This window comes from Oncorhynchus mykiss, chromosome 12 (assembly GCF_057628025.1).
Source record: "Oncorhynchus mykiss isolate SJ-2025 chromosome 12, ASM5762802v1, whole genome shotgun sequence".
Taxonomy (NCBI): Eukaryota; Metazoa; Chordata; class Actinopteri; order Salmoniformes; family Salmonidae; genus Oncorhynchus; species Oncorhynchus mykiss.
The window spans coordinates 16,398,198-16,469,418 of NC_143033.1; the positions used below are offsets into that span (position 1 = coordinate 16,398,198).

A 71,221-nucleotide genomic window follows, 5' to 3' on the forward strand; every position below is an offset into this window, starting at 1 on the left:
CCCCTCCCCTCCTGTGGCTTGGCCCCTGCTCCCCCCCCCCCCCCCCCCCCCTCCCCCTCCTGTGGCTTTCTTTCAGTTCAGTGAGCTGATTGCTTTGATGTTTTCACTGCTGGCCCCAGCCCCGCCCTCTGGCTCACCATTTCCTCTACTTGGGACTCCAAGCCAAACTCTACATTCCACCCTCTGAATCTTTCATCTGCTGCCCTTGGATTCGTTTATCTGGTCCATGCTCATTCCTAACATCATTCCATTTCCTCATACATATTCTAAACCCATTTCAATGTCTGGTTCTTAAACTCATCAACATGTATTTGTCATTGTAGTGGGTACCGTAACATTACTATTCTAAAGAAATGCATGTTTTAGTTGTATGTTTAGCTCACATAATTTTAATTTAAAGTAGGCATTAAGGTGTACCAAAACATTTCTGAAGGTCCCCAAGAACCCAGTGCCCTCCATTCTTAAATTTGAAGTTTGGAACCACCAAGACACTTCCTAGAGCTCGCCGCTAGGGGCCCGACTAGGCATACCCCTTAGAGCAGACCAGGGTTTAAACACTATTTCAAATGGCTTGATTGAGCGTGCCTGGTGCAATAGAAGCAGTAGAAAAACTAACTGAAATCTATTTGTCACAATGCTTTGTAAACAGGTTTAGACTAACAGGGAAATGCTTCCTTACGGGCCCTTCCTAACAATGCAGAGGCCCAGTCGGTGTAATTCACAGATGGCTGGATGGGCCGGGTTAAAGATGTTAAATACATGGATCAGGATGCAACGATCTACATGAAGTTCAGGTACGGGCTGCCAGGGGATAATGACGAGAGCTATACATTTTGCTGAAGGGTGATGTATCTTTAGCAGGATTTTTCTCTTTCTGCCTCATCGCTCACGCTCTCTCGTTGAATCGCTCTTTATCTCAGAGCTGGCAGCCATCTTATTTGTCCTTGTTTTATATAAAACACAAAGATATTTCATGTTGAGGTGTTTTAATAAATGCTGTTCATACACAAAATTGTGTAGGTTGTCAAATACCAGTTATTTTTAACATTTAGGGGAAAAGTATATTCTGACTTTAACCATGGCCCCTGAAATACAGTATCATGCCAGTGAAACCAGTTTCAAAATATTATTCCTCTTTTGCAATAGTGGGAGTGTTTAAGTTCAATACTTTAAATCAGTTATGGTTTTGCCACTTGTCTTTGTATACTTCATTTGCTTTCATGGACTTTTGGAAATGTTTTTTTGTTCTTCAAATAACATTGACAACATTTTGTTGTGATACAAGCCATGTGTCACTATCATTGTTATTTAACTAGGTAAGTCAAGAAAACATTCTTATTTACAATGACAGCCTACCGGGGAACAGTGGGTGCCTTGTTCAGGGGTAGAACAAAAAAAAAAATATATTTTACCTTGTCTGCTCAGGGACTCGATCTAGTAACCTTTCGTTTACTGGCTCAACGCTCTAACCACTAGGCTACCTGCCAACCTGTATACAGTTGGCACCAAATGGAAGAATAGACAATCAGGGAGGAGCTACCTGGACTTATACAATAAGAAACGCTAAGGGCTGGATTCAATCTGTATCGTGGAAGATTTGTGTTAAAATGTAAAGGTAATTTTAGATTGAGCCGACATATTCAGCTTTTACTGTGAATGCAGTCTCCGCAAACGCAGGAACATTGCCTTTTAAATTTCAGTCAAAAATTTTCCCACAATACTTCTGCGATACACATTAAATCCAGCCCTTAATATCACCCTGGTGGTGTGATAGGAAGGTAAATGACCTTCAAGTATGGCTAATAAGGATGCAAATTCATCACTGGCCATTTAATTCACAAATTAATACAACTGACATTGGCATAGATGGCACGTGAGGAAAAACACAGAATTGCTCAGCGTAAAACAATTTATTGATTTCGTGTTCCATCATATTACACACACTGTTGAAGGCCATCATTCTGAGGAAACATGCATTGACACACACGCATACACCCACACGTGGGATGCGAAATTGTGCTTTACAGAGACCCATGCTGCTCTCTCTGTCCCACTCTGAGGTCATATCCTGTTTGGTGCAGCAAGAGCCCTAGACGGTGAATATGTAGAAAGTCTGACGGAAACACACAGACACAACACACACACACACGGCACACTCGACTTATAGGACAGGTATCTGAAAGGACATGCTCTCACAATTTACTGACAGCTTGTTTTCACACATTACCACATGGTTACACACAGAAATATATTTCTATGGTTACACACGGCATCCTCTGTATTTCAGATTAATTCAACGTGAAAACATCTAGAGATTTTAGTGGTAAAACACTTTCATCAAGATCCAGAGTAATAAGATCAACAACAAAAAAGATTGAGACGTGTAACTTGGTCATTTCCTAAGGGGACTAGGTTTTATCATGCCATCGATATGTCAGATTGATTTTGACATACCATCGTTGATGTGCTGTTGTCTCAAGGACATAATGACTTGTCTAAATCCCAGATGGACTAACATTAAAGGTAGACTCAGCGATGTGATTTAGATGCAGAAAGTCAACATCATAGTGGGTCAATTTCCGCAAGAACTAAGAGCAATGAAGCATGAAACTCAAACTTCCCCGCTGTTTTGGTCCTGTGGCTGTGGCTACCATGCTGTGGACACCGTGAAGCGTGCACCTGCACAGATACTGTGAAAGTCAAGTCTTGCATCTCGCTCCTTTCAATATCTGCAGTGCTGCTCGTGGCCACATCAGTCCACTGAGTCTACCTTTAAAGGATGAGACATTATTGCTTCACTGCTGCTCATGCATTATTACCAAAGTACAACATTAACTTTGATGCTAAGAATGGAAGTATGTACTGTACTGTGAGAGACCATTTGTTATTCTGTCCTTAACAAACTATCATGTATGTGGATTTACAGTGTCAAGCATCTTAGTACTGATCCTGGGCAACCCACTTGTGTGCAAATTCTGTTACAACCCAGCACACACACCTGATTATTCAACTAATCATCAAGACCTATGTGTGCTATCAGGTGTTAGTGCTGGGAAGAAACAAAACAGTGCACCCCTGTGGGTCCCAAAGACCAGGATTAAGAAACCCCTGGTGCTAATCTAAAGTCTGTCAATGGTGTTGTAGATTAATGTTATGGTGATGTTATAGGATACTGCGTCTGAGTGCTAACAGGGATTATGGACTGTTTTCATAGTCGTCTCCGTGTCTGACAAACACACAGGAATAGTACATCAGTCTTACTGTTTCTAGTGTACGAAACATTCAGGAGTTCTAAAACAATGTGAAATTCCATTTTGAAGCGAAGCCACAACCATCCATTTGCAGTGGTGTTGAACACCACTTTGTCTAGGAGCTGTTCGTGTTGGTTTTATCGGCTCTGCAGAGGAAGAGAAGCCAATGAAACAAGCAGTAATGTTAGAGGTAGCATCCCAAATAGCAAACTATTCCCTAATATAGTGCACTGCTTTTGACCAGGGCCCTAAAGGGAATAGGGTGCCATTTTGGGACGCAACCTTAGTGTTTATATGAAAGACAGACAAGCCAGACAAGGCCATCTCTCTTCAGACTGCACTTAAACAAGTAGCTTTAGTGGTCTTACTGACTCTGGTCTCCCAGACGTCGGCTCAGGTCCCTGGAGGAAGCTGCTCACACTACCGAAGAAAAAGGAAAACAAGTCAGAAGGGATTCTGGGGTGCAGTGGTAAATATATCAAGGGCTACATTCTGTGGACCATATTTAATCAATGATATTCCTTGTGGGGGAGGCTGAACCAAACATAGTCACACGAGTATGTTTCTCATTGGAATTCTACATCTCTTTCTCAGACTCATCTTATTCACCATCTGTGATATATCACCATAATTAATCATCAATAAGCCATAGATTATGGTAATACATGGAAGACAAATACCTTGCGGGATACAGTTATCACATTTCCATATTACAACAGTGTATGAAAGTAGTCAGAACAAACACACAAGTGAGAAGGCTGAACCAACCTAGAAGCCTTTCTGATCTTAAACAGGATCATGTGATAGATGGGAGTCTAGTTAAGAGAGAACAGACATGAGGGGGTACATAGTTTCTGTTTCTACAGCCGTAATAATAAGGGAAGGGAGTCAATGCTTACGTCGAGCTCAGCGCCGCTTCCTTCAGCTCCTCGTCAAGGCTAAGGGGTGAGAGTTGACAACGGAAGATAGTCAGTTACAGTGAAGAGGAGGAGAGGAGAAGAAGGGAGAGAGAGATGTGTAGACTGGGCTCACCTAATGATGCACTCTGGGATGTGGACATACTCCATGGGGATGAGTTCCTGCAGCTCAGCCAGACTGTTCACGTACTTTATCTTATTGCTGAACTTGGTGCTGTGACAAAACACACAAACACACTCCTGCTATCTTTATCTACCAGATTATTTAATTTGAAAAGAGAAATGTACACTGAGTGTACAAAACATTAGGAACACCTTACTAATATTGAGTTGCACCCCCTTTTGTCATCAAAACAGCCTCAATTTATCTGGTCATGGACTCTACAAGATGTCAAAAGTGTTCCACAGGGATGCTGGCCCATGTTGAACCCAATGCTTCCCACAGTTGTGTCAAGTTGGCTGGATGTCCTTTGGGTGGCGGACCATTGATACACACAGGAAACTGTTAAGGGTGAAAAACCCAGCAGCGTTGCAGTTCTTGACACAAGCCAGTGCACCTGGCACCTACGACCATACCCCATTCAAAGGCACTAACATATTTTGTCTTGCCCATTCACCCTCTGACTGGCACACATACACAATCCATGTCTCAATTGTCTCAAGGCATAAAAATCCTTCTTTAACCTGTCTACCGTCCCTTCATCTACACTGATTTAAAGTGACATCAACAAGGGATCATAGCATTCACCTGTTCAGGCTATGTCATGTAAGAGTAGGTGTTTTGTACATTTAGTGTATACCATGCTTTCATGAAGTATTCACACCCCTTGACATTCTCCACATTTTGTTGTGTTACAGCAAGAATTTTAAAATAGATTAAATTGAGATATTTTGTCACTGGCCTACACAAAATACCCCATAATGTCAAAGTGGAATTATGTTGTTTGAATTTTTTTTATTTTATTAATTAAATATGAAAAGCTGAAATGTCTTGAGTCAAGTATTCTACCCCTTTGTTATGGCAAGCCTAAATAAGTTCAGGAGTAAACATTTGCTTGACATGTCACATAATAGTTTGCATAGACTCACTTTGTGTACAATGTTAGTTTTTAACATGATTTTTGAATGACTTCCTCATCTCTGTAACCCACACATGCAATTAACTGTAAGGTCCCTTAGTTGAGCATTGAATTTCAAACACAGATTCAACCACAAAGGCCAGTTAGGTTTTCCAATGTCTCGCCGCAAAGAAGGCACCTATTGGTAGATGGGTAAAAAAAGCAGACATTGAATATCCCTTTGAGCATGGTGAAGTTATTAATTACAATTTGGTTGGTGTATCAATGCACCCAGTCAATACAAAGATACAGACATCCTTCCTAACTCAGTTGCTGGGGAGAAAGGAAACCACTAAAGTAATACTGCAAAACATTTGGCAAAGAAATTCACTTTTTGCCTTGAATACAAAGTGCCATGTTTGGAGCAAATCCAATACAACACATGACTGAGTACTACTCTCCATATTTTCAAGCACAGTGGTTGTTGCATCATGTTATGGGTATGCTTTTTAAAAGTATTTTCTTATTTCACCTTTATTTAACCAGTTAGGCCAGTTGAGAACAAGTTCTCATTTTCAACTGTGACCTGGCCAAAATAAAGCAAAGCATTGCGACACAAACACAGAGTTACACATGGGATTAACAAACGTACAGTCAATAACACAATAGAAAAGTCTATATACAGTGTGTGCAAATGTAGTAAGATTTGGGAGGTAAGGCAATAAATAGGCCATGGTGGCGAAATAATAACAATTTAGCAATTAAACACTGGAGTGATAGATGTGCAGAAGATGAATGTGCAAGTAGAGATACTGGGGTGCAAAAGAGCAAAAAATAAATAACAATGTAGGGATGAGGTAGCTGGGTGGGCTATTTACAGATGGGCTGTGTACAGGTGCAATGATCGGTTTGCTGCTCTGACAGCTGATGCTTAAAGCTAGTGAGGGAGATATAAGAATCCAGCTTCAGTGATATTTGCAATTCGTTCCAGTCATTGGCAGCAGAGAACTGGAAGGAAAGGCGGCCAAAGCAGGAGTTGGCTTTGGGGATGACCAGTGAAATATACCTGCTGGAGCGCGTGCTACGGGTGGGTGCTGCTATGGTGACCAGTGAGCTGAGATAAAGCAGGGCTAAACCTAGCAAAGGCTTATAAATGACCTGGAGCCAGTAGGTTTGGCAACGAATATGAAGCGAGGGCCAGCCAACAAGAGCATACAGGTCGTATATGGGGCTTTGGTAACAAAACAGATGGCACTGTGATAGACTGCATCCAATTAGCTGAGTAGAGTGTTGGAGGCTATTTTGTAAATGACATCACCAAAGTCAAGGATCGGTAGGATAGTCAGTTTCACGAGGGTATGTTTGGCAGCATGAGTGAAGGAAGCTTTGTTGCGAAATAGGAAGCTGATTCTAGATTTCATTTTGGATTGGAGATGCTTAATGTGAGTCTGGAAGGAGAGTTTACGGTCTAACCAGACACCTAGGTATTTGTAGATGTCCACATATTCTAAGTCAGAACCGTCCAGAGTAGTGATGCTAGACGGGCGGGAGGGTGAGGGCAGTGATCGGTTGAAGAGCATGCATTTAGTTTTACTTGCATTTAAGAGCAGTTGGAGGCCACGGAAGGAGTGTTGTATGGCATTGAAACTTGTCTGGAGGTTTGTTAACACAGTGTCCAAAGAAGGGCCAGAAGTATACAGAATGGTGTCGTCTGCGTAGAGGTGGATCAGAGAATCACCAGCAGCAAGAGAGACATCACTGATGTATACAGAGAAAAGAGTCGGCCCGGGAATTGAACCTTGTAGAGACTGCAAGAGGTCCGGACAACAGGCCCTCTGATTTGAGAAACCAAGGCTGTTGAGTCTGCCGATAAGAATGCGGTGATTGACAGAGTCGAAAGCCTTGGCCAGGTCGATGAAGACGGCTGCACAGTATTGTCTTTTATCAATGGCGGTTATGATATCGTTTAGGACCTTGAGCGTGGCTGAGGTGCACCCGTGACCATCTCGGAAACCAGATTCCATAGCGGAGAAGGTACGGTGGGATTCGAAATGGTCGGTAATCTGTTTGTTTACTTGGCTTTCGAAGAGAAAGGCAGGGTAGGATAGATCATCCCCACCGCGGCCGCTTTCCAATCTTCCAATCTTTAGGGATCTTAGACGATACTAAATAGAGGTTGAACAGGTTAGTAATAGGGGTTGCAACAATTGCGGTAGATAATTTAAGAAAGAGATGGTCCAGATTGACTAGCCCAGCTGATTTGTAGGGGTCCAGATTTTGCAGCTCTTTCAGAACATCAGCTATCTAGATTTATGTGAAGGAGAAATGGGGAGGCTTGTGCAAGTTTCTGTGGGGGGTGCAGAGCAATTGACCTGGGTAAGGGTAGCCAGATGGAAAGCACGGCTTATTGAAATTCTCGATTATCATAGATTTATCGGTGGTGACAGTGTTTCCTAGCATGAGTGCAGTGGTCAGATAGGAGGAGGTGCTCTTATTCTCCATGGACTTTACGGTGTCCAAAAACTTTTTGGAGTTTATGCTACAGGATGCAAATTTCTATTTGAAAAATCTAGCCCTTGCTTTCCTACCTGCCTGTGTATATTGGTTCCTAACTTCCCTGAAAAGTTGCATTTCGCGGGGGCTATTCAATGCTAATACAGTACGCCACAGGATGTTTTTGTGCTGGTCAAGGGCAGTCAAGTCTGGAGCGAACCAAGGGCTATATCTGTTCTTAGTTCTACATTTTTGAATGGGGCATGCTTATTTAAGATGGTGAGGAAAACACTTTTAAAGAATAACCAGGCATCCTCTACTGACGGAATGAGGTCAATTTTCTTCCAGGATCCCCAGGCCAGGTCGATTAGAAAGGCCTGCTCGCTGAATTGTTAAAGAGAGCGTTTGACAGTGATGAAGGGTGGTCTTTTGACTATGGAACCATTACGGATGCCGGCAATGAGGCAGTGGTCGCTGGGATCCTGGTTGAAGACAGCAGAGGTGTATTTAGAGGGCAGGTTGGTCAGGATGATATGTATGAGGGTGCCCGTGTTTACGGATTTGGGGTTGCACCTGGTAGGTTCCATGATAGTTTTTGTGAGATTGAGGGCATCTAGCTTAGATTGTAGGACGACCGGGGTGTTAAGCATATCCCAGTTTAGGTCACCTAATAGTACAAACTCTGAAGATAAATGGGGAGCAATTCATTCACATATAGTGTCCAGGGCACAGCTGGGGGCTGAGGGGGTCTATAACAAGCGCCAACAGTGGAGACTTATTTCTGGAAAGGTGGATTTTTAAAAGTAGAAGCTCGAATTGTTTGGGCATAGACCTGGATAGCATGCCAGAACTCTGCAGGATATCTCTGCAGTAGATTGCATCTCCACCCCATTTGCCGTTCTATCTTGGTGGAAAATGTTGTAGTTGGGGATGGAAATTTCAGAATTTTTGGTGGCCTTCCTAAGCCAGGATTCAGACACGGCTAGGACATCAGGGTTGGCTGAGTGTGCTAAAGCAGTGAATAAAACAAACTTAGGGAGAAGGCTTCTGATGTTGACATGCATGAAACCAAGGCTTTTACGTTTACAGAAGTCAACAAATGATAGCGCCTGGGGAATAGGAGTGGAACTGGGGGCTACAGGGCCTGGGTTAACCTCTACATCACCAGAGGAACAGAGGAGGAGTAGGATAAGGGTACGGCTAAAGGCTATAAGAACTGGTCGTCTAGTGCGTTGGGGACAGAGAACAAAAGCAGCAGATTTATAGGCGTGGAAGAATAGATTCAAGGCATAATGTACAGTATGTATGTTAGGATGTGAGTACAGTGGAGATAAACCTAGGCGTTGAGTGACAATGAGAGAGGTTTTGTCTCTGGAGGCACCAGTTAAGCCAGGTAAGGATTTTTTGTGTGTGTGGGACAAAATATATAAGGCATTTTGAGCCGAACTGAGGGCTCTACTGTGAAATAAAACAATAAGAAATAGCCAAGACAGCAGTAGACTAGACATATTGACATTAGAGAGCGGCATAAAGCAATCACAGGTGTTGATCAGGAGAGCTAAGACAACAACGAGTAAATGGTGATGAATGGGCAGAGCAGGTCAGTTAGGTACATACAGGACCTGAGTTCGAGGCTGGGGCTGACAGATAAACAAATGAGGTACCGTGTTATTGAAGCAGTCCAGGGGGCATCAGCTGTGTAGCCGAGTGATCATAGGGTCAAAAGAGCAGCAATAGGTGAATCAGGGTGAGGTTTGCTAGTCACTACTACGCTAGGCGAGCAGGGGACACAGCGTTCAGAAAAGCTAGTGGGCCGGGGCTAGTAGATGGTTCTTTGGCGACATCGTAACAGAATAGCCTGTTGAGACCACATCGGGCGATCACGTCGGCAGTCCATTCGTGATGGATTGGAGGGGCTCCTTGTCAAAAATAAAGGGACCAGGCCAATTGGCAAAGGAGGTATTGTAGCCCTAGAATTAGCTGGTCGAGCAGCCTAGCTCGAGGCTAGCTCAAGGCTAGCTGCTGCTGCTTCAGGACAGAGGCGTTAGCTAACAATAGCCAGTTGTTTGCAGCTAGCTAGCTGCGATGATCCGGTGTAATGATCCAGAGCGGCAGGAATCTGGTGATATGGTAGAGAGAAACCGTCTGATATGCTCTTTGTTGATATCGCGCTGTGCAGATTGGCTGGTGTTGTCCGAGCTAAAGCTGGCTGATGACCGGGAAAAAGGTGAAGACTGCTAGCCGTGGCTAACAAAGACTAGTAGCTAGTTAGCTGGCTAGCTCCCGATGGAAGTTCCAGTTATAAGAAATAAAAATAGCAGATCGGTACTACATTGGATGAGGTGGGTTGCAGGAAAATATATGTAGGTCGTAGATAGAAAGTGAGATTAAGATACATACGAAAAAGACTGGCTATTTAAACGGGATAAGACACGGGAACAAGACAAAGACATGGATGCTTGTGATTGTTCAGGATAAAAATAAACGTAATGGTGCGAATCCATGAGGAAAACCTTCCACCAGACACTGGGAGATAAATTCATCTTTCAGCAGGTCAATAACTAAAACACAAGGCCAAATCTACACGGGAGGTTTTTACCTAGAAGACAGTGAATGTTCTTGAGTGTCCTGGTTACAGTTTTGACTTAAAACTGTTTGAAAATCTATGGTAAGACCTGAAAATGGTTATCTAGCAATGATCAACAACCAATTTGACAGAGCTTGAAGAATTGTAAAAAAGAATAATGGGCAAATGTTGCACAATCTATGTGTGGAAAGCTCTTAGAGACATCCTGAAAGACTCACAACTATAATCACTGTCAAAAGTGATTTAATATATCAAGATATTCTAGTTTTCCTTTTCTTTTTTTCTTTTTTTCCCTCTTTTTTTTTTTTTTTTTACAAATGTTAGACTTTTCTTGTACTTTGACATTAGAGTATTTTGTGTAGCTTGTTGACCAAAAAAAGGACAAATCAGTTTTACTACCACTTTGTCACAACAAAACGTCATGGGGTGTGAATCATTTCTGAAGGCACTGTCTACATGTGTTTACCTTATGAAGGGCCTGGTGATGGCTAGGATGGTCCGTATAAACCAGGACGGGTGGACAATGATGAAGGATTTCAAATTCTTCCTGAGCCTGTAACCAAACATTCATAAAAATTATCATATTGAGTGTTTGTGTGTGGTGGCATGATACAATGTTATTACTGTTGAACACATGGGGTAATACAGTTGAAGTCTAAATTTACATACACCTTAGCCAAATACATTTAAACTCCGTCAGGAATTGTGAAAAATACAGTTTTTCACAATTCCTGACATTTAATCCTAGTAATAATTCCCTGTCTTAGGTCAGTTAGGTCACCACTTCATTTTAAGAATGTGAAATGTCAGAATAATAGTAGATATATTTATTTATTTCAGCTTTGATTTCTTTCATCACATTCCCAGTGGGTCAGAAGTTTACATACACTCAATTAGTATTTGATAGCATTGGCTTCAAATTGTTTAACTTGGGTCAAACGTTTCAGGTAGCCTTCCACAAACTTCCCAAACTTCCCAGTGTGTCACACCCACACTTTTTTCTTGTCTAGGGGTTTTATATGTTTATGGGGCTGTTTCCTTTCTAGGTATATTGTCTGTTTATGGTTGCCTGGATTGGTTCTCAATTAGAGGCAGCTGTCTATCTTTGTCTCTGATTGGGAACCATATTTAGGCAGCCATATTCTGTGGGTACTTTGTGGGTGATTGTTTCCGTGTCTGTTCACCACACAGTACTGTTTTGGTTTCTTCAGACGAAGAGGAGGAAATCAGCCGTTTCACAATTACCCACCAAAACAGGACCAAGCAGCGTGGTGACAGGCAGCGGCAGGAGGAGCAGCGCAATCAGGACTATTGGACTTGGGAGGAGATACTGGACGGAAAAGGACCCTGGGCACAGCCAGGGGAATATCGGCGCCCCAAAGCGGAGCTGGAGGCAGCGAAGGTGGAGAGGCGCTGGTATGAGGAGGCAGCACGGCGGCGTGGATGGAAGCCCAAGAGTCAGCCCCAAAAATGTCTTAGGGGGGCACACAGGGAGTATGGCGAAGCCAGGTAGGAGACCTGTGCCAACTTCCTGTGCTTACCGGAGAGCGAGAGGGACCGGGCAGACACCGTGTTATGCTGTGGAGCCGAAGAGGAGGAAATCAGCCGTGACACCCACAATATGTTGGGTGAATTTTGGCCCATTCCTCCTGAAAGAGCTGGTGTAACTGAGTTAGGTTTGTAGGCCACCTTGCTCACACACGCTTTTTCAGATCTGCCCACACATTTTCTATAGGATTGAGGTCAGGGATTTGTGATGGCCACTCCAATACCTTGACTTGTCCTTAAGCCATTTTGCCATAACTTTGGAAGTATGCTTGGGGTCATTGTCCATTTGGAAGACCCATTTGCGACCAAGCTTTAACTTCCTGACTGATGTCTTGAGATGTTGCTTCAATATGTCCACATAATTTTCCGCCCTCATGATGCCATCTATTTTGTGAAGTGCACCATCTATTTTGTGAAGTAGGGACTACTGCAGCAAAGCACTCCCACAACATGATGCTGCCACCCCCGTGCTTCACGGTTGGGATGGTGTTCTTCGGCTTGCAAGCCTCCCCCTTTTTCCTCCAAATATAACGATGGTCATTATGGCCAAACAGTTCTATTTTTGTTTCATCTGACCAGAAGACATTTCTCTAAAAAGTACAATCTTTGTCCCCATGTGCAGTTGCAAACAGTAGTCTGGCTTTTTTATGGTGGTTTTGGAGCAGTGGCTCTTCCTTGCTGAGCAGCGTTTCAGGTTATGTCGAAACAGGACACGTTTTACTGTGGATATATACTTTTGCCTGTTTCCTCCAGCATCTTCAGAAGGTCATTTGTTGTTGTTCTGGGGTTTGATTTGCACTTTTTGCACCAAAGTATGTTAATCTCTAGGAGATAGAACGTGTCTCCTTCCTGAGCGGTATGACAGCTGCGCGGTCCCATGGTGTTTATACTTGCGTACTATTGTTTGTACAGATGAACGTGTACCTTCAGGCATTTGGAAATTGCTCCCAAGGATCAAACAGACTTGTGGAGGTCTACAATGTTTTTTCTGAGGTCTTGGCTGATTTCTTTTGATTCACCCCTGATGTCAAGAAAAGAGGCACTGAGTTTGAAGGTAGACCTTGAAATACATCCACAGGTACACCTCCAATTGACTCAAATTATGTCAATTAGCCTATCAGAAGCTTCTAAAGCCATGAAATCACTTTCTGGAATTTTCCAAGCTGATTAAAGGCACAGTCAATTTAGTGTATGTAAACTTCTGACCCACTGGAATTGTCATACAGTGAATTATAAGTGAAATAATCTGTCTGAAACAATTGTTGGAAAAATGAATTGTGTCATGCACAAAGTAGATGTCGTAACCAACTTGCCAAAACTATAGTTTGTTAACAAGAAATTTTTGGAGTAGTTGAAAAACTAGTTTTAATGACTCCAACCTAAGTGTATGTAAACTTCCGACTTCAACTGTAAATACATGTTAATCCTATCACATTTTATCCCGTGGTCCTGACTCTATCCCCTTGCACTTTTTCATACTACAAATATAATTAATCCATCCATCTACTCATCCATGAATCAAACATTGTAAAAAGCAATCTACCTCCTGTCAATCATCTGGTAGCACTTCTTGAGCCAGCCCATTCCAGGCATCCTCCTGTGGGGCGTGGCTCCGTTCAAATAGACAATCATATAGTCCTCTGCCACCATCAGCTCCAACGTGCTGATCACATACCTGCCGGCAGGGCAAATAGCAGGGCAAGTACACATCAAACTACTATCACTGACTTCGCTGATAACTACTTTATTGAGGGAAAATGTACTTACTACCACTGTGATATGAGTTTGCCTCACCTAGCTATCTTAAAATGAATGCACTAATTGTAAGTCGCTGTGGATAAGAGCATCTGATAAATGACAAAATGTAAAATGTAAATCAATCTAATCACTAGATTCTAGTGTATGATTTAAAACATCTGAAATATCACTGAAATGAAGAACAAGAGAGGAGTATGACAGTGAACGATTGGAAGGTACATGCAGAATATTTACAACATTGCTCTTCAAGTTATTTTTCTTGGAAATAAAGACAGACAAGAACTTAACCATAAAACGCAATTAGTTATCAGTATATCCATCAAAACATCTACAAATAATGTGTGTATTGTTAGGTCACAGGTCTACGTTTCGAACCAGGGATAGGGGAGTAAGGTCGGGAAACATTCCGATCCACACAAGATCTGAGTAATAGCTTGCTTGACATTTAAAGGTAATTTCAGATTGAGCATAAATATTCAGCATTTATAGTGAATGTGATCTCCGCGTGCATCACCTTTAAAAGTTGCCTAAGTCAGTACTAATGAGAGTGAGGATAGGTGCAACTTACAGGAAGAGATTCTCCATGACTTCATGGTAGTCCTCACTGTCACTGTCTGGAAGGAAACACGCTGCAAACACTATTATGGCGTTCACTCCGTTTCCATAGTACCCTGATGAAGGAAAAACAACACTTCAAAATAAATATTAAAATATTGCCCACACTACAACAGTTTACAAGAGTACCCTGTCTCAGAGGCTAGATCGTGGGTTGGGTCTGGGTTGGGTGGGGTGGGGTAGGGTAGGGTGTTGTTGGGTGAGGTGTTTGGCTGTTTCGTTTCTCAGTTTGTTTGTATTTCTCTCTGTCATCTGCCATCGGTATGTCAGTGTTTGTCTGAATATTACATTTTGTTACCTGTAATTAAGTCCCATTACATTCCATGAAATTAAAATCTGTTTTGTATGGGAGACCCCATCAAGAGAAAGGAGGTCAAATTAGGTATATAAAAAAAGAAGGTAAAAAAACACCAAACAACAATCAGAACTTTCCTGTACCTCCATGTGATATAACTCTCTGGTAGGGCTCGATGATCTTCATGTTAATGCGGTGTTCCTGCTCTCCGATGACCACGGCCCTCCACAGCTTCGCATCCTGACGCTCCTCCGCTGCACTGCACGTAGGAATCGGCTCGCACGGCTCTTTTGATGTGTTGCGATTGGCTGTCGGGGGTTCTGGTTTGGGGAAAAAAACAGAAACACAGCTAGTAGAAAACACAGACATACTATAAATCCAACAACAAACATTTTATTACAGAGAAATTAGGTATACGGAATAACATTTAAATTTTCATTGATACAGCTTCCCAAGTGGTGAAATATCTTGTTTGGTATATTAGTCTGTCTGAAATGGACCTATACTGTAAAGTGTACTTAAGAGTGCCATTTGGGACGTACTCCTAGACTGACTCACCCTCCCAGTCCAGCTCATTGTCGGTGTAGTCCAGATAGTCTGTGTCGTCAGGCGTATCCAGGTCGTCCACGTTAATGTCCAGGTCATCGGGTGTCTCTAGGGCGTCGTCTTCACTCTGGTCCAGTGAAAGGCTGATACGCGGGGCGGAGAGCTTCTTCCTTTGGGAGGGGCCACCCGGCGTGCCCTGCAGGGGCAGCGAGTTGGGAGGGGCTACAGGGAGAGAGGGGGAAGAGTCACTGTACATGTTAGAATGATCCATCTGTCTCTCTTCATCACTCCTTATCTCTTGTGGAGTCGTGTGTTATGGCATTTTGTCTGGTTGTCTTCTGTGCTAAAGAACATTTGGACTTTTAAATGATATAGCAGTAAATGTGCATTAGGAATGAGTTAATGTGTCTGTATGAGTAACTAGCCTCATCATGCTGCTGTATGTAACTGTGAGAGTGTGCCTAATTAAGTCAACTGACAGCTCAGTCCTGCAGGTAGCCAAAGAGTAATGATGGAATAATAACCTATCACACACAGAGTTGCCAGTGTCTAACTGAGGCTCACCTGGTCTGCCCTCGGCCACCTCTGAGCTCATCTGACTGTGAGATGCCAGGTCCATGCCCTCATCACCCAGTGGGACCTGAAGAGGACACAGAGACCAATGACATACTGAATACAGACTCAATAAAGAGTGTGTGTGCGTGCGTGCACATGTGTGAGTTTGTCCATGTCAGAGAAGGCTGGTGGGAGGAGCTAACTCCTCTGGTTCAACTGTGTGTGTGTGTGTGTGTGTGTGTGTGTGTGTGTGTGTGTGTGTGTGTGTGTGTGTGTGTGTGTGTGTGTGTGTGTGTGTGTGTGTGTGTGTGTGTGTGTGTGTGTGTGTGTGTGTGTGTGTGTGTGTCGTTATCTAAACAACAGGGCTTTCATTTCTTGCACCACAAAGAGAGAATAGATTTTTCACCTCAACAGACTGGTTACAAGGTCCCAAACCCTCTACTGTGGTCCTTCAACCTCTACATTGCTGGGGAGAAGCATCATCCATCATCCAAAATAGTCCCTATACTACGAAATCATCCACAATAGTCCCTATACTAAGACATCAAACATATGCACAGACACAGACACATGCATACACAGACACACACAATAAAATATGCACTATACACACACGTACACATGGATTTTTATACTGTAGATATGTGGTAGTGGTGGAGTATGGGCCTGAGGGCACACAGTGTGTTGTAAAATCTGTGAATGTATGTGGGGACTGCCTTGGCAGCAGCTAATGTGGATCCATGATAAATACAAATACTAAGACGTCATCCACAATAGTCCCTATCCTAAGAAATCATCAACAATAGTCCCTATCCTAAGACATCATCCACAATAGTCCCTATCCTAAGACATCATCCACAATAGTGCCTATCCTAAGACATCATCCACAATAGTCCCTATCCTAAGACATCATCCACAATAGTCCATATCCTAACACATCATCCACAATAGTCCCTATACTTAGACATCATCCACAATAGTCCCTATCCTAAGACATCATCCACAATAGTCCCTATCCTAAGACATCATCCACAATAGTCCCTATCCTAAGACATCATCCACAATAGTCCATATCCTAAGACATCATCCACAATAGTCCCTATACTAAGACATCATCCACAATAGTCCCTATACTAAGACTATTGATACTGCGTACCAGTGAGAGCTTGACTGTGTTTTGTGTTTGCTCATACACACACAGTGAGTGAGCTCAGTTGGCAATACTGTAGTACACACAGTCACATAGTCACATCTCCTACAGGCACACTGTCTTAAAGGATTGTGTCTCTATCATTGCTGCTGGGATGATTTGAATTTACCCCACTAGAGGCGAGAGGAGGGAGAGGGGGAGAGGGAGAAAAGGGGGAGAGGGAGAAGAGGGAGGGTGGATGAGGGTCAGAAAGGGAAGGGGACTAGAGTGGAGGAAGAGGAGTGGGAGGGAGAGGGAGAGGGAGTAGAGGGGAAGAGGAAGAAGAGGGGGAGAGTGGAGGAAGAGGGGAGAGAGAGAAAATGGGGAGAGGGAGAAGAGGGAGGGTGGATGAGGGTCAGAAAAGGAAGGGGAGTAGAGTGGAGGAAGAGAAGTGGGAGGGAGATGGAGTAGAGGGGAATAGGAAGAAGAGGGGGAGAGTGGAGGAAGAGGGGAGAGGGAGATTAGGGAGGGGAGTGGAGGAAACGGGGGAGAGTGGGGTGGGAGGGGAGTAGAAAAGAGGAATGGGAGTGGAGGAAGAGGGGGAGAGGGAGATGAGGGGAGTGGGGGGGAAGACGGGGAGCGGGGGGAGGGAGAAGAGAGGGGAGTGGGAGGAAGAGGGGGATAGGGATAGGGAAAAGAGGGAGGGGAGAGGAGAAAGAGAGGGAGAAGAGGGAGGGGAGTAGCGAAAGAGAGGGAGAAGAGGAGAGAAAGAGAGGGAGAAGAGGAGAGGAGGAAGAGGGGAGAGGGAGAGGGTGAAGAGGGGGGAGTGGGAGGAGGGGAGGAGGGTTGGGGTAAAGGTCGTCAGATCTCTCCTTCTCTGTGAATCATCCATCCGTTTCTTGCAGGAGGCGGAGAGAGGGATGGGGAGGTAGGGTAAAGCTGTTACATCATCAGCAGCCCATTCTCCTCCCTCTCTCCTCCCGTTCTCTTCTCTTCTCTCTCTCCTCTTTTCAGTCTCTCTGCTGATTCAAATGTCCACACGCTCACTCGAGCACAGATTAGGCACAGATGCAAATGAACCAACCTTCACGTGCACTCACGCACATGAAAATACTGAACTGATCCTAGTTTCTCTTCCAGACGGGAGAAATAAAATCTGATTGCATTGGCAAATGCAACAAACAAAAAACATGCTGATTAGAATAGCTGAATTCCGAACAGAAAATATGAATTACATACTGCTGATTCACACACACACATACACACAGACAAACACACATATGGTCGGTATAGCAAGACCAGCATCAGCTGCTTTGCTCCATGGACGGCGATGAACCGCCTAATACACACACCGCAGCACAGCAACACAGTGCTGATGACAGCAGCCCCTCCCTCTCCTTCTCTTCCTGTCTCTAGAAAATAAATACATCTCTCTCTTCTCCCTTTTTCTTTATTCTGCATCACATTTAACCCATCCACTCACCACTACTGGGGCACAGGAATCTCTGTCCTTCTCTGTCTCAGAGCATGGATTTCAGCTGTATCTCCCTTTTTGTCTTTATTTTCCTCCCAGGCTCTTGGTAGAGATGCTCAGCTTACAAACTGCTCACAGCTTCCACCATTTTGTGGTCACATGACCCAGGCTGGCACCAAATAAAGGCAATCCCCTGCTTCACCAGTTGTGCGTGCGTGTGTGTGTTATTATTAGAGGCCAACTGAGAGGAGTTGTAAGCCCGACTGCGCAGCTAAAAGAGGTTTTTATTATCCCTCAGGGCTAAAAGAGAAACAATGAGTTGAAAGGAAACAGTATAATTAAAATGAATCCCTTGCTTTCACTATTTAAGACAATCGATGTATTTTAGAAGCCATTCCATGTTATTTGATTAATCTAAATAAATCGATCAGAAAATATTGTAAATACGTAGCAGTGCTTTATGATGAGCATTAAACTGTATAACTACCACCTTCACTAATGTTCTAATTTTACGACCATTTGCTAGTTCCACCCACTATAAATGTTCAGTTATAACTACATCATGTCTGGTCACCTTAAAATGCTTCAGTGTCTCCTAAATAAACACACCTACCTACAGTCTCATTCATCTCCCATACTTCTCCATGTACAGTATCTGCCTTATTGTCTTCATTATAATATATATATATATATATATATAATACACTATCTAAGGATAACAAGCACTTGATATTTCAATCAAACAATAGAAAATAAATACAGCATCTCCTCACCTAATGCAATCAAAAATTTAAAAATATAAAAAAACAGGAAGATCGAACAATAGCCAGTGTCTCCTACTACACAATAGAGATGTGGAACTTTAAAATATGAGCAGGGAATTCAAGTATACAGTAAATAGTTGCAAACACTGGTTGTTAAACGACAAAACTTAATTCTACATAGTTGGAAGACTTTTCCTCTGAAGAGATCCTCTTTGGACGGGCGCATGTTTGTTTGTTTAGTCACTCACCTCTGTTCTTGGTCTCGGTCTCACCAGTTAAACAGGAAGAGATAGGAGTCTGAAAGTACAGCACACATGACTGCTGCCTGTTTGGTACAAAGGTCGTTGCCACGATGTCCTGCCACCGTCATACCTGCGTGTGTGTGTGTGTGTGTGTGTGTGTGTGTGTGTGTGTGTGTGTGTGTGTGTGTGTGCGCGCGCGTGTGTGTGTGTGTGTGTTAACACCAGAGCTTGACTTGTGATGGAAGAAGTGCAGGAGCTGTCTTTTCCGAAGTCATCCATTAGACTATGTTCACTGAAATTCACAAATGACATTATGCTATAGATACCTCTGATTATTCACTGTTAACGGTTAATACATATTTTCCTTGACTTCTCCATGACTTTTAACTACATTTTCATTCATATTCATATTATATATAGCTTACATGAAAAAGTAAGCATTACTGACACTGGAAAACTGGTGTGTCCAATCCCATGTAGACCTACCACCTCCTGCCATTGTGCCCTTGATCAAGGCACTTAGCCCCCCACATAGAACTGCACTGTTAGTCACGTTGTCAACATGTGGTCAACCCTCCATCTGGAGAGCTCCTGGGTGTGCAGGCTTGGCTTTTTCAACATTACAACCAAATACATTTGTCTTTATAAAATTATTCATGTGTTGTGGAGATCTATGCACAGAAAGTTATTTGTCAATTAGGATATTCTTAGAATATTTGTAATGATGTTCGCAGTTATATTGCTTCTGTTTAATAGAGGGAAATCCCAGTTTTCTAACAGTGAAGATTTATTTAGGCTCTGCAGTGCTGGTGGAAAGACAACAATGAAATTAATGCTTAGTTAGCCAATTCAAAACATACCTATAGCTATCTAGTTAGTCTGTCATTATTTTATACCTGCTGCTAAAATGTGGTTTTCTCTCTCTCCTCGGGCAACCGCCCACTCGCACTGGGACACAAGCAGCACCACAGATATGCACTGAAGGGTCATTCAGATAATGGCTGATGTGTAGTTTTTTTTATTGATTGATCATATTTACAAGTGTGCTTTCATGAATTACATGAACAATTAGGAAACTAATTTCCATGACTTTCCGACCTTACAAAACCTGATTTGACCATTTGGAACAGCGCATCATGCCATTCAGGTTGGCACATTTTCAATCTGCGCAATCTCGAACAGTGTACTGTCATTCACTGATTCACAGACTAGCGGCAAATACATTTGAACAGAGGAATCAGAAAATGAATGCCCACTCTCCATTGTTATCAAATGAAGATTCCGCCTTCATTCTGCTTTGATTATTTGTTTTGCCTTGGTGTGTGAATCTGGGCCAGCGATAGGCTACTTGCTTTGGTATGCAATTTCCCAAAATGTAAAGTGCTGGTACGGTGTTCTGGACATCTCCAGCCCAAGTCAAGCACTGAAATACACAATCTGGCTGTTCAAAAAGCCAATAATGAGGTGACGTACTATTCCTTATTATAACCCTTCTATTATATATTAAAGCAATAAGGCACACTAAGGGCTGTTCTTATGCATGATGAAATGCAGAGCGCCTGGATACAGCCCTTAGCTGTGGTATATTGGCAATACCCAAAGTTCCTTATTGCTATTATAAACTGGTTAAACATAATGAGAAGAGTAAAAAATAAATGTTTTGTCATACCTGCTTTCCGCCAATCAATCCACCCAGTTTATAATAAATTATATAGACTATCACGAACTATTACAATATTAAACCACAGGTTAGTTCCCTACTCTACATGTCCTGTGAGAAATGAGACAGAACTCTCCATAGGGTCGATTTTAATGATTTATTGCTAAGATACCTGCACAAACATTAACAAACCAGTGACCATTCCAGAATCCTGTGAATGTGTTGATAATTTATTTGAGGTTTTATAGATACAAAAAAGGAGGAAAGTGTCAATTATAAAACATACACAATGTGAAACGCACCTATTACAACACAAATGTAAACTAAGGAACTTTGACTCTGTAGGCATATTTTCCCTTTACTTCCTCTTAACCTGCAGGAACTGTGCAGGAAGGATCGGCAACATTCTTCCCAGGGTATTTTTCTCATCAACCATGTCATACAGATGGGATAGCCTACTGATACCCCATCTCATAATATGGTAGATGTTCAGGAGTCTGTCTGTTATTTCTTACAATTCATACTTTTCACAATCAAATTCAATCAAATGTATTTTATTAAGCCCTTTTACGTCAGCAGTTGTCATGAAGTGCTTTACAGATACCCAGCCTAAAACCATAAAGAGCAAGCAATGCAGAAGCACAGTGGCCAGGAAAAACTCCATGGTTGTTCTTTGGGGTTTTAGGCTGGGTATCTGTATAGCACTGCGACAACTGCTGATATATAAAAATATATAAAAATATGTATATATATATATATATATATACACACAACCGTTCAAAAGTTTGGGGTCACATAGAAATGTCCTTGTTTTTGAAAGAAAAGCAAATTTTTTGTCCATTAAAATAACATCAAATGTAGCAGAAATACAGTGTAGACTTTGTTAATGTTGTAAACGGCAGATTTTTTTAATGGAATATCTACATAGGCGTACAGAGGTCCATTATCAGCAACCATCACTCCTGTGTTCCAATGGCACGTTGTGTTAGCTAATCCAAGTTTATAATTTTTAAAAGCTAATTGATCATTAGAAAACCCTTTTGCAATTATGTTAGCACAGCTGAAAACTGTTGTTCTGATTAAAGAAGCAATATAACGGGCCTTATTTAGACTAGTTGAGTATCTGGAGCATCAGCATTTGTGGGTTCGATTACAGGCTCAAAATGGCCAGAAACAAAGAACTTTCTTCTGAAACTCGTCAGTCTATTCTTGTTCTGAGAAATTAAGGCTATTCCATGCGAGAAATTGCCAAGAAACTGAAGATCTTGTGCAACTCAGTGTACCACTCCCTTCACAGAAGAGCGCAAACTGGCTCTAACCAGAATAGAAAGAGGAGTGGGAGGCCCCGGTGCACAACTGAGCAAGAGGACAAGTACATTACAGTGTCTAGTTTGAGAAACAGACGCCTCACAAGTCCTCAACTGGCAGCTTCATTAGATAGTAACCGCAAAACACCAGTCTCAACATCAACAGTGACTCCGGGATGCTGGTCTTCTAGGCAGTTCTAGGAGTTCCTCTGTCCAATGTCTGTGTTCTTTTGCCCATCTTAATTTTGTATTTTTATTGGCCAGTCTGAGATATGGCTTTTTCTTTTCATCTCTGCCTAGAAGGCCAGCATCCCAGAGTCGCCGCTTCACTGTTGACCCGCAAAACACCAGTCTCTATGGAGAGTTCTCAATGTCAACTCTGATCAAGAGGACAAGTACATTAGATTCACAATAATTGTATGTTATTTTAATGGACAAAAAAATGTGCTTTTCTTTAAAAAACAAGGACATTTCTAAGTGACCCCAAACTTTTGAACAGCAGTGTAAATCAAAATGTTTCTGAAGTCCTGCTATAGTAAGAAAGTGTATTATTCACGACCACAGTTATTCTGTAGCAAAACTGTAACCCCAAACTAAAATAACATGTTTGTAGCATATAACCGTGACCACACTAGTCCTAAACCCCTAACCCGAACCGATCCAGGTTTTCTTGGAAGACTGTGTCCCTGACAGCTTTGGAGACAACTCTGATGTTCTCTGTATCGGTAGCACAGGTGAAGTGGTTGTACAGAGATTTGTGACGCCCTATGTGCTGCTCTTTGTACATGTTCAGGATGAACATCTTAGCAGACTCTGCATCTCTCTGTGGACCTTTAAAAGAATACATTTATGAAAAAGAATGTTTGTAAAATACACTGGGAATCGCTTCATGCATAATACGGTCAGAGTTGGGGTCCCTTCCAGTTCCCGTCACTTGAATTGGATATGGACTCTTTTATATATAGGAATGAACTCTAATTCACTGGAATTTAGGTGGAATTGACCCCAACAATGGATATGTAAAAGATATTGACACACACCTATCAAGGCATAACTATCCAGTGTACTTAGGAAAGTACTCAGCAAGGTTGGAGTATAGCCTGAATATACAACTAAATGTATGACTACCAGTGTACTAGTCTAGTGTACTAACCAGTGAACGTTGGGAAGTAGTCTGCTAAGTTGGAGTGTAAGATCTTGTCTGCTAGGAGGTCTGTTTTGTTGAGGAAGAGGATGATGGAGGACTCCTGGAACCAGGGATAGGTGACGATGGTTGTAAACAAGGCTTTGCTCTCCTCTAATCGATTCTGCAAGGAACATAAACACATATGAAGATTCAGATCATGTTCAAATGTGTTATTGGTAGAATAATATATGTCTAAAAACACTTAGGCTTGGAATTAAATTGAACCCGCCACATTGAACCCTCCACATTGAACCCTCCATAATCTTTGATTATACACTACTGCGCACGTACACAATGAAGGGAGTCTACCTGGCTGGTAGTGGTAGTACATTTTACAGTACCCCAAATCATTTATTTGACTTTATGTGACCATGGGAGAAACAACTCACCACATTGGCGCTCTCATAGAGAACCTGGTCGTACTCGCTGAGAGCCACCAGGAAGATGATGGAGGTGACCCTCTCAAAACAGTGGATCCACTTCCTCCTCTCTGACCTTTGACCTCCAACATCCACCATCCTGGTAAAAACAACACGGAACACATCTCAAATCACACTCTATTCCAGCTATAGGGAACCACCTTCAGGGTGTCATTTAAAATGCTGACATGGGGAATAATTCCTTCCCTCATTCCCTGCACTCTTCCTTGAAGTAATCACTGGTCTAACATTACTAAATAAGTGGAGGTAAGAGCTCAACTACAGTACATAGCTTTCAAAGATCCAAACAAGTTAGATCAGAGATTACTGGAAGGAAGGAAGGAAGGAAGGAAGGAAGGAAGGAAGGAAGGAAGGAAGGAAGGAAGGAAGGAAGGAAGGAAGGAAGGAAGGAAGGAAGGAAGGAAGGGTCGAAAAAAGTATAGTAGAAGTATATAAACAGAACCATAGCCTCAGTGGACAACAAGGCTCTGACACCATTACTCCAATAGAGAGATTACTGACCTGAAGATGACAGTCTTGAGGTCAAAGGGGTACTCTATGATGCCAGTGGTTGGGACCCTGACCCTGAGGATATCCTGCAGAGTGGGGAGGTATGAGGGTGCAGCGATTCTGTCCAGGTCACTCAGGTAACTATCATGAAAATAACATTGGAAAATGCATTGGCAGTGGCACATACTTTGCTAAATACCCTAACACTAGATACCTGACTTATTATGGAGTGCATAGTCATATCTATCTATCTATGGATACAGATCACACATTTGGCAGATTCAAGGAGCTGTGACTTGTTGAGTGTACATGCATGTATACCTGAGCTTGGACTGAGTGAGTGGGTAAAAGACAAATCTCACTATTTGGTAGAGTCAGAGAGCTGGTACTCCCTCCTGCGCTCGTAGCACTTCTGCATGCCCTGGTCACTCCACAGTCTTCTGATGCCATCCACCTGCCATGGTTCCAGGTTGGTCAATATGTCTGCCTCCACCCTGCTCAGCTTGTCTGCATGGCTCTGGAACACACAGAGATGTCGTTTTAGACATGACAATAAAAACCTATTCATAGAGTAGATGTTCCTAGAGATTGATACTTAAACTTATGAACCAGCAAGCCCCTTTAGAAAAACACAATCATATGATACTGAATCTTCTGACAAGCTGCTTGCAATGTTCTGGTGATCTTTGAAATCAATCCGTAGGGTCTTCATGGCTTGGATCATTTTCTGAACAGCAATGACGATGTTCCCGTACACCAGCTTGGTGAAGCCTCGTTTGTCCTCCTCGGAGTAGCCCGTCCCATGGATGATTCTCATCTGCTTGATGAAGGTGCTCTTCCCACTCTCACCAGTCCCTGGGAAAGGAGAGACATGAGTCTGTGAATGTCGGTGTGTGTCAGGATTGGGCTCAATTTAGAATGGAATTGAGAGTGCCTCACAAATCCCAATTAAATTATTGAATTTATGTAGTAAACAGAATAAAGAATTTCAATTCAAATTTGAATTAAAGAATTTCACATAATTCAATTATATTTCCTATGAAATTCAAAATGCCTCTTCTAAATTAGGTGTAGTCTATACAAATAAACATATTGTACATAAAACATCAAACATGTTGTTATACACATGCATATCAAATATTGATGAAACAATTGATTTTCATGTCAATCTTAGAAGGAATGACCAACGAAAACAAACATTTATGCAAATATTCTACTAATTTCCTGTTTTTGGGACTACAAGCTGTCGAGGTCTATTGGAGTCAATTCCATAATTGTGAATTGAGCACAACCCTCAGTGTGTGTGTTTCTTTTTACTATCCTTGTGGGGACCAGAAGTCCTCACAAGTATAGTAAAACAAGGAAAATATTTTGCCGGTCTCCACAAGGAAAAAGGGTATTTATGCTTATTTTTGAATGGGAATCAATTGTTTGGTCCAGACAAGGATAGTAAAACAAATGTGTGTGTGTGTGTGAGTTTATGTACGCATGTGTGTACGAGAACGTGTGTGTTACATGTGGGTGTGTGTTACATAAAGGTACCACTTCATCCACATGTATTGCATACTTTGGCTTATTGGCCAATAATATGACCTATAGAGCAGGAATACATTGAGAAGTTTGTTAATTGAAGCTGAAGGATAAGATTGGTTTGACCTTTCTTCAATGTCCTGTAATACTTAACGCATTCCTAAAATAACCTAAGAACAATCCATGTTTTGATAGTAAGTAGTAAAATGCACCGTGTGAAAATTTTGCAATAGTGCAGTAGGCCTTCATGTAGCTATTACAATAGTGCAGTAGGCCTTCATGTAGCTATTACAATAGTGCAGTAGGCCTTCATGTAGCTATTACAATAGTGCAGTAGGCCTTCATGTAGCTATTACAATAGTGCAGTAGGCCTTCATGTAGCTACTACAATAGTACGGTGTGGCTAGTAATCATTTCACTATGAGAAATTCTGACATTAAATTGCATTGAAGTTGGCCTCACATGAGTGTTGCATTAAAATGCAAGCCAGGATCAACTACTGCCACTTGTCCACATACCACGCATAGCCATAACTGCTGATCAGAGAGTTAAAATGTGCTAGATGACAGTTTGGATAGAAGAGAGATGCAGGTGAGATAAGTGTGACGTAGGATAGAGGCTTTCAGAAAGTGCTTCTTGGTCCCTCTCCAAGTAGTTTTGAAGGACTGTTCTATGAATGATAATGCCCACTCGCCATCAGTCGCCCCTAGATTACACATTCAGTCACACTTTGTACAGCACATTTAAACTATGTCATGAAGACGTACAGACAGTCATTTAAAAAATGTAGCCTACTGTTATTCGTCCTGACTGTAATTACTCTGCCAGTAATACTCACCTTTTTCAGGGCTGAAAATCTCCAAGACAAAAAGTGTAGCCTTGTTCTGAGTGTCTGCTCAATTATCTACTGGTTTAACAGGTTTCTATGTGGAGAATGGGGTTTGGAGTGACTCATACCTATTCAACCACCCAGGGCTTCTCTGGAGAACAACTATGATAAGAAAACTTGTCCTGCCAGGGAAGATGCAGCCTACTATTCCATAGAGGTGATATATAGACTAGATGTTCATCTCATGGTGCAGGAGGGGATGGCTGCTGTTTTACGGGTCCTAACCAATTGTGCTATTATAATATTTTTTTGCATGGTTTGTAACAAATTTTGTACATAATGCTTCTTCTAATTTCTCTTATGACCGAAAATAGCTTCTGGATATCAGACCCCCTGTATATAGCCCAGTGGCTGCTGATGGGAGAATGACTCATAATAAAGGCTTGAAAGGAGCAAATGGAATAGTATCAAACCATGTGTTTGATGTATTTGATACCGTTCCACAGATTCCGCTCCAGCCATTACCACGTGCCCGTCCTCCCCAATTAAGGTGTCACCAACCTCCTGTGATATAGCCTTGTTATTGTGTTACTTTTATTATAATATTTTCTTGCTAGCCATGATTGGCTGAGATAATGAGTGCCGAAAGATGAATTTGGATTGGTCTGCCATATAGCATGCTTCTGTCTATTTGAGCTGGTCAGTAGGTAATCCTGTCAAAAGCAGCTTTTTTTTAAAGAATTGCGTATTAAAACTTAACAAAAGAGTCGACTATGCAAGTATCCATTTTATTAGAACTTCACTGCAACTACTGTTCAGATTACTCTCGTCTGAGTGTGCCAGAGTGCAGAATAACTGATGAATTTACTAACGCTCAACACTGGTTGAATATGGCCGGTGTCAGTAAATCGGCAAAAAAGCGTAGTTAAATTGTTGCCAGGAGCACAGTTACAGTTACCAACACTCTGGTTAACATGAAAACAGCCTAAAAAGCTCTGCTAGGGTGAGTGAAATGGTCAGATTTTGGGTGGGGGCTAAAGTTTAAGATGATTTTTATGGCATTGTACATGGTCAGTGTGAACCAGAGTGATTTGACACAACGGGCCAAGCAATGGAAACGAAACAGGACGTCTTATACATTCATCCATGTATACGGGTAAGAGTCTAGCTACAGTTTCAGATATTATACGTTTCTAATTGTGTCAGAAGGTTGCTAAAGGATACTGTTAGGCTAGGCTTGCTTGCTAACATTGGCTTGCTTGCTAACATTACGTTTATTATCTGTATGTAGTAATGTTATCACAAAATGCCATTTCGCATTGCTAGTTATAGCCTAACTAGCTAACATTGAACCTATTTGGTTAACTTTAGCTAGTTATGACAATCGGTTTGTATTGCTAGTACTCTATGGATTAGGATTATGGTTCAATGTTTAGCTAGCATGTCTAAACAAAAGACTCCACTTTGCCAGATGATTACATGACCCATCAAGTTAGCCAGGTATGTCTGGCGGTGATTACAGCCAACTATTCTATTATAATGCCAAAATATTTGTATCTGGAATTTGTCTTTCAGCATCAGTAGAACACGCCTGACTCTCCTCCACCAGTCATACAAGGAGAATGGTCTAATGCCTCCCATCAAAATAAGAGCTGGCCCAAGCAAGCACAGGTTACACCTGAAGAATGAGGACGAGTGGTGAACTTCATCAACAACTACACAGAGGATAATGCAATAGTATTACCAGGAGGCCACCCAGGACACAAACACTTTGGTGGAAAGCTGCTGCCATCCCATGTGACAAAAGCAGCAGTGTGGCGTCTCTATAAGTAATTGATGGCAACACTTGGTATGTGAAGCATATGCAAAACGTTTTGACTATTTAATTGACCTCAAACACGATTGGCACTACTTTTATTGATCTAACATTATTTCTGTATTTTCTAGAGGTGTGTGTAGTCGGGCTGTGTGTTATCATTTTAATGTCCAGTTTCCAAGATGATGATTCTGTATACAGTGCTGTTGCTCTTTACATTTGTAGTCAAGTGAAACTTACCTGATAATGATGCATTAAAACATTATCTTACGTTTTACGTTACATTTTCTTTTCATTAACTTAATATCATTCTGGACCCTACGCAGCCAGGTCCCATCTACTTTTTAACTCCTCGCAAGTGTGGCTTGTTTGGTGTCTGCTGTGAAGAAATACCACAACGAGTCAACTACTTGATTGATGAAGGCATGGCATCCAGCAACGGCATCAGCGCAGTCAACTACAAGCCTTATTTCTTCACCAACTACGGAGTTGGGGAAAAACACACGTGCCTAATCTGTGATAACTGCAGTGGCCAAAACAAGAACAAGTTTGTGCTCTGGTATTGTGTCTGGCGGACCGTGCACAAGCTCCACCACAGTCTGGACCTTCACTTCCTGATCACAGGCCACACCAAGTTTGCCCTCGACTGGTGTTTCGGCCTTACCAAAGCAGCGCTTCAGAAAGACCAGAGTGAATACTTTGTCTGAGATTGCTGGTGTTGTGAAGGACAGCACTGTGACAGGGGTCAACGTCCCACAGCTGGTTGGACTGGAGGATGGTACGGTGCTGGTGGAAAAATACTGTATGGCTGGCAACAACACGTGACTCTGTACTCCGCTGCCACAGTTCAAGCGGTACCAGGACTTCAGGTGAATATTATTTTCATTGCATTGTATGAGGTTATTCTTCTTATCTAAACTTGGAAGGTGAATAATTCAATTATTGATGTTGTGCAAGGTTGTAATTTCTTAACTTTTTTTGTTATTTCCTGTTTTAGAGTTTTGATGCTCTGGAGCCTGGTGTTGTTGTCGCCAAGGAGTGTTCGGACTCAGTCAGGAACCAGGTTTCAGCTGCCGCGGTACCGGGGCTCCAAGTCTAGGTCCAAGAGGCTTCTAAACAACTTCTACCCCCAAGCAGTAAGACTCCTGAACATCTAATCAAATGGTAACCAGACTATTTGCATTGTTTCCCCATCCCCTCATTTACACCGCTGCTACTCTCTTATCTATACATAGTCACTTTAATAACTCTACTTACGTGTACATATCACCTCAATTACCTCGACTAACCGGTGCCCCCGCACATTGACTCTGTACCAGTAACCCCTGTATATAGTCTCGCTCTTGTTATTTTACTGCTCTAATTACTTGTTCCTTTTATTTCTTATTCATATTTTTTTTTTTATGCATTGTTGGTTAGGGGCTTGTAAGCATTTCACTGTAAGGTCTTCGGCGCAAGTGACTAATTTACTAAGTTGATTTGTTTTGATTTGATTTATAGCACAAACTTGCAGTACCGAAGAGCCCTTACTGCTGCTCGATCATCCTATTTTTCTAACTTAATTGAGGAAAATAAGAACAATCAGAAATTCCTTTTTGATACTGTCGCAAAGCTAACTAAAAAGCAGCATTCCCCAAGAGAGGATGACTTTCACTTTAGCAGTGATAAATTCATGAACTTCTTTGAGGAAAAGATTATGATTATTAGAAAGCAAATTACGGACTCCTCTTTAAATCTGCGTATTCCTTCAAAGCTCAGTTGTCCTGAGTCTGCACAACTCTGCCAGGACCTAGGATCAAGAGAGACGCTCAAGTGTTTTAGTACTATATCTCTTGACACAATGATGAAAATAATCATGGCCTCTAAACCTTCAAGCTGCATACTGGACCCTATTCCAACTAAACTACTGAAAGAGCTGCTTCCTGTGCTTGGCCCTCCTATGTTGAACATAACAAACGGCTCTCTATCAAACTCACTAAAAGTGGCAGTAATAAAACCTCTCTTGAAAAAGCCAAACCTTGACCCAGAAAATATAAAAAACTATCGGCCTATATCGAATCTTCCATTCCTCTGAAATATTTTAGAAAAGGCTGTTACGCAGCAACTCACTGCCTTCCTGAAGACAAACAATGTATACGAAATGCTTCAGTCTGGTTTTAGACCCCATCATCATAGCACTGAGACGGCACTTGTGAAGGTGGTAAATGACATTTTAATGGCATCGGACCGAGGCTCTGCATCTGTCCTCGTGCTCCTAGACCTTAGTGCTGCTTTTGATACCATCGATCACCACATTCTTTTGGAGAGATTGGAAACCCAAATTGGTCTACACAGACAAGTTCTGGCCTGGTTTAGATCTTATCTGTCGGAAAGATATCAGTTTGTCTCTGTGAATGGTTTGTCCTCTGACAAATCAACTGTAAATTTTGGGTGTTCCTCAAGGTTCCGTTTTAGGACCACTATTGTTTTCACTATATATTTTACCTCTTGGGGATGTTATTCGAAAACATAATGTTAACTTTCACTGCTATGCGGATGACACACAGCTGTACATTTCAATGAAACATGGTGAAGCCCCAAAATTGCCCTTGCTAGAAGCATGTGTTTCGGACATAAGGAAGTGGATGGCTGCAAACTTACTACTTTTAAACTCGGACAAAACAGAGATGTTTGTTCTAGGTCCCAAGAAACAAAGAGATCTTCTGTTGAATCTGACAATTCATCTTAATGGTTGTACAGTCGTCTCAAATAAAACTGTGAAGGACCTCGGCATTACTCTGGACCCTGATCTCTCTTTTGAAGAACATATCAAGACCATTTCAAGGACAGCTTTTTTCCATCTACGTAACATTGCAAAAATCAGAAACTTTCTGTCCAAAAATGATGCAGAAAAATGAATCCATGCTTTTGTCACTTCTAGGTTAGACTACTGCAATGCTCTACTTTCCGTCTACCCGGATAAAGCACTAAATAAACTTCAGTTAGTGCTAAATACGGCTGCTAGAATCCTGACTAGAACCAAAAAATTTGATCATATTACTCCAGTGCTAGCCTCTCTACACTGGCTTCCTGTCAAAGCAAGGGCTGATTTCAACGTTTTACTGCTAACCTACAAAGCATTACATGGGCTTGCTCCTACCTATCTCTCTGATTTGGTCCTGCCGTATATACCTACATGTACGCTACGGTCACAAGACACAGGCCTCCTAATTGTCCCTAGAATTTCTAAGCAAACAGCTGGAGGCAGGGCTTTCTCCTATAGAGCTCCATTTTTATGGAACGGTCTGCCTACCCATGTCAGAGACGCAAACTCGGTCTCAACCTTTAAGTCTTTACTGAAGACTCATCTCTTCAGTGGGTCATATAATTGAGTGTAGTCTGGCCCAGGAGTGGGAAGGTGAACGGAAAGGCTCTGGAGCAACGAACCGCCCTTGCTGTCTCTGCCTGGCCGGTTCCCCTCTTTCCACCGGGATTCTCTGCCTCTAACCCTATTACATGGGCTGAGTCACTGGCTTACTGGGGCTCTCTCATGCCGTCCCTGGAGGGGGTGCGTCACCTGAGTGGGTTGATTCACTGATGTGGTCATCCTGTCTGGGTTGTGCCGTGGCGGAGGTCTTTGTGGGCTATACTCAGCCTTGTCTCAGGATGGTAAGTTGGTGGTTGAAGATATCCCTCTAGTGGTGTGGGGGCTGTGCTTTGGCAAAGTGGGTAGGGTTATATCCTTCCTGTTTGGCCCTGTCCGGGGGTGTCCTCGGATGGGGCCACAGTGTCTCCTGACCCCTCCTGTCTCAGCCTCCAGTATTTATGCTGCAGTAATTTATGTGTCGGGGGGGCTAGGGTCAGTTTGTTATATCTGGAGTACTTCTCCTGTCCTATTCGGTGTCCTGTGCGAATCTAAGTGTGCGTTCTCTAATTCTCTCCTTCTCTCTTTCTTTCTCTCTCTCGGAGGACCTGAGCCCTAGGACCATGCCCCAGGACTACCTGACATGATGACTCCTTGCTGTCTCCAGTCCACCTGGCCGTGCTGCTGCTCCAGTTTCAACTGACCTGAGCCCTAGGACCATGCCCCAGGACTACCTGACATGATGACTCCTTGCTGTCCCCAGGCCACCTGACCGTGCTACTGCTCCAGTTTCAACTGTTCTGCCTTATTATTATTTCGACCATGCTGATCATTTATGAACATTTGAACATCTTGGCCATGTTCTGTTATAATCTCTACCCGGCACAGCCAGAAGAGGACTGGCCACCCCACATAGCCTGGTTCCTCTCTAGGTTTCTTCCTAGGTTTTGGCCTTTCTAGGGAGTTTTTCCTAGCCACCGTGCTTCTACACCTGCATTGCTTGCTGTTTGGGGTTTTATGCTGGGTTTCTGTACAGCACTTTGAGATATCAGCTGATGTACGAAGGGCTATATAAATAAATTTGATTTGATTTCTTTCACATGACCCAGCAATTTAGTGTGTCTGGGTAAGCATTATCTAATATTTATAAAATATTTTTATCTGGACACTTTCTGTTTGCCTGGAATTTTTCCTTATTGTAGGTGACTACTTTTGCCACTGTTAGTCTTAATCTTTACTACACTACTCACTGTTTTGCACATGACCTCCCATGTGAATCCTTAAAGAGATGGGTGGAGCTGGCTTAAGAAGGTGTGAACAATGCTGAATGGGTGTAGACAAAGGAGAGCTCTCCAGAAAGTACCAAAACATTCAGTACCAAAGCTATTTTCTCAAAAGTGAGTTTACAAGTTTGTCAACTTTCAAAGCAGAATTACTTTCCAATTGGTCCTCAAATGCAGTGTATGATATACAATTTTGTAGCTCTGAGTCTCTACTTGTACCCAATGCAAAAAACACAATTTCAAATGTTGCTACCTAATACCGATTTGAGCCAGTCGGTCACCTATTTCTTATTGATCTATTAACTAATTTACCGCCAAAACTCCATACCACCAAAACAGGCTGACATATCAGGCAGTCTTTTTAACAGCTCTTACACTAAAAAGGGATTAGCATTGTTTTCACCATTCCACAGTATTATTCCAACCTCATTCCACAGTATTATTCCAACCTCATTCCACAGTATTATTCCAACCTCATTCCACAGTATTATTCCAACCTCATTCCACAGTATTATTCCAACCTCATATCACAGTATTATTCCAACCTCATTCCACAGTATTATTCCAACCTCATTCCACAGTATTATTCCAACCTCATAGTGTGGAAATATATTTAAAACCCAGAAAATCTAGTTTTTGACTGCACTGGGTCTTTAAATGGCACTGATCTATAGCAGATTAAAGACAAGTCGAGTTTAAACTAAACCACAGATGATGGGAACCATTTGAGGAAAGTCAAATGTTCATTTGCAAGATTAAAATAATTGTCAAAACGCTATCTAGACTAGGCCTATTCCTCTAACAATTTTTTTACGATATAAAATCAACTTGGAGTAGCGTAGTTAACTATACCTCGCGCATAAAGTTGCCGAATAACCAATTATACATAGCATACGCCATGACTCACCTAAAAGCAACAACTTTATCTCGCGGTGAGATTCTCTCTTGTCCCGGCGAAGCTGTCTCTCAATCTCCTGATGTATCTTATTTCTCTCCAATTCTTCAGCCGACATACAGCATTCACCCATATTGGTGCCGTGTTGTAGCCGTCCGTAGGTAAGGTGAGGTAGATGGATAATGATTTTTATTCCAACCAGGGGGATGCGGGTCAAGATAACGTCCTCCCTCCCTGTCAAAATGCAGAAGTCATGCTTACGTGTAGGAACCGGGTCGCATTCCTAACATGCATTTAAACCAGAAGCAGGTGATATAAGCCATGGTTTCCCAAACTCAGTCCTGTGTTGTTTTTTTGCCCTAGTTGATCAAGCTTCGATTATTTGAATTGTTTTAAATTATGAATCAAATGGCTACCTGGACTATTTACATTGCTGCTACTCACTGTTTATTATCCATGCGTAGTCACTTTACCCCTACCTACATGTACAAATTACCTTGACTAACCTGTACACCACAGATTGACTCGGTACCCCCTGTATATAGCCTCTTTATTGTTATTTTGTGTGGCTTTTTATTCATTTTTTGTAATTACTTTTGTTTATTTAGTCAATATTATCTTAAACTACAGTGTTGGTTAAGGGATTGTAAGTAAGAATTTAATGGTAAGGTCTGATTTTGATTTGAATCGGCCATGCATTTTTAGGGCAAAAAACAAAATCTCTACCCAGGGAGGGGGGCAGGACCGAGTTTGGGGGAAACCCTGATGTAAACTACTGTAGTTCTCTTCTCCATTATATAGTTTGGGTTTGGAAACAACTGAAACCTGGGGTATTGTGTAAACAAACCCCTCCCACACACACAAGTTGGGTTGTAATTATTTTCCATTTTACAGGTAAGGTAACTGTCACCAAGTAGGGGAGGCTTTTCCCCATAGAAACTGGGCTGTTCTGTTGATATTGTAAACCCACTGGGTTTATAGGAGTGTGCCTGCCAGTTGAACAATGCAACAATGACCTCATTACATTTTACAGTGCCTTGCGAAAGTATTCGGCCCCCTTGAACTTTGCGACCTTTTGCCACATTTCAGGCTTCAAACATAAAGATATAAAACTGTATTTTTTTGTGAAGAATCAACAACAAGTGGGACACAATCATGAAGTGGAACGACATTTATTGGATATTTCAAACTTTTTTAACAAATCAAAAACTGAACAATTGGGCGTGCAAAATGATTCAGCCCCTTTACTTTCAGTGCAGCAAACTCTCTCCAGAAGTTCAGTGAGGATCTCTGAATGATCCAATGTTGACCTAAATGACTAATGATGATAAATACAATCCACCTGTGTGTAATCAAGTCTCCGTATAAATGCACCTGCACTGTGATAGTCTCAGAGGTCCGTCAAAAGCGCAGAGAGCATCATGAAGAACAAGGAACACACCAGGCAGGTCCGAGATACTGTTGTGAAGAAGTTTAAAGCCGGATTTGGATACAAAAAGATTTCCCAAGCTTTAAACATCCCAAGGAGCACTGTGCAAGCGATAATATTGAAATGGAAGGAGTATCAGACCACTGCAAATCTACCAAGACCTGGCCGTCCCTCTAAACTTTCAGCTCATACAAGGAGAAGACTGATCAGAGATGCAGCCAAGAGGCCCATGATCACTCTGGATGAACTGCAGAGATCTACAGCTGAGGTGGGAGACTATGTCCATAGGACAACAATCAGTCGTATATTGCACAAATCTGGCCTTTATGGAAGAGTGGCAAGAAGAAAGCCATTTCTTAAAGATATCCATAAAAAGTGTTGTTTAAAGTTTGCCACAAGCCACCTGGGAGACACACCAAACATGTGGAAGAAGGTGCTCTGGTCAGATGAAACCAAAATGTAACTTTTTGGAAACAATGCAAAACGTTATGTTTGGCGTAAAAGCAACACAGCTGAACACACCATCCCCACTGTCAAACATGGTGGTGGCAGCATCATGGTTTGGGCCTGCTTTTCTTCAGCAGGGACAGGGAAGATGGTTCAAATTGATGGGAAGATGGATGGAGCCAAATACAGGACCATTCTGGAAGAAAACCTGATGGAGTCTGCAAAAGACCTGAGACTGGGACGGAGATTTGTCTTCCAACAAGACAATGATACAAAACATAAAGCAAAATCTACAATGGAATGGTTCAAAAATAAACATATCCAGGTGTTAGAATGGCCAAGTCAAAGTCCAGACCTGAATCCAATCGAGAATCTGTGGAAAGAACTGAAAACTGCTGTTCACAAATGCTCTTTATCCAACCTCACTGAGCTCGAGCTGTTTTGCAAGGAGGAATGAGAAAACATTTCAGTCTCTCGATGTGCAAAACTGATAGAGACATACCCCAAGCGACTTACAGCTGTAATCGCAGCAAAAGGTGGCGCTACAAATTATTAACTTAAGGGGGCTGAATAATTTTGCACGCCCAATTTTTCAGTTTTTAATTTGTTAAAAAAGTTTGAAATATCCAATAAATGTTGTTCTACTTCATGATTGTGTCCCACTTGTTGTTGATTCTTCACAAAAAAATACAGTTTTATATCTTTATGTTTGAAGCCTGAAATGTGGCAAAAGGTCGCAAAGTTCAAGGGGGCCGAATACTTTCGCAAGGCACTGTACATTTTAGTAATTTAGCAGACACTCTTATCCAGGGTGACTCAGTTAGTGCATTCATTTTAAGATTGCTAGGTGGGATAATCACATATTACAGGTATAGAAAGTATATTTTTCCTCAATAAAGTAGCTATTTTTATCTAAATGTCCTCATAAAGGAGTAGCCTAGCCTAGTATGATTCTTGCCTTATGAAGCCTACAGGAAAGTGTCACTATTATAGCACACACCTTGGTCTCTTTTGGTGCCAATAGTATCCAGCTGCAGCTGACACTCACACATCCTATAGGCCTATGTCCCCATCAGTGTGTACCACATTGTATCCATGACAGAAAAGCCCCTTCTGTAAAAATGTTATCTAAATCAGCAGCAGGACATCCATCCCTGCAGCGATGCTGTCTGACCAGATGGATATCACTGAAATGATTTGAGAGGCTAAACTCTCACAGCTAGGAAAAGGCAGACAGACATTAAATGCCATGACAAACAATGAGTGGCAGCATAAACTTCCAAAACCATCTACAGTGTACTCTATGTCTTAGATTCTAATGGTAATCGCCACACAAATATACACAGTAGCTGAAAAAAGTGCGGAGAAGGATGTTGCATTAATTGTAATGATTTATTCCGTCACTCCTAATTTCAAAACATGGACAAAATTGCTCCGAAGATAATTTGACATAAATGTGAAATATATATGCTTTATTTTCAATCGAGACTTTAAAATGGCACATGACGTCAGGGTGTGTGAAGATTGACACAAATTGAAAACCTTGATTAGTTCTTTAATTTATATAAAAATGTAAGTTCTTATTTTTACTCTCAAATTACATATTTATGATTCAAAAAATGAGTTCAAGAAATGAATGCCTGTGTACAAAGCAGGTCATTGGACCCAACATTCTCATTCAGCAGGTAACAATTGCAACACTTTTCATTTTACAGGACCTTAAAACAGAAAATCACTGTATCAGTTTGTATTTACAAAGTGCAAGGAGGCATATACTACATATGGGGAATCATTTTCAGCCCTTATCAGAAATAATCTTGAAACCAGAGAGTGATTCGATAACTCATTAAAGTTTAAAATCCCTAAACTGAAACTGTGCCAAAGCAATACAGTAGATCTCCACTGAGAAAACAAAGGACTGTCAAAAGGCAGATGTTATGGATCAACGATAGACCTTGTGTAAATATGATAACAATCCCTCATTGGATGAGGAACAGCATCAAGATGCACTGTTTAGTGGGAGCTAATATGCTTATTTTATAACACTGGTAGCTGACATATACAGTATCACAACTGAAAAGTGTTGAGTCAAATGCGTTTTGGCTGAAATTTGATGGTACAGTGTCAGATTTCACCCTTTAGAGGGTGTAGAGGGTGTTCAGTCAATAGAGGTAATATTAATTTGGCAACACTTAGCTATACACCAATAGAAAAACAACAAAATGTGTCAATTGTGCAAATAATACCTGTTTGCTAGTTTACGTGTTCTAGGTGATGATTATGACTGTTTCTTCTATCCTCTGACCCAGAGAATGACTACTCATTTTAAATACGTAAACAATGTATTTAAACCACGTCTCAATACAAAAAACACATTATAGACTGCAGTGTTTGGGGCCTTCATGGGGTCCTTCTGCGGGAGGTGGGGAGGGCATACATCTACATTTTTTTATGTAGTGGCAGTGCACCCCTGCTAAATGCATATAGGTGAAACACTAGTGTGACTATGACCCGCTGGAGGATGTAATGTGATGTGATTCATAGCAGTTGTCTAAATGTCCACCAGACTTTCTTTGACAAGAGAGCCGTCGGTCAACAGTCCTCAGAGACACACCAGGCACATCAAAGCACTTTTTAACTCTCATCTGATGAAATGTGTGTTTACACTGTTATAATGTGTTTTAAACGGTTTACAAAGAGTTCTCAATAACTCTCAATGTACACCAGAATCCTCTATCCTGAAAAAGGCACAGTGATATTCATCATCATGATGCACCTCGTAAACAAAATCAAAGATACCCATAAACAATAAAATAATGCAGTGGTGAACAGTTGAAATAATACAGTCATTTATGTAAATTCTCTGTAGGGTTTCACCGTAGTGAAAGACAACCAGACATACTGAAGTAGTCTATCTGTACTATGGCTCCAGGCCCTGGTCTCTGGCTGCAGCTTTTGGAGTCTGTAACTGCGGTGGGCTGGAATCTTTAAACCAGGTTGTACTCCTTCACATGGTATTAAAGAGTCTGTAACTGCGGTCGGCTGGAGTCTTTAAACCAGGTTGTACTACTTCAGATTCAGCTGGAGCCTTTAAACCAGGTTGTACTCCGTAAAATTCAGCTGGATTCTTTAATCCAAGTTTTACTACTTCAGATTCAGCTGGAGCCTTTAAACCAGGTTGTACTACTTCAGATTCAGCTGGAGCCTTTAAACCAGGTTGTACTACTTCAGATTCAGCTGGAGCCTTTAAATCAGGTTGTACTCCTTCAGATTCAGCTGTAGCCTTTAAACCAGGTTGTACTCCTTCAGATTCAGCTGCAGAATGAAGTCCTTGACGGCGGCAAAGACAAATCGAATGTTCTCCGTGTCAGTGGCACAGGTGAAGTGGGAGTAGATTTTATCGCAATCTGGATTCAGGTCCACAAACATCTTCAAGATGAATTCTCTTCCTGCCTGTGGGTCCCGCTGGGGCCCTTAGGAGGAGGAGATATGATTAGTTATATGATTCATGAAATAATGGCACATCAGTTAATTTAACTCTTATATCAATCTAAACCAATATATTAAATATTGTCTGGTGAAATTAACATGGTATTGACCCAGCAGCACAGAGGGAGGGTGTTTGAAAGTGTACTGCCCACCGATTGTCTTAACTGGAACTGTGTGTGTGTGTGTGTGGTTTGAACATTGATTGTTTGTGAATCGCCTTCGGTGGCCACAGGGACCAAGAGGTTATAAATTGCACCGCCAAGGATCGATTACAGGCCATAAGGGGCAAGGTCTTGTAAATGGTGTTAGACGGCTGCATCATATACATACAATAGTTTATTTATGATGTGCATTGTATATATGGTTTATTTAGGGTGTTTTTATCTATAAAGTATACTGGTAATATGATACAGGGCCAGCGCAAGCACACCGTTTTTAAATGGGTTTTATAGTAAAGACATGTAATTTAACTGTAAAAATATATTACCGTGTAATGTGGAATGAACACAACCAGTCATGATGTTTTTTACTTAAAGTAGGTAACCTTCGCACTTTTGTCCAAAATAATTCCAGCATCTGAACAGTGCATCTGGACAGTTCACCCCCCAAGTGGCTAAAACTTTCTCACTGGAGAAAGCATCTGAGCAAGTGAAACAGCACCTAAGCGAAACAGCACACCTCTGTCTTACTAGATGTAGCCAATGTACTGTATCTGGCGCTGTCTGACCCCCAATAAAATATGACATGCTACTCCTTCATGGGGGGGGGGGGGGGTCAAGTGCAAGTGCTGGTTCATTTGTTACCGTGCATTCAGAAAGTACACAAACCCCTTGACCAACAATGCAGTTCAAGAAAGAGTTAAGAAAAAATTTACCAAATAAACTAAAGTAAAATAGAATAAAAAGTAACAATAAAATAACTAGTCAGATTTTTTTTAAATGAACTAGGCAAGTCAGTTGAGAACAAATTCATATTTACAATGAAGGCCTACACCGGCCAAACCCGGACAATGCTGGGCCAATTGTGTGCCGCCCTATGGGACTCCCAATAAAGGCCGGTTATGATACCGCCTGGATTCAAACCAGGGTGTCTGTAGGGACGCCTCTAGCACTGAGATGCAGTGCCTTAGACCGCTGCGTCACTCGGGAGCCCCCAAATCATGTCCAATCAATTGAATTTACCACAGGTGGACTCCAATACATTTTTAGAAACATCTCAAGGATGATCAATGGAAACAGGATGCACCTGAGCTCAATTTCAAGTCTCATAGCAAAGGGTCTGAATACTTAAGTAAATAAGGTATTTGTTTTTCATTTTTAATACATTTTCAAAAAATTCAAAAAACCTGTTTTCTCTGTCATTATAGCGTTGTGTGTGTAGATTGACAAGGAAAAATGTGTATTTAATACAGCTTAGAAGAAGGCTGTAATGTAACGGTCAAGGGGTCTGAATACTTTCCGAATGCACTGTATATTGTACTTTTACATATATTGTACTTTTTTTATCTAAATGTCCTCATAAAAGGAGTAGCCTAGCCTAGTATGATTCTGACCTATGAAGTCTACCGGAAAGTGTCACTATGATAGCACCCATCCTGGTCTCTTTTGGTGCCAATAGTATCCAGCTGCAGCTGACACTCACATATCCTATAGGCCTATGTCCCTGTCAGTGTGAACCACATTGTATTGTAGACAGAAAAGCCACTTCTGTAAATATGCAATTAGGGTTAAGTGCCTTGCTCAAGGGCACATCAGCAGATTTTTTCACTTAGTCCGTTCAGAGATTTGAACCAGCAACATTTTGGTTTCTGGCAAAACGCTCTTAACCACTAGGTTTCACATACTGAGACAGAGGAGTGCTATTTTGCCGCCTTTCCTTCCAGTTCTCTGCTGCCAATGACTGGAACGAACTGCAAAAATCACTGAAGCTGGAGACCCATATCTCCCTCACTAGCTTTAAGCACCAGCTGTCAGAGCAGCTCACAGATCACTGCACATAGCCCATCTGTAAACAGCCCATCCAACTACCTCATCCCCATACTGTATTTATTTATTTATCTTGCTCCTTTGCACCCCAGTATATCTACTTGCACAATAATATTCTGCACATCTACCATTCCAGTGTCTAATTGCTATATTGAAATGATTTCGCTACCATGGCCTATTTGTTGCCTTACCTTACCTCATTTGCACTCACTGTATATAGATTTTTCTTTTTTCTACTTTATTGTACGTTTGTTTATTCCATGTGTAACTCTGTGTTGTTGTATGTGTCGAACTGCTGTGCTTTATCTTGGCCAGGTCGCAGTTGTAAATGAGAACTTGTTCTCAACTAGCCTACCTGGTTAAATAAAGGTGAAATTAAAACAAATTTTGCATTGGTAGTTTATGATCACATTTAGCTGGTCCATGCAAATTGAGCTTGTCTTTCTGTCATTAAATCCATGAAAAAAAGGAGTTCTTACCATCATATTCAGGGAAGTAATCCACCAGATGTGAGAACAAGATTTTCTCCTGCATTAAGTCAATCTTATTCAAGAATAGAATGATTGAGGAATCTTTAAACCACGGGTAGGTTATTATTGTCCTGAACAACGCTTTGCTTTCCTCCATTCGATTCTGTGGAAAGTTAAAAAAAAACAATGTTAAAGAGACAACCTGTATTTGCCCTTCTTTTTTTCTAACTCCATGTTCGTAAATTCAATCTGGAGTGCCAGAGTGTGCCCAGCGTGCGCTCTGGGCGTTCGTAAATTAAGAGCGTTGTCATTGTCCATTCGTAAATTCAATCTGGAGTGCCAGAGTGTGCCCAGCGTGCGTAAATTAAGAACGTTGTCATTGTCCGTTCGTAAATTCACAGAGATTCGCTCTTGGGGAGTCCGCTCTGGCTGAGGAGTAGGGTTGATCCAACCGCTCTGATATGGATCCAGATTCCTATCTAAAGGTTGAACATACGTATCGTTACGATCCTAAGAAAATCCATACGTAAATTGTTAGGATCGTAAGAAAAGCTATGCTTGAAACATGAACGGAAGAGTGAAATTTAATCTGTTGTTAGGTTCTTATTTTTCAGAGTAAATAACTCACAGACACTTGAAGCTTGACCAAGTTTAATTCTTCCCAAAGGGTCGACACAGCTGTATTCAGACAAAAAACATTTCTCACCATCATATATATATATATATATATATATATATATATATACATACACACACTCTACTTCAGACACCACTCTTTCTCTCCAATCCTTACATCTTATGGTTCGACAGGAAGAGGGTAACAGGATACTAAAACCATTATTTCTCCCTTCAGGGGATCTGACCTGTCCTCCTGACCTCAACCCCTCCTTCGCCTAATCCACAGATGTCCTCTTGTATCACCTATCGCACTCCCATGACTCTCTCCCGTCCACCCAGCACATTCCACAGCCACTCTGTCTTTCTACAGATCTCACTCCTTTATGTACTATGCGTCTGATGTACTATGCGTCTGATCTATCATGTCTTTAATATCTCAATGTGAACATTCAAAAACCATGTTATGATTACGGACTAACATTTTAGGTTTTGCACTGCTGCACTATTTTAGCACTACAGGGTGCACTACTGGAAAATCATAGTCAATCGATCAATAACATAATCATACTGTTAGCAAAAACAAATCTTTCATTTACAATCTGTAGAAACTATGGAAAACTTTTGTGCAACAGCACAGTTTAAAAATATATGGCAAATAGTAAAGAAATATAAGGGAGGTGTTGAAAAGGGATAGAATGCAGTCAGGACCATCAGATAATTGGCTTAAACATTACTCTTACTGAATTTCCACGTAGGCGAGGATATTGGAAATTTAATCAAAGCCTATTGGATGATAACTTGTTTTTAAATAGGACAGAGGAATATATAACAGATTTTTTTTTTTACATAGCATAGGTACAGCAAATACGATTTTTCTATGGGACACTTTAAATGTTCCTTTAGAGGCCACGCAATTCAGTACTCATCTGTAAAATGCAAAGGGTTTTGAGCCCTGCAAACTGACCTCCAGCAGGCCACAAATGTGCATGGCATTTGCCAGAGAACACCAAGATTGGCAAATTCGCCACTGGCGCCCTGTGCTCTTCACAGATGAAAGCAGGTCCACCCTGAGCACATGTGACAGACGTGACAGCCTGGAGACGCGGTGGAGAACGTTCTGCTGCCTGCAACATCCTCCAGCATGACCGGATTGGCAGTGGGTCAGTCATGGTGTGGGGTGGCATTTCTTTGGGGGGCCGCACAGCCCTCCATGTGCTCGCCAGAGGTAGCCTGACTGCCATTAGGTACCGAGATGAGATCCACGGCGTCTCCAGACTCTGTCACGTCTGTCATGTGCTTAGTGTGAACCTGCTTTCATCTGTGAAGAGCACAGGGCGCCAGTGGAGAATTTGCCAATCTTGGTGTTCTCTGGCAAATGCAAAACGTCCTGCACGGTGTTGGGCTGTAAGCACAACCTCCACCTGTGGACGTCGGGCCCTCATACCACCCTCATGAAGTCTGTTTCTGACTGTTTGTATAATGTACTGACTGTATAATTTCCACCTGTTGTCTAATCCATTTGCATAACAGCATGTGAAATTTATTGTCAATCAGTGTTGCTTCCTAAGTGGACAGTTTGATTTCACAGAAGTGTGATTGACTTGGAGTTACATTGTGTTGTTTAAGTGTTCCCTTTATTTTACTGAACAGTGTATATATATATATATAGACTTAGGGTGGAGTCATTAAAACTAGTTTTTCAACCACTCCATACATTTCTTGTTAACAAACTAGTTTTGGCAAGTCGGTTAGGACAGCTACTTTGTCCATGACACAAGTAATATTTCCAACAATTGTTTACAGACAGATTATTTCACTATATCACAATTCCAGTGAGTCGGAAGTTTATATACACTAAATTGACTGTGCTTTTAAACAGCTTGGAAAATTCCAGAAAATGATGTAAGGACTTTAGAAGCTTCTGATAGGCTAATTCACATCATTTGAGTCAATTGCAGGTGTACCTGTGGAACGTACTTTGATGTGAAAAGTACAAATCAATCCCAGAACAGCAGAGGACCTTGTGAAGATGCTGGAGGAAACAAGTACAAAACATAACCTGAAAGGCCGCTCAGCAAGGAAGAAGCCACTGCTCCAAAACTGCCATAAAAAGCCAGACTACGGTTTGCAACTGCACATGGGGACAAAGTTCATAATTTTTGGAGAAATGTCCTCTGGTCTGATCAAATAAAAATAGAACTGTTTGGCCATAATGACCATCGTTATGTTTGGAGGAAAAAGGGGAAGGCTTGCAAGCCGAAGAACACCATCCCAACCGTGAAGCACAGGGGTGGCAGCATCATGTGTGGGCGCTTTGCTGCAGGAGGGACTGGTGCACTTCACAAAATAGATGGCATCATGACAAAGGAAAATTATGTGGATATACTGAAGCAATGAGTCAGTAAGTTAAAGCTTGGTCGCAAATGGGTCTTCCAAATGGACAATAACCACAAGCATACTTCAAAGTTGTGGCAAAATGGCTTAAGGACAACAAAGTCAAGGAATTGAAGTGGCCATCACAAGGCCTGACCTCAATCCCATAGAAAATTTGTGGGCAGAACTGAAAAAGTGAGCAAGGAGACCTACAAAACCCTTTGGTATTACCTGGATTTCCACATAAATTGGTAAAAACATGTGAACTGATCTTCCTCTAAGTCACAACAATAGACAACAGGTGTGCTTAAACTAACAACACACAAATGATTGCATTTTCCCTGTCTATATTGAATACATAATTTAAACAGTATGTGAACCCCTAGGTTAATGACTTCTCCAAAAGAAAACTGAAGTCAGATGTCAGCTAACCTGGAGTCCAATCAATGAGACGAGATTCGAGATGTTGGTTTGAGCTGCCCTGCAATATAACAAACTCACCAAATGTGAGTTTGCTATTCACATGAAGCATTGCCTGATGTGAACCATGCCTCAAACAAAAGATATCTCAGAATACCTAAGATTAAGAATGGTTGACTTGCATAAAGCTGGAAAGAGTTACAAAAGTATCTCTAAAAGTCTTGATGTTTATCAGTCCACAGTAAGACAAATTGTCTATAATTGAGAAAGTTCAGCACTGTTGCTACTCTCCCTAGGAGTGGCCGTCCAGAAAAGATGACTGCAAGAGCACAGCGTGAATGCTCAATGAGGTTAAGAATAATCCTAGAGTGTCAACTAAAGATTTACAGAAATCTCTGGAACATGCTACATCTCTGTTGACGAGTCTACGATACGGAAAACACTCAACAAGAATGGTGTTCATGGGAGGACACCATGGAAGAAGCCACAGCTGTCCAAAAAAACATTGCTGCATGTCTTAAGTTCGCAAAAGAGCACCTGGATGTTCCATCAAAATATTCTGTGGACAGATTAAACTAAATTTGAGTTGTTTGGAAGGAACACACAACACTATGTGTGGAGAACAAAAAAGGCACACCAACATCAAAACCTCATCCTAAATGTAAAGTATGATGGATGGAGCATCATGGTTTGGGCTGCTTTGCAGCGTCAGGGTCTGGACAACTGGCTTTCATCGACGGAAAAATGAATTCTCATGTTTATCAAGACATTTTTCAGGAGAATATAAGGCTATCTGTCCACCAAATAATGCGCAACAGAAGTTGGGTGATGCAACAGGACAATGACCCAAAACACAGTAGTAAATCAACAACAGAATGGCTTCAACAGAAGAAAATACGCCTCCTGGAGTGGCCCAGTCAGAGTCCTGACCTCAACCTGATTAAGATGCTGTGGCATGACCTCGAGAGCGGTTCACACCAGACATCACAAGAATATTGCTGAACTGAAACAGTTTTGTAAAAGAGGAATGGTCCAAAATGCCTCCTGACTGTTGTGCAGGTCTGATCCGCAACTACAGAAAACTTTTGGTTGAGGTTATTGCTGCCAAAGGAGGGTAACCAGTTATTAAATCCAAGGGTTCACAGTTTTTCCACCCTATACTGTGAATGTTTACACGGTGTGTTCAATAAAGATATGAAACATATAATTGTTTGTGTGTTATTACTTTAAGCAGACTGTGTTTGTCTATTGTTCATGACCAATTTATGCAGAAATCCAGGTAAATCCTTAAGGGTTCACATAACTTTTCTTGCCACTGTATGTGATATCAACAGAGAGGTATATTTTCTGGGTGATTTATATATTGACCAGCTTTCATCAAGCTGCCCACTCAAGAAAAAGTTTAAAACTGGTTTAGGTTATCAGTCAACCTACCAGGGTATTTAAAAACAGCATAGGAATGAAATAATCAACATGCATTGATCAGATCTTTACTAATGCTGCAGGAATTTGCTTGAAAGCAAGTTCACAATATAGTTGCCATATCTAGGAAAACCAAAGTTCCAAAGGATGGGCCTATTTGTCACGTTCTGACCTTAGTTATTTTATTATGTCTTTGTTTTAGTATGGTCAGGGCGTGTGTTGGGTGGGTTGTCTATGTTCCTTACGCATGGTATCCCCGGTTCGCCAGCACAGCCCAGTGCGGGCAATTCCACCTCGCCGCACTGGCCTGGCTACGGGGAGCATTCAACCAGGTAAGGTTGGGCAGGTTCGGTGCTCGAGAGCTCCAGTGCGCCTTCACGGTCCGGTCTATCCGGTGCCATCTCCACGCACCAGCCCTCAGGTGGCAGCCCCGCGCACCAGGCAGTCTCTACATCTCCTCCCTACAGGTGCTCCCGTCTGTCCTGAGCTGCCAGAGTCTCCCGTCTGTCCTGACCTGCTGGAGTCTCCCGTCTGTCCTGAGCTGCCGGAGCCACCAGTCAGCCAGGAGCTGCCGGAATCGCCCTTCACTCCGGAGCTGCCGGAGTCTCCCGTCCGTCTGGTGCTGCCGGAATCTCTCGTCCATTCGGGACCCGTGGCTTGGGTCCCCAGTCCGAGGTCGGCGGCGAGGGTCACCGCATTAAAGATGCCACGGAGGCGGGTAAAGAGGCAGAGAAGGACTATGGTGGTGTGGGGTCCACGTCCGGCGCCAGAGCCGCCACCGCGGACAGACACCCACCCAGACCCTCCCCTATCGGTTTAGGTTTTGAGTCCGCACCTTTGGGGTGGGGGGGGGGGTACTGTCACGTTCTGACCTTAGCAGTGTTGCTTGCCTCGAAGCAAGCATAGAAGTAATTTAGCTTGTCTGGTAGGCTCGTGTCACTGGGCAGCTCGCGGCTGTGCTTCCCTTTATAGTCTAATAGTTTGCAAGCCCTGCCACATCCGACGAGTATCAGAGCCGGTGTCGCATGATTCAATCTTAGTTCTGTATTGATGTTTTGCCTGTTTGATGGTTCGTCGCAGGGCATAGCGGGATTTCTTGTAAGCTTCTGGGTTAGAGTCCCGCACCTTGAAAGCGGCAGCTCGACCCTTTAGCTCAGTGCGAATGTTGCCTGTGATCCATGGCTTCTGGTTGGGGTATGTACGTACAGTCACTGTGGGGACGACGTCCTCAATGCACTTATTGATAAAGCCAGTAACTGATGTGGTGTATTCCTCAATGTCATCGGAAGAATCCCGGAACATGTTCCAGTCTGTGATAGCAAAACAGTCCTGTAGTTTAGCATCTGCTTTAATTTTAGCTTGTAAGCAGGAATCAGGAGGATAGAGTTGTGGTCGGATTTATGGAGGTCGAGGGAGAGCTTTGTACGAGTCTCTGTGTGTGGAGTACAGGTGATCTAGAATTTCTCCCTCTGGTTGCACATTTAACATGTTGATAGAGATTTGGTAGAACTGATTTAAGTTTCCCTGCATTAAAGTCTCTGTCCACTAGGAGCGCCGCCTCTGGGTGAGTGGTTTCCTGTTTGCTTATTTCCTTATACAGCTGACTGAGTGCGATCTTAGTGCCAGCATTTGTCTGTGGTGGTAAATAAACAGCCATGAAAAGTATAGCTGAGAACTCTCTAGGCAAGTAGTGTGGCCTGCAATTTATCACAATATACTCTGCCTCAGGCGAGCAAAATCTAGAGACTTCCATAGATTTCGTGCACCCGCTGTTGTTTACAGATATGCACAGACCACCCCCAGTCTTACCGGAGTGTGCTGTTCTATCCTGCCAGTGCAGCGTGTATCCCGCTAGCTGAATATCCATGTCGTCGTTCAGCCTCGATTCCGTGATGCATAGAATATTACAGTTTTTGATGTCCCATTGGTAGGATATTCGTGATCATACCTCGTCTAGTTTATTGTCCAATGATTGCACGTTGGCGAGTAATATTGACGGTAACGGCAACTTTCCTAGTTGCGTTCTGCGGGTCCGGACGAGGCATCCGGCTCTTTGTCCTCAGCGTTGCTTCCTTTTGCGAATAATTGGGATGTCTGCCCTGTGGGGTGTTTGGAGAATATTGTGTGAGTCCTGCTTGTTGTTGTGGTTGTTGTTGTTGAAGAAATCTTTGTCTAATCCGAGGTGAGTGATCGCTGTCCTGATATCCAGAAGCTCTTTTCTTCCGTAAGATACGGTTGCAGAAACATTATGTACAAAATCATTTACAAATATCGCGAATTGCCACTGGCTTTGAGGAAAGCCAGAGTGTCTATGTATGCGGATGACTCAACAGTATACATGCTACTACATGCTACTGAAATTACTGCTACACTTAACAAAGAGTTGCAGTTAGTTTCAGAGTGGGTGGCAAGGAATAAGTTAGTCCTAAATATTTCTAAAACTAAAAGCATTGTATTTGGGACAAAATCATTCACTAAAGCCTAAATCTTACCTAAATCTTGTAATAAATAATGTGGCAATTGAGCAAGTTGAGGTGTCTAAACTGCTTAGAGTAACCCTGGATTGTAAACTGTCATGGTGAAAACATATTGATACAACAGTATCAATGGGGAGAAGTATGTCCATGATAAGGCACTGCTCTGCCTTCTTAACAGCACTGTCAACAAGGCAGGTCCTACAGGCTCTAGTTTCTACCTTCCTGACAGCACTGTCAACAAGGCAGGTCCTACAGGCCCTAGTTTCTACCTTCTTAACAGCACTGTCAACAAGGCAGGTCCTACAGGCCCTAGTTTCTACCTTCTTAACAGCACTGTCAACAAGGCAGGTCCTACAGGCCCTAGTTTTGTTGCACCTGGACTACTGTTCAGTCATGTGGTCAGGTTGTCATGTATTGTCATGTTGTGTCTTGTTTCTGTCCTCTCCCTTCACCCTGTCTCCCTCTGCTGGTCGTTATTAGGTTACCTTTTCTCCCCCTCTCTCCCCCAGCTGTTCCTTGTCTCCTCCTAACTACCTCGTCACCCCTTTTCCCACCTGTTCCCTTTTTCCCTCTGATTAGTCCTCTATATCTCTCTCTGTTTTTGTTCCTGTCTTTGTTGGATTCTTGTTTGTGTTTTTCATGCCTGAACCAGACTATCGTCATGTTTGCTGCAACCTTGTCCTGTCCTGTCGGAATCTGCCGGTCCATCTGAGCCTACCTATGTTTTGTTATTAAAGAAGTTCTGTTTACGTTAATTCGCTTTTGGGTCCTCATTCACGCACCGTAACAGAAGAATCCGACCAAGAATGGACCCAGCGACTTCGGATCCTCTCCACTCAGCCGTCGAGATCCAGGGAGCGATGCTAGGCAGACACGAGCAGGAATTGTCTGCTGCTCGACATGCCGTTGAGACCCTGGCCACCCAAGTCTCCAACATCACAGAACAGGTTCACCATCTCCGCCTCGATCCACTGGCCACTTCCAGGGCTTTCGAATCTCCGGAGCCCAGAATCAATAACCCGCCGTGTTACTCTGGGGAGCCCACTGAATGCCGCTCGTTCCTCACCCAGTGTGATATTGTGTTTTCTCTCCAGCCCAACACTTACTCCAGGAGCACTGCTCGTGTCGCCTACGTCATATCTCTCCTTACTGGACGGGCTCGTGAGTGGGGCACGGCAATCTGGGAGGCAAGGGCTGAGTGTACTAACCAGTATCAGGACTTTAAGGAGGAGATGATACGGGTTTTTGATCGATCTGTTTTTGGGGAGGAGGCTTCCAGGGCCCTGTCTTCCCTATGTCAAGGTAATCGATCCATAACAGACTACTCTATTGAGTTTCGCACTCTTGCTGCCTCCAGTGGCTGGAACGAGCCGGCTTTGCTCGCTCGTTTTCTGGAGGGTCTCCGCGCAGAGGTAAAGGATGAGATTCTCTCCCGGGAGGTTCCTTCCAGCGTGGATTCCTTGATTGAACTCGCTATTCGCATTGAGCGACGGGTTGATCTTCGTCACCGAGCTCGTGGAAAGGAGCTCACGTTCTCCGTTGCCCCCCTCTCCGCATCACTACCATCTTCCTCTGCCGGCTCGGGTGCTGAGCCTATGCAGCTGGGAGGTATCCGCATCTCGACTAAGGAGAGGGAACGGAGAATCACCAACCGCCTCTGTCTCTATTGCGGTTCTGCTGGTCATTTTGTCACTTCATGTCCAGTAAAAGCCAGAGCTCATCAGTAAGCGGAGGGCTACTGGTGAGCGCTACTACTCTTGTCTCTCCTTCAAGATCCTGCACTACCTTGTCGGTCCATCTACGCTGGACCGGTTCGTCAGCTTCCTGCAGTGCCTTAATAGACTCTGGGGCGGAGGGCTGTTTTATGGACGAGACCTGGGCTCGGGAACATGACATTCCTCTCAGACAGTTAAGGGAGTCCACGGCCTTGTTCGCCCTGGATGGTAGTCCTCTCCCCAGGATTCAGCGTGAGACGCTACCTTTAACCCTCACTGTTTCTGGTAATCATAGCGAAACCATTTCTTTTTTAATTTTTCGTTCACCTTTTACACCTGTTGTTTTGGGCCATCCCTGGCTAGTTTGTCATAATCCTTCCATTAATTGGTCTAGTAATTCTATCCTCTCCTGGAACGTCTCTTGTCATGTGAAATGTTTAATGTCTGCTATCCCTCCTGTTTCCTCTGTCTCTTCTTCACAGGAGGAGCCTGGTGATTTGACAGGGGTGCCGGAGGAATATCACGATCTGCGCACGGTGTTCAGTCGGTCCAGGGCCACCTCTCTTCCCCCACACCGGTCGTATGATTGTAGTATTGATCTCCTTCCGGGAACCACTCCCCCCCGGGGTAGACTATACTCTCTGTCGGCTCCCGAACGTAAGGCTCTCGAAGATTATTTGTCTGTAGCTCTTGCCGCCGGTACCATAGTCCCCTCCTCCTCTCCCGCCGGAGCGGGGTTTTTTTTTGTTAAGAAGAAGGACGGGTCCCTGCGCCCCTGCATAGATTATCGAGGGCTGAATGACATAACAGTGAAGAATCGTTATCCGCTTCCTCTTATGTCTTCAGCCTTCGAGATCCTGCAGGGAGCCAGGTTTTTCACTAAGTTGGACCTTCGTAACGCTTACCATCTCGTGCGCATCAAGGAGGGGGACGAGTGGAAGACGGCGTTTAACACTCCGTTAGGGCACTTTGAATACCGGGTTCTTCCTTTCGGCCTCGCTAACGCTCCAGCTGTCTTTCAGGCATTAGTCAATGATGTCCTGAGAGACATGCTGAACATCTTTGTTTTCGTTTACCTTGACGATATCCTGATTTTTTCACCGTCACTCCAGATTCATGTTCAGCACGTTCGACGTGTCCTCCAGCGCCTTTTAGAGAATTGTCTTTTTGTGAAGGCTGAGAAGTGCTCTTTTCATGCCTCCTCCGTCACATTTCTCGGTTCTGTTATTTCCGCTGAAGGCATTAAGATGGATCCCGCTAAGGTCCAAGCTGTCATTGATTGGCCCGTCCCTAAGTCACGCGTCGAGTTGCAGCGCTTTCTCGGCTTCGCGAACTTCTATCGTCGTTTCATCCGTAATTTCGGTCAGGTGGCAGCCCCTCTCACAGCCCTTACTTCTGTCAAGACGTGCTTTAAGTGGTCCGTTTCCGCCCAGGGAGCTTTTGATCTCCTCAAGAATCGTTTTACATCCGCACCTATCCTTGTTACACCTGACGTCACTAGACAGTTCGTTGTCGAGGTTGACGCGTCAGAGGTGGGCGTGGGAGCCATTCTTTCTCAGCGCTCCCTCTCTGACGACAAGGTCCACCCTTGCGCGTATTTTTCTCATCGCCTGTCGCCGTCGGAACGTAACTATGATGTGGGAAACCGCGAACTGCTCGCCATCCGCTTAGCCCTAGGCGAATGGCGACAGTGGTTGGAGGGGGCGACCGTTCCTTTTGTCGTTTGGACTGACCATAGGAACCTTGAGTACATCCGTTCTGCCAAACGACTTAATGCGCGTCAGGCGCGCTGGGCGCTGTTTTTCGCTCGTTTCGAGTTCGTGATTTCTTATCGTCCGGGCTCTAAGAACACCAAGCCTGATGCTTTATCTCGTCTCTTCAGTTCTTCAGTAGCCTCCACTGACCCCGAGGGGATTCTCCCTGAGGGGCGTGTTGTCGGGTTGACTGTCTGGGGAATTGAGAGGCAGGTAAAGCAAGCACTCACTCAAACTCCGTCGCCGCGCGCTTGTCCTAGGAACCTTCTTTTCGTTCCCGTTCCTACTCGTCTGGCCGTTCTTCAGTGGGCTCACTCTGCCAAGTTAGCCGGCCACCCTGGCGTTCGGGGTACGCTTGCTTCCATTCGCCAGCGTTTTTGGTGGCCCACCCGGGAGCATGACACGCGTCGCTTCGTGGCTGCTTGTTCGGTCTGCGCGCAGACTAAGTCCGGTAACTCCCCTCCTGCCGGCCGTCTCAGGCCGCTTCCCATTCCCTCTCGACCGTGGTCTCACATCGCCTTAGATTTTGTCACCGGACTGCCTTCGTCAGCGGGGAAGACTGTTATTCTTACGGTTGTCGACAGGTTCTCTAAGGCGGCTCATTTTATTCCCCTTGCTAAGCTTCCTTCTGCTAAAGAGACGGCACAAATCATCATCGAGAATGTTTTCAGAATTCATGGCCTTCCGTCAGACGTCGTTTCGGACAGAGGTCCGCAATTCACGTCTCAATTTTGGAGGGAGTTTTGCCGTTTGATTGGGGCTTCCGTCAGTCTCTCTTCCGGCTTTCACCCCCAGTCTAACGGTCAAGCAGAACGGGCCAATCAGACTATTGGTCGCATCTTACGCAGTCTTTCTTTTCGCAACCCTGCGTCTTGGTCAGAACAGCTCCCCTGGGCAGAATACGCCCACAACTCGCTTCCTTCGTCTGCGACCGGGCTATCTCCTTTTCAGAGTAGCCTCGGGTACCAGCCTCCGCTGTTCTCATCTCAGTTCGCCGAGTCCAGCGTCCCCTCCGCTCAGGCTTTTGTCCAACGTTGCGAGCGCACCTGGAAGAGGGTCAGGTCTGCACTTTGCCGTTATAGGGCGCAGACTGTGAGAGCTGCTAATAAGCGTAGAACTAAGAGTCCTAGATATTGTCGCGGTCAGAGAGTTTGGCTCTCCACTCAGAACCTTCCCCTTAAGACCGCTTCTCGCAAGTTGACCCCGCGGTTCATTGGTCCGTTCCGTATTTCTCGGATCATTAATCCTGTCGCAGTGCGACTTCTTCTTCCGCGATATCTTCGTCGCGTCCACCCGGTCTTCCATGTCTCCTGTGTCAAGCCCGTACAGTATATACATATGAGATGAGTATGTAAACAAAGTGGCATAGTTAAAGTGGCTAGTGATACATGTATTACATAAGGATACAGTCGATGATACAGTATGGTACAGTATGGTACAGTATATACGTATGCATATGAGATGAATAATGTAGGGTAAGTAACATTATATAAGGTAGCATTGTTTAAAGTGGCTAGTGATATATTTTACATCATTTCCCATCAATTCCCATTATTAAAGTGGCTGGAGTTGAGTCAGTGTCAGTGTGTTGGCAGCAGCCACTCAATGTTAGTGGTGGCTGTTTAACAGTCTGATGGCCTTGAGATAGAAGCTGTTTTTCAGTCTCTCGGTCCCAGCTTTGATGCACCTGTACTGACCTCGCCTTCTGGATGATAGCGGGGTGAACAGGCAGTGGCTCGGGTGGTTGATGTCCTTGATGATCTTTATGGCCTTCCTGTGACCTCGGGTGGTATAGGTGTCCTGGAGGGCAGGTAGTTTGCCCCCGGTGATGCGTTGTGCAGACCTCACTACCCTCTGGAGAGCCTTACGGTTGAGGGCGGAGCAGTTGCCGTACCAGGCGGTGATACAGCCCGCCAGGATGCTCTCGATTGTGCATCTGAGAAGTTTGTGAGTGCTTTTGGTGACAAGCCGAATTTCTTCAGCCTCCTGAGGTTGAAGAGGCGCTGCTGCGCCTTCTTCACAATGCTGTCTGTGTGAGTGGACCAATTCAGTTTGTCTGTGATGTGTATGCCGAGGAACTTAAAACTTGCTACCCTCTCCACTACTGTTCCATCGATGTGGATAGGGGGGGTGTTCCCTCTGCTGTTTCCTGAAGTCCACAATCATCTCCTTAGTTTTGTTGACGTTGAGTGTGAGGTTATTTTCCTGACACCACACTCCGAGGGCCCTCACCTCCTCCCTGTAGGCCGTCTCGTCGTTGTTGGTAATCAAGCCTACCACTGTTGTGTCGTCCGCAAACTTGATGATTGAGTTGGAGGCGTGCGTGGCCACGCAGTCGTGGGTGAACAGGGAGTACAGGAGAGGGCTCAGAACGCACCCTTGTGGGGCCCCAGTGTTGAGGATCAGCGGGGAGGAGATGTTGTTGCCTACCCTCACCACCTGGGGGCGGCCCGTCAGGAAGTCCAGTACCCAGTTGCACAGGGCGGGGTCGAGACCCAGGGTCTCGAGCTTGATGACGAGCTTGGAGGGTACTATGGTGTTGAATGCCGAGCTGTAGTCGATGAACAGCATTCTCACATAGGTATTCCTCTTGTCCAGATGGGTTAGGGCAGTGTGCAGTGTGGTTGAGATTGCATCGTCTGTAGACCTATTTGGGCGGTAAGCTAATTGGAGTGGGTCTAGGGTGTCAGGTAGGGTGGAGGTGATATGGTCCTTGACTAGTCTCTCAAAGCACTTCATGATGACGGAAGTGAGTGCTACGGGGCGGTAGTCGTTTAGCTCAGTTACCTTAGCTTTCTTGGGAACAGGAACAATGGTGGCCCTCTTGAAGCATGTGGGAACAGCAGACTGGTATAGGGATTGATTGAATATGTCCGTAAACACACCGGCCAGCTGGTCTGCGCATGCTCTGAGGGCGCGGCTGGGTATGCCGTCTGGGCCTGCAGCCTTGCGAGGGTTAACACGTTTAAATGTCTTACACACCTCGGCTGCAGTGAAGGAGAGACCGCATGTTTTCGTTGCAGGCCGTGTCAGTGGCACTGTATTGTCCTCAAAGCGGGCAAAAAAGTTATTTAGTCTGCCTGGGAGCAGGACATCCTGGTCCGTGACTGGGCTGGATTTCTTCCTGTAGTCCGTGATTGACTGTAGACCCTGCCACATGCCTCTTGTGTCTGAGCCGTTGAATTGAGATTCTACTTTGTCTCTGTACTGACGCTTAGCTTGTTTGATAGCCTTGCGGAGGGATAGCTGCACTGTTTGTATTCGGTCATGTTACCAGACACCTTGCCCTGATTAAAAGCAGTGGTTCGCGCTTTCAGTTTCACGCGAATGCTGCCATCAATCCACGGTTTCTGGTTAGGGAATGTTTTAATCGTTGCTCTGGGAACGACATCTTCAACGCACGTTCTAATGAACTCTTGGACGTACACAGAGAGCTAATATTAAATAGTTGCATGTCAATCTCTCCTGGCTCAAAGTGGAGGAGAGATTGACTTCATCATTGCTTGTATTTATGAGAGGTATTGACATGTTGAATGTACGAGCTGTCTTTTTGAACTACTGGGGCACAGCTCAGACACCCAGGCATACCCCACAACACGTCACAAGAGGTCTCTTCACAGTCCCCAAGTCCAGAACAGACTATGGAAGGCGTACAGTACTACATTAAGCTGACTACATGGAACTCTATTCCATATCAAGTAACTCATTCAAGCAGTAAAATTAGATTTAAAAAACTGATTAAAAAAACACCTGTTGGAACAGCGGGGACTGTGAAGCAACACAAACATTGGCACAGACACACACACACACACACACGATAACATACTTACTATACACACACTTACACATGGATTTGGTACTGTATATATGTGGTAGTGGTGAAGTAGGGGACTGAGAGCACACAGTCTGTGATGTATTGTAATGTTTTTAAAATCGTATGAACTGCCTTCATTTTGCTGGACCCAAGGAAGAGCTGCCTTGGCAGCAGCTAATGGGGATCCAAAATAAACACAAATACAAATTTTGAAGCTGATCTACCCCCTAAAAATATTTTTTGAACAGATCTTATGTTGCAATTCTGACATACAATAATAACTTTCAGAGTTTTGGCAATTTCATCTCACCAACAAAAAAAACGTACACCTATGAGAAGTGCTACCCAAACATGCATAACACAGTATAAAAACAGTGGAAGTCAGGGAGACCGGAAAGACCTATCCTGCACGTTTTCAAGTTAAAAGTCTCCATTCTCTATTACTCCTCAGTTGAGTTTACTTCACATTTAGGTAGCTTGTGTAATAGATTTGTTTGCCAGCGTGAGTCTAGATAATACTAGCTGTATTATGCTTAAAACAGGAAAGTTTCAGTCTGCTAGGTGTATCTCTACAGCATGGGCATATCTCTGGGTGACGTGGACATCCCCATGCATACACCTTATCAAAATATGACTAAATCAATATTGCACCATCCCATTCTCTGGACTCTGTCTGGAATCATAACCAGTAGTATCTACCAGGAATAATGAAACATAGATTCACCAAGCATCTATTCTTGTTCTATGAATTATGTATGACCACTGGAGTTTTTGCCACTCAAAATCTTGCTAAAGCATATTCTGTAGGAGGGGTTAATATACATTTAAAATAATTGGACATGATTAATATGAATCGGGTCATGAACATACAGTTCACTCAAAGTATTCAGACCTGTTCATTATTCTTATTCTAAAATGGATTAAATAGTTTTTTTAATCTCAACACAATACACTATAAAGACAAAGCAGAATCAGGTTTTTGACCATTTTAACCAGTACTTTGTTGAAACACCTTTGGCAGCGATTACAGCCTCAAGTCTTCTTGGGTATGCGCTACAAGCTTGGCATATACCTTTATTTGGGGAGTTTCTCCCAATCTTCTCTGCAGATCCTCTCAAGCTCTGTTAGGTTGGATGGGGAGCATCGTTGCACAGCTATTTTCAGGTCTCTCCAGAGATGTTCGATCGGGTTCAAGTCCGGGTTCTGGCTGGGCCACTCAAGAACATTCAGAGACTTGTCCCAAAGCCACTCCTGCGTTGTCTTGGCTATGTGCTTAGGGTCGTTGTCCTGTTGGAAGGTGAACCTTCACCCCAGTCTGAGGTCCTGAGCGCTCTGGAGCTGGTTTTCATCAAGGATCTCTCTGTACTTTGCTCTGTTCATCTTTCCCTCGATCCTGACTAGTCTCCCAGTCCCTGCCACTGAAAAACATCCCACAGCATGATGCTGCCAGCACCATGCTTCACTTAGGGATGGTATTGGCCATTTAGGATAAGGCTGTAACGTAACAAAATGTGGAAAAAGTGAAGGGGTCTGAATACTTCCCAAATGCACTCTATGTACTTTGAAATTAACAAGAGAGAGGTTAAAAGTAGGCTAAGTCTGGCATAAGCTTATTCCCACACTTTACAATAACTCTGTTGCAATGGTTTTAGGTCGTCTCCTTATAGGCTATTCCCTCCATCACAACACTGCTGCCCAGTTGAAGAGCTTGTGATCTCCATGCAGCACCACGCGCCTTCAGAAAAGCACCGCTCATCCTCAGAAGATGCCCTTCTGTAGGCATTCAGCCATAGAGTCATTATACCCTCATGTAGGCCTATTTGCCTACTAGCCAAATAAATTCCAGAGCATGCATGATGGGTGACACTCGTCATTCCAACATATTTGAACATTTAATTCATCCTTCATTCAGTTCAGTCAGTATGTCAACCATTCTGTCATTTGTCTGAGTTGCAATAGGAACTAAATCAAAGAGAATAGAAGAGTCTTTTCCATTTGTTTATTGAAATGAATGTGTATTCAAAATGATCTAAATTCCCCAAAGTTCTTTACCCTATCACTTTAATAATTCATTGTTTAATTTAGGCCTATCAACAAAAAAAAAAAAATAGGCATTCGACTTGTAGGCATTGCAATTTAGGCTATAATTTGGGGTACTGGTGTCTTGCGGAATAATGTTAGAATTATTTTTGTGTTTTATAACTGTTTATATTATAAGGCTCCCCTTAAAAAGAGACCCTAGCTCACAGGCCTCTAAATACATTCAAAAAAATAGTTGAAGAAGCACGTGCAGTGGCTGATAGAGAAAACAGATCTGGCAATAAGAATAGACTATAGATAGTCTTGACCATTTGGAACTCCTTGGCTATTTCGCTCAGGACAGGTTATAGCCAAGACTTTATTTATTGATGTGGATATAACCTCTGTGTGATGGGGTTGTGCAATGCAAATGGCTATAACAAGCCTACATGCAGAGTGGAATTCACTAATACAACACTCAAAAGGCCTAATATAAGGCCTACAGTCCGTGCTCCCAAATACTGGAAAAAGTGTGATTCATTAGTTTACATGATCACCACAATATCCCCACGGGGCTATAAAAATAAATTCTGCAATTATATGGCCATTAAATAACACACAACGGCATGGCATATTTATATAGTGGAATAGGCCTAGCATAAATCATATATACTTTATATTTTGCATCTCAGGCGGTTATTCTAGACAAGGCTCTTCTGTGTCTTTATCACAAGTCATTTGTTGAAGGCCCAAGACTATACTACGCCATCTACTGATATAACGTTGTTATTGAATGCAGTTCTAAAACAAGCTCTAGACTTTTATTTTGGAAATGAAAGCGGAAGCTGGAAAACCCTAACTTCTGGGCTAAAGTTGCTTGATTGACTAGCTACATTCGGTTCATGTCCTTTGCAGATGCCACATTACTGACAAAAGTTTGTACCGATAAAAAAGATGTGTAACCAAGGGAGGCGTAAAGTAAGAATTGAACGCGTAAATGTTAATTCATAGTCCTAACACGTTTACAGATGTATTTTAACATTTACGTTTCAATTTTCACGCATGGCTTTTCTTACGATCCTAACAATTTACGCATGGATTTTCTTACGATCCTAACGATATGTACGTTCAACCGTTTGGCAGGTATCTGGCTCCATATTCTGACCTCACAACAGCAGTCAAGCATCCAAGCTAACTGGCTAATGTTGGCAAGCTTACTAGCTACTTCCAGACACAAATGAGAGAACACCTCACTCTGAGCATTTTACTCGTGCTAGCAGAGCTGGTTAGGCTGTTTTCATGTTACCCAGAGTGTTGGTGACTGTTACTGTGCTGCTGGACCCAGTGTTCTACACCGTCAGTGTGGACAATTACTTTGCAGTGATTGTGAATGATGCAAATACCGTAGAAAAAACTGCCCTTGTGTTTGTTCCAAGAATCATTACAGTGACTGAAGGGCTCCCCCTGCAGGTGAACGCTAAGCACAACCCCTGAGCTGGTCAAAGTCCAGTTCAAATGTAGCATGTGCGTTACAAAACAAACGTGAGTGTTCCTATTAAAACTTTGGGAGCATTCAAACAGTGTGTGGGGTATTCTCCTTCCTTTTCTCTGAGAACACGTAGCCTGGTCCCAGATCTGTACGTGCATTTAGCCAACTCCTACGACTATAGGAGTTGTCATACAACAATAATCAGAGGGGTTGGCTAAAGTACAGATCTGGGCACAGGCGAAGTCTAACTCCAACCCTATGGCGGAGTGTGAATGGATATCAGCTGAGGCAGACAGGCGTTGGGCTCCGGGAAAATCTGGGTCATCTTCACATAACTGGTTTGGGCTGATTCAACATTTAGCACTGGAACAATGTGCCTCTGTGTTCAGACTGACTAGGTGATTATCTCTCTCCTGGATCCTCTCCTCCACTAGCAGAGATCCAGTCATAAAGAGATAGCAAGAGGGAGAGAGTTTGGCCAACTTTCTAGTACAATGCCATGTATCTCTGTCTCTAAGCATTCAATCAATCCATTCATAAGTTCAAGCAGCTCAGTTAGGTAGCTCGGTTTAGAATTGTCATTATTCAGCGGATTGTCATTGGTCAGTATTGTCCAGGAGGTGCCAACATGGCTGCCGTGGATTTTAGGAGCACCATGTCCTCTAAGAACACCATCGTGCTTTGGACTGTTGAAAGTGCAATGACCAAACTCACCTCATTGTCAGATTCTACCAGGACCTGGTCGTATTCACTGAGAGCCACCAGGAACATGATGGAGGTGACATTCTCAAAGCAGTGGATCCATTTCCGCCTCTCGGACCTCTGGCCACCCACATCCACCATTCTGAGAACAGCAGCACAGCACCATGAGGTTTAGGGGCAACTCTCAACAGGCAGGTATAGAGAACACAGAGTTCTAATGGGTTATGATGAGTTATTACATTAACATCAATATGTACTGTACCAAAAAGCATGGAGCTGGAGAAACATCCATTTGTATTTGAATAATTCAAAATGGAGTCTTTTAATATCAGTTACTTTTCTAGGATCATCTTGATCAATTGTGTTCAGCAGACAGGGATGGAATAGTAGGCTATGTGGATGTTTACCTGAAGACCACACTCTGGAGGTCAAAGGGGTACTCTATGATGCCTGTGGTAGGGACCCTGACCCTGAGCACGTCTTGCTGGGTCGGGACATAAGATGACTCAGCTATACGGTCCAGTGCATTCAAGTAGCTGAAAGGGCATGAGAGAAATGGGGTTATTTATTATTATTATTATCATCGTTTTAACAGTTCTGTTACTCATTAAGTCACCTTTCAGAAAAACACAGAAGTCTTAAAATACAGATCTTTCAGCCGACCATCACAATAGCAATCAATCTGGCCATTGGATCGCGTTATTGTTTACCTGAATCTGCACAGCCTTTTATGCCTGAGATGTAACTGGCATTGGACACAGTGGAAACTATTTGGGAAGAGTGTGGGGAGTAGTCACTGGTCTGTGTCCACTCACTATTTGGCAATCTAAACTAGAGGTTTGGTATTGGTTTACTCACTATTTGGCAGAGTCTGAGAGCTGGTATTCCCTCTTCCGATCGTAGCATTCCTGGATCCCTGGGTCATTCCATAGACTCTTAATGGCGTCAACGTACGGATTTGTAAACATTGTGACCTTCTCTACGTCCACTTCAATGACAATATTTGCATGGCCCTGAAATAGGAGAGAGAAAGAGAAGGGGAAAGAGATCATTACATAAGAGACCTAGAGAGGCATTTGTCTGAGTGATCATGTTTATTGTAAATGGAAGCCAAAGAATTGTGTTAGCTTGGCCTCAGACCTATCTAGAATTTAAATGTGTGTTAGTGCGTGGCAGTTAGCACATAGCTGTGAGGTAGTGAATTTGTATGATTACTAGGCCCCATATGGTGGCTTTAAGGTAAGGGATAGAGAGCTACGTGATTACGCAACGTCATTTTGTCTCTCTTGTGGCATATTGGTCCCAGAAGTTGCCCTACTTTACGTGTGTGCCAACAGTCAACCACATGTGTACCTTTTACAAGGCCTTCAGTCTGTCATCCTGCTCAGTAACTAATGACATCATCAACTAGGCAGAAAGTAAACAAAGTTAGAGATATCATAACGACATCACCTGATCCTTCACTACAATCCTCACTGAGACTCAGAGACTGTAGAAACAAATAAAAGGTCTGTACAAACATGGGCCTAGCCAGGTCCGGAGGTTTTTCTGACAATGAAAAGCTTCTAGCCTAGAGGCTATAACTAAAGCCTATAGTGTTTCCAGAGTGGTGTCAAGGCCTGGAAAAACTAAAAAATGTTGGCAAAAAAAAACAGGCAAAGTTGGTATAAATGGAACAACAGAAGGGTCACCTGGTTGTCTTCACACTTGTAAGGGATCTGAAGGGTCTCCATAGCATGGATCATGGACTGCATGGCAGTGAAGATGTTCTGGTACACCAGCTTGGTGAAGCCTCGCTTGTCCTCCTCGGAGTAGCCCGTCCCATGGATGATCCTCATCTGCTTGATGAAGGTGCTCTTCCCACTCTCACCAGTCCCTGGGAAGAAAAAGCTCAGAGATTAACTCCGTTTGACAGTAGCCTGCCACTGCTGATGAAAGCCAATGCACATTTTAGGCTTATTATAGAGTGTCATTTTTATATTGTCAATTTGATGGACACGCGACATGTAGATTAAACTATTGCTGAGTAACCCAAACATTTTGTTTGAATACAATTTTTCAACTGCACTTTGTTTTGGCCATGGAATGTTGATACAACAGTTTCAGGGTGTGGTCTATTGTGTGTTGTATCTGTCACAGGAACATATTTCTGATCTCCGAACCTAAATGGGCAGTGATCCATGACAATAATTGATTGATTTCTAAGAAATGTGGCCCCTATGCAATTAATCAACCTAACGTTTATAGTAGCAATGGTAACCCTTCCTTAGTCACCTAACAAATTACATGAGCCTGATTGCTGTCAACATTTTTTCCTTGAGTTATAACTTATTTTGCTCCCAGCAGGGTGACAGTTGTGAGCTGGATGTGTGAACTTAATAAATTATTCTACATATTTAAGTTATATTAACATCACAGAGTACCAAAAGACATTACACTACAATAAACATAACGGATAAGCCTGGTGGGAAGAGCTACATGAGGACAGGCTCATTGTAATGGCTGGAATGGAATAGATGGAAATGAGTCAAACATGTGGTTTCCATATGTCTGATGTGTTTGATAACTTTCCAATTATTCCATTCCAGCCATTACAATGAGCCCCTCCTCCTACAGCTCCTCCCACAAGCCTCTGAAACATTGTTTTCTTGGCAATATCTCAAATAAATTCCAATTGCCAGGCAATATGTTTTTTTTTATAGGCATGTGCATTGAAATAACAGATACAATGTACACTGATATAGTCAGTGATATTATGAACATGGTTCAAATAATGATACAATGTCATATTAGTGCTTTGAGTGGTTATTAGAACTGTGATCGTTGGTTTACCGAGAAGCAACAGCTTAAACTCGCGGCGCGAGTCTTTCTTGTCCCGGCGAAGCTGTCTTTCGATCTCGTCGTTGATCCGTCGAGCCTCCTTTCCCTCTTCGCTGAGGCAACAGGCCCCTACGGAGCCCAGAGTCATGACTCTCTTGATAACACTTACTTTTGGGGTCGAGGAGGTAGGCCTATATTCCAAAGTGAAATTAAATTACCATTTAAAAAATGTTAAGGCGATAAACATTGACACTTTGTTAAATAAATTGTTATATTTAACTAAAATAAATGTCCTCCCTCAGCACTGACTGAATTCTCTATCTACAGTGCCATGCATAGCCTACGCTCTAGAGTCCACAGTAAAAGCCAAGCGTAATAATGCGAATACAATTCCCAGAAACTGATTGAACCTTTGGCAGAAACAGACCACTTGTTATTTTATATTTATGTAAACTACGGTCCCATTACGAAATGCAATAGGAGCCAATCCGTTGGGAGAATGAATAATGAAATAGCAACATGTAAACAGAAAACAGAAAAGCAAATCTTTACCTCCAATAGTTGAACTCCGGGTGTGGTGAATGAATATGGCGGACTTTTACTCCATATCACCATAAATGTATAAAAAACGAAATTCCATTATTCCACAGGAGTAACAAAAAATAATCCCATACCACAATATGTTCCTTTTGAATTTGTCTTCATTGAAGTTGCATTGCTTAACGTTGTTATATTTTTTCTATTGTCCCCTTTGCTTGTCCCATCTGTAATTTCATTAGGTACAGAATACAGTGTACTCTGACTGGACCCTATGTGAACCTAGCAGCAAAAAGGCAAGGAGCCATAAAAATAAAAGTGCTCTACACAGTAAAACATTTTCTTCATATTCATCCACCCTTTTGTCATTCTTCTTCAACATCACTCATCCTTGCCTTTATTTACGTTTTTCTCTTCGTCATTATTCTACATCTTAATAATTTTCACCAACATAAAAAGTATGGGCCCATGAACGGGGTGTGTCGGACAGTGTCTCTCGAAGTAGAGGACTCTTATTTTCACACAATTCTAGCCATTATTGCTGCCAGCTGCTGTCGTGTTGTGCTGGCGTAACTCAAGCCCCGAACCATGTGACGTTAGGAGAGGGTGTGTTTAGATGGGAAAGGATCATGAAGGCATGTCGCTCAATATGTTACATTGTAATGAAACAACTGCCCGGTGGCACATAAAAAGGGTGGGCAGTTCACTACTTACATAAACACTTAACATATCTTGGATTGAAGAATATAGAGGCTAATTTCACAAATTTTAAATGTGTTATTACATGTTATTGACTACAGTATACCAAAAATCAGGACCACGGAGGGCCGAATGTCTGCAGATTTTCGCTCCTCCCCTGCACTTCATTGATAAATTAAGGCCACTAATTAGTAAGGAACTCCACTAACCTGATTGTCTCGGTCTTAATTTAACGGAACAGTGGTGGAGAAAGTACACAATAGTTATACTTGAGTAAAAGTAAATATACCTTAATAGAAAATTACTCAAAACTTAAAGTAACACAGTAAAACACTACTCGAGTCAAAATAAGTAGTTGGTTTTCAATATACTTAATTATCAAAAGTAAAAGGAAATGCAATACATAATTTCAAATTCCTTATATGAAACCAGACAGCATGATTTAAAATACTTTACAGTTAGCTAGGGGCACACTCCAACACTTAGACATAATTTACAAACAAAGCATTTTTCTTTAGTGAGTCCTCAGATCAGAGGTACTAAGGATCACGTGTCCTCTTGATAAATGACTGAATCTGACATTTTCCTGTCCTGCTAAGCATTCGAAATGTAGCAAGTACTTATTTTCTTTTGGAATGTAGTAGAGTAAATGTTGTCAAAAATATAAACGCGGCATGTAAAGTGTTGGTCCCATGTTTCATGAGCTGAAATAAAAGGTCTCTGAATTTTTCCATAAGCATAAAAAGCTTATTTCTCTCCAATTCTGTGCACAAATTTGTTTACATCCCTGTTAGTAAGAATTTCTCCTTTACCAAGATATTCCATCCACCTGACAGGTGTGGCAGATCAAGAAACTGATTAAATAGCATGATCATTACACAGGTGCACCTTGTGCTAGGGACAATAAAAGGACACTAAAATCTGCAGTTTTGTCACACAACACGAAGTCACAGCGGTCTCAAGTTGAGGGAGCGTGCAATTGGCAGGCTAACTGCAGGAATGTCCACCAGAGCTGTTTTTATGTATTTAACAAGGCAAGTCAGTTAAGAACAAATTCTTATTTACAATGACGGCCTACTCCGGCCAAACCCTAATGACGCTGGGACAATCGCCCTATGGGACTCCGAATCACAGCCGGTTGTGATACAGCCTGGAATCAAACCAGGGTCCGTAGTGACAGCTATAGCACGGAGATGCAGTGCCTTAGACCGCTGCGCCACTCTGGAGCCCCGTTGCCAGAGAATTTAATGTTAATTTCTCTACCAGAAGCCATCTCCAACATTGTTTGAGAATTTGGCAGTAACTCCAACCAGCCACACAACGGCAGACTACGTGTAACCATGCCAGCCAAGAACCTACACATCTGGCTTCCACAGCTGCGGGATCGTCCAAACTCATTCTGATTGGCTAGGCCTGGCTCCCAAGTGGGTGGACCCATGCGCTCCCAGGCCCACCCATGGCTGCGCCCCTGCCATCATGTGAAATCCATAGACTAGGGCCTAATGAATGTATTTCAATTGACTGATTTCCTTATATGAACTCAGTAAAATCTTTGAAATGGTTGCATTTTTGTTCAGTAAAGCAGATACCCCCAAAAAAACTACTTAAGCATTTTTACACCACTGGAAAGGAAAAACCAGCAGACACTAGGTCCTCCATGGAATAAGTTTGAGTCCTGATCTACACTGAAGTGGATTTAACAGGTGACATCAATAAGGGATCATAGCATTCACCTGGATTCATGTGACCAGTCGGTCATTGAAAGAGCAGGAGTGCTTAATGTTTGGTATACTCAGTGTATGTTAATACAGAACACAGATGTCACAATGTGGCATATGAATCATAGCCTTACTTGTCAACTAGGTATTACTTAATACTCATGCTGCATTACTTGTAGAAAATGTCTACCATAACAGCTACACCTAACTTCTCCTTGATACTGAAAGCACAGTTTACTGAAAATATCAAGTTGATTTTATTACAACCATTTTATTTATCGCATCTAGGAAACATGGAAAAATAACAAAACCTCCCCCCACATGTTTAGTAAAAGGTGGCACAGACTTTATTACTCACGACTTGCAGCAGATACTATACCCCACAGACAGGTAGATTAACAGGGGTGACATGCCACTCATATGGAAAGAAAGGCTGCATTCCCATCCCAAACTGACTGGTGTCTACAAAGATCCCATCTAAAATGTTAAAAACGCTTAAACCGACATAAAAAAAAAAACAGGCTTTAGCCAGTCTAAATGGATCCAAATGTCAATGATTATGTATTAAAGGAATTATATCAAGTCCCTCCCCGTTAACCAGCTGAAATCATGTAGAAAACTTAAAATTAACAATACTTTATTTTAGCCCTATCAGTCTCCCAACAAAATGAAACAATCCTAGCACTCTTATTCATCCTATGACACAATTACTGTACATTTTTATACAGCCCCTTATCTTTCAGCAGGGGGAAAAAAATTAAGCAAAAATAAACTAAATGTATTTTTTTTTTTAAATCATAAAATGTTTCTTACAAAACAAGATTACATTCTGCATGCTGTACTGACTGGGAGAGGTAGGGGAGGCCAAGAGTGAACACAGACAGGTTAGTTTACTCCAAGTACAGAACAGCAAAATAATCGATAAAGAAAAACCCCAAAAAACAAGCAATGCAAAAAAAAAAAAAAAAAACTGGGATACACTCATCCGACAGCTTTGAGAGAATTTCCAAACTTCTTATTAAAAAGGTGTTAGATGACAGGGTGGGGGGCACACAACTACCCAAAGCAGAGGAATGTTGGCTCTGAATAGAGGGAGCGAACGGGCATGGCAGATTGGCTCCTCTTCCCTCTTTAGAAGAACCGACCAGAGTACTGCTTCACACTGCAACAAAACACAGTGGACAAGTGAATAAAGGGACCCCAGAAGTCATTTCTAGAACTACTTTAAGTTCAATTTCATTTGTTAGTCATGAACGACTCATTTCCTTCCTTGATTACCACGGATAGGGGACAGGGATGAATAGGTTTCCACCATACTGCTTTCAGCGGAGACGAGGAAAGGGTGCTAGCACGTGCCTGTTCTGCAGTAGATACTGGGCGTTCTGGATCTGGTCCTGTGTTCCATTGATGGTGATGATGCGGTCCTCGGAGCCCTCTAGTGGCTCGTCGATCTTGATGGACGCTCCCGACTCATGACGGATCTGCTTGATCCGCTGTCCGCCCTTCCCAATGATGGAGCCGGCCAGCTACGAGAAGTGGGAAGCCAGGGTTACTTCTCCCCAACAATGTGATCGGCACAATGACAACCAGGTAAAGGGGGCACAGTTGGGGGGGGGGGGGGGTATCAATCACATATGAATAAAGGCTGATGTGGGAACTTTTTGATCAATTGGGAATAATCTCATCTCGGTCCTTCTCATGAATATATTATAGGGATGTCTGTGTTGATCTGTGGTAAGGGTTGTTATTACACTTGGGACTTTGCGGATTAAACCTTTACTCACATCCTTGGGGATGGTAACTTGTGTCGTGATGACGGGACCCCCGATGTCACTGTATGACCCTCGGCCACCTGGAGAGACACTCAGAATTTATCCTCGTGTGGAAAGTCTCAAAACGACACGAAAACAAATACAAAAGCAACAAAATGAGACATTGATACAAATGTGATTCATTTGCACTCACCAGACTGAAAGGGCTCCCAGGAGGAAGTGTTGTCTTTGAAAATATGAAGGGAGGAAAAGGAAGGATAACAATACATCACACCGTGGCTGACAGACCACATAGACAGACCAACAAAGGACAGAGGGGAGAGCTGGTGGTGCTTACTAGACAGAAAGAACTATAATCTGACCAAAGACACATTCAAACAAGAGTGTAGACAACCATGACCAGAAGAAACTTAAAGACTCACCACCGTATCCACCACTCTGTATTCAGCAGAACATAGGGAGAGAAAGACAAATTGAGAGACTTATTACAAGACTGAAACATTCATTAAGTAAAATTCTGGTTTAAATGTGTTTGATATTGAGCTCTATAATTTGTGCATATGAATTATTTTCCACTATGCATGTTATTAGTACGGCCCGACCAACCCCGTCAGCGAATAGGAATGGTTTCACCTGAAGTTCATTTGTTAGTTTGGCGGCTCCAGATTACGTATTCAGCTGCTCCTTGGTAACCAAGGAGACAACTGTTGCCAGGCTACAAGAGGCCTAACCAGTGTGTTCGCTTGGTGAAGAGCAGCGCCAGTGTCCAAACCACCATGATTTGACTAGGGCAGGATAATAATTCCAATCCATTTACACACGTACAGTGCATTTGGAAATGATTCAGACCCCCTTTTCAACATTTTGTTATGTTACAGCCTTACTATAACATTTATTAAATTACTTTTCTTCCTCAATCTACACACTACCCCACAACGACAAAGAAAAACAGGTTTAGAAATTGTTGCAAATGTATAAAAAAATATTTTAAAAACAGAAATACCTTATTTACATAAGTATTCAGATCCTTTGCTATGAGACTCAATTGAGCTCAGGTGCACCCTGTCTCAATCATCCTTGAGATGTTTCTACAACTTGGAGTCCACCTGTAGTAAATTCAATTGATTGGACATGATTTGGAAAAACACACCTGTGCATATAAGGTGCATCTGCATGTCAGAGCAAAAACCAAGCAATGAGGTCGAAGGATTGTGCCGAGGCACAGACTCTTCCTAGAGCTGGCCTCCAGCCAAACTGAGCATTCGGGGGAGAAGAGCCTTGGTCAGGGAGGTGAACAAGAACCCGATGGTCACAGAGCTCCTCTGTGGAGATGGGATAACATTCCAATGAGGACAACCATCTCTGCAGCACTCCACCAATCAGGCCTTTATGGTAGTGGCCAGACAGAAGCCACTCCTCAGTAAAAGGCACATGACAGCCTGCATACAGTTTGCCAAAAGGCACCTAAAATACTCTGACCATGAGAAACAAGATTCTCTGGTTTGATGAAAACAAGATTAAACTCTTTAGCCTGAATGCCAAGCGTCACTTCTGGAGGAAATCAGGCACCGCTCATTACCTGGCCAAAACCATCCCTACGGTGAAGCATGGATAGCAGCATCATGCTCTGGGGATGTTTTTCAGCAGCAGGGAATGGTAGACTTGCCAGGATTGAGGAAAAGATGAACGAAGCAAAGTACAGAGATCCTTGATTAAAACCTGCTCCTGTGAGCTCAGGACCTCAGACTGGGGCGAAGGTTCACCTTCCAACAGGACAACGACCCTAGGCACACAGCCAAGACAATGCAGGAGTGGCTTCGGGACAAGTCTCTGAATGTCCTTGAGTGGCCCTGGCAGAGCCAGGATTTGAACCCGATAGAACATCTCTGGAGCCCCCTGAAAATAGATGTGCAGCGACGCTCACCATCCAACCTGACAGAGCTTGAGAGGATCTGCAGATGAGAATGTGAGAAACTCCCCAAATACAGATGTCACAAGCTTGTAGCATCATACCCAAGAAGACTTGAGGCTGTAATCCCAGCTTCAACAAAGTACTGAGTAAAGCGTTTGAATACTTATGTAAATGTGTTTTTTCCCCCATAAATGCGCAAACATTTATAAAAACCGTTGATTGCATTGTCATTATGAGGTAGTGTGTGTAGATTGATGGGGGGGGGACTAATTAATCAATTTTAGAATAAGGCTGTAACATAAAATGTGGAAGAAGTCAAAGGGGCTGAAAAGGTTCCGAATGCACTGTAACTAAAGCCATTAAAATGCGTGTTCGACTTGCCTACTATTAAAACACCAGGCAACAGACTGAAGCTCTGTCACTCATCCATGCTAAACCCTCATCTAAAACACTTAAAATGCCCAGGTCACTCACCATGCTGTCGTAGCGGTCTCCTGGTCTTCCTCTCCTGTCGCTGCTTAGATAAGAGGGGAGGGAGGGTGTCGGGGTTAACATGACAAGAGAGGGATCAGTTCACCACCTCTGATGGACTGAAAGCAGCCCCCAAACCAATGGGCTGACAAGTCTGTACTACAAAAGAGTGATACCAGTCCTCCTGAAAGTGTGAAGAGCTAAGTTGTTTTTTAAATCTGTTGATAAGAAGACACTGACATTGTGTTCTTATAGTCATCTACTCATGGGATGAGCGGTCATGTTTACAAATTAACTACCGTGTCATGGGTAGAACCGTATTGACGGTCATTAAATCAGCAGAAAAGGATTAAACACAACATTTGACAGAGATTTGACAGAGATAGCCATTCTCCAATTGACTAACTCGATTTGGAGAGGTGAAGGAGTTCCACCCTAACCAATCTGCAGGTGCTGCCTTTGTTTTACACAAATTACTTACTTTGGTCTGTCGTCCATGTTGCCGTGATAGCTCTGATGAGAGAACCGGTCGCCTCTGCAACCACACGACAGGGTCAACATGACTCAGTGGAAATGTGTCAGAAAAGATTCCTTTAAAGGATTAGTCCAACAAAATAGGTTCATGTTCATTCTAGTTCTATGTACTCAGGCACAGCGAA

The 71,221-nt window shown here is 42.9% G+C and overlaps 4 protein-coding genes across 58 annotated transcripts in view; all 4 read right to left on the reverse strand.

Annotated features, from left to right (window-relative positions):
* Nucleotides 1–1,891: 1,891 nt before the first annotated feature.
* prune2 (prune homolog 2 with BCH domain) lies at nt 1,892–19,344 on the reverse strand. Of its 6 annotated transcripts, none has more exons than XM_036937010.2 (11): nt 19,239–19,344; nt 15,633–15,708; nt 15,081–15,290; nt 14,666–14,842; nt 14,181–14,283; nt 13,398–13,529; nt 10,773–10,859; nt 4,284–4,382; nt 4,151–4,189; nt 3,624–3,671; nt 1,892–3,397 (listed from the first exon to the last, which is right to left on the reverse strand). In XM_036937010.2, exons 2-11 carry the CDS (start codon nt 15,685–15,687, stop codon nt 3,367–3,369), a joined length of 981 nt encoding a protein of 326 aa, XP_036792905.2. In that variant the 5' UTR covers nt 15,688–15,708; nt 19,239–19,344; the 3' UTR covers nt 1,892–3,366. The 6 variants fall into 6 exon arrangements, with proteins under 6 accessions (XP_036792905.2, XP_090047968.1, XP_036792906.2 ...); XM_090191842.1 differs by having other exon boundaries at nt 3,620–3,671; nt 19,239–19,334; XM_036937011.2 differs by having other exon boundaries at nt 19,000–19,248.
* A 1,691-nt stretch (nt 19,345–21,035) lies between these two features.
* On the reverse strand, nt 21,036–34,493 carry LOC110537042 (guanine nucleotide-binding protein subunit alpha-14). Its single transcript, XM_021622758.3, has 7 exons — nt 34,023–34,493; nt 24,985–25,169; nt 24,677–24,831; nt 24,327–24,455; nt 23,775–23,904; nt 23,353–23,506; nt 21,036–23,030 (listed from the first exon to the last, which is right to left on the reverse strand). The coding sequence occupies exons 1-7, from the start codon at nt 34,141–34,143 to the stop codon at nt 22,837–22,839; spliced, it is 1,068 nt and encodes a 355-aa protein (XP_021478433.1). The 5' UTR covers nt 34,144–34,493; the 3' UTR covers nt 21,036–22,836.
* A 2,766-nt stretch (nt 34,494–37,259) lies between these two features.
* LOC110537041 (guanine nucleotide-binding protein G(q) subunit alpha) lies at nt 37,260–64,512 on the reverse strand. The gene is made up of 8 exons (XM_021622756.3): nt 64,006–64,512; nt 63,466–63,644; nt 62,325–62,509; nt 61,492–61,646; nt 61,041–61,169; nt 60,646–60,775; nt 41,840–41,993; nt 37,260–39,359 (listed from the first exon to the last, which is right to left on the reverse strand). The coding sequence occupies exons 2-8, from the start codon at nt 63,599–63,601 to the stop codon at nt 39,172–39,174; spliced, it is 1,077 nt and encodes a 358-aa protein (XP_021478431.3). The 5' UTR covers nt 63,602–63,644; nt 64,006–64,512; the 3' UTR covers nt 37,260–39,171.
* A 2,150-nt stretch (nt 64,513–66,662) lies between these two features.
* Nucleotides 66,663–71,221, reverse strand: part of LOC110536798 (heterogeneous nuclear ribonucleoprotein K) — a 12,075-nt gene continuing 7,516 nt past the window's right edge. For 8 of the 50 annotated variants that reach the window (XM_090191800.1, XM_036937015.2, XM_090191795.1 and 5 more), the window contains 7 exons: nt 71,044–71,097; nt 70,566–70,608; nt 68,602–68,617; nt 68,373–68,405; nt 68,192–68,259; nt 67,764–67,933; nt 66,663–67,569 (listed from right to left, as the gene is read on the reverse strand). In XM_090191800.1, coding sequence (XP_090047926.1) covers nt 67,539–67,569; nt 67,764–67,933; nt 68,192–68,259; nt 68,373–68,405; nt 68,602–68,617; nt 70,566–70,608; nt 71,044–71,097 — 415 coding nt within the window. In that variant the 3' untranslated portion in view covers nt 66,663–67,538. Of the gene's footprint in view, nt 67,570–67,685; nt 67,934–68,191; nt 68,260–68,372; nt 68,406–68,601; nt 68,618–70,565; nt 70,609–71,043; nt 71,098–71,221 lie in introns of all 50 variants that reach the window. The other 42 variants (XM_036937018.2, XM_036937013.2, XM_036937014.2 and 39 more) reach the window with 7 other exon arrangements.

Bases quoted from the DNA above. Each gene is read 5' to 3' on its own strand.
- prune2 (XM_036937010.2), bottom strand. From the start codon at position 15,687: ATGGACCTGGCATCTCACAGTCAGATGAGCTCAGAGGTGGCCGAGGGC. The intron at 15,291-15,632 runs GTGAGCCTCAGT...CTCTCCCTGTAG, and splicing joins GGTGGCCGAGGGCAGACCAG to CCCCTCCCAACTCGCTGCCC. The intron at 3,398-3,623 runs GTCAGTAAGACC...CTTCCTCTGCAG, and splicing joins CCGACGTCTGGGAGACCAGA to AGCCGATAAAACCAACACGA.
- LOC110537042 (XM_021622758.3), bottom strand. From the start codon at position 34,143: ATGGGTGAATGCTGTATGTCGGCTGAAGAATTGGAGAGAAATAAGATA. The intron at 24,456-24,676 runs GTGAGATTTGTC...TTTTCATGATAG, and splicing joins CTCTCTGACTCTACCAAATA to TTACCTGAGTGACCTGGACA. The intron at 23,507-23,774 runs GTGAGTTGTTTC...TGTTCCTTGCAG, and splicing joins TCTATGAGAGCGCCAATGTG to AATCGATTAGAGGAGAGCAA.
- LOC110537041 (XM_021622756.3), bottom strand. From the start codon at position 63,601: ATGACTCTGGGCTCCGTAGGGGCCTGTTGCCTCAGCGAAGAGGGAAAG. The intron at 60,776-61,040 runs GTAAACATCCAC...TGCTGTTCTCAG, and splicing joins CTCCAGAGTGTGGTCTTCAG to AATGGTGGATGTGGGTGGCC. The intron at 41,994-60,645 runs GTGAGTTTGGTC...AACTTTCCACAG, and splicing joins TGGTAGAATCTGACAATGAG to AATCGAATGGAGGAAAGCAA.